Source organism: Nipponia nippon, unplaced genomic scaffold, assembly GCF_047370975.1.
Source record: "Nipponia nippon isolate SJK-2023a ecotype South Korea unplaced genomic scaffold, ASM4737097v1 scaffold_3, whole genome shotgun sequence".
Classification (NCBI taxonomy): domain Eukaryota; kingdom Metazoa; phylum Chordata; class Aves; order Pelecaniformes; family Threskiornithidae; genus Nipponia; species Nipponia nippon.
The window spans coordinates 122539260-122611348 of NW_028262347.1; the positions used below are offsets into that span (position 1 = coordinate 122539260).

At 41.2% G+C, this 72089-nt stretch overlaps 1 protein-coding gene across 3 annotated transcripts; it reads right to left on the reverse strand.

Moving 5' to 3' along the window:
* Positions 1-310: 310 nt before the first annotated feature.
* CHST15 (carbohydrate sulfotransferase 15) lies at positions 311-48223 on the reverse strand. Of its 3 annotated transcripts, none has more exons than XM_087767483.1 (8): positions 48118-48223; positions 18948-20025; positions 17845-18184; positions 13846-13983; positions 9210-9366; positions 4901-5057; positions 2138-2285; positions 311-939 (listed from the first exon to the last, which is right to left on the reverse strand). In XM_087767483.1, exons 2-8 carry the CDS (start codon positions 19533-19535, stop codon positions 749-751), a joined length of 1719 nt encoding a protein of 572 aa, XP_087623609.1. In that variant the 5' UTR covers positions 19536-20025; positions 48118-48223; the 3' UTR covers positions 311-748. The 3 variants fall into 3 exon arrangements, with proteins under 3 accessions (XP_087623609.1, XP_087623610.1, XP_087623611.1); XM_087767484.1 differs by lacking the exon at positions 48118-48223 and adding an exon at positions 47679-48061; XM_087767485.1 differs by lacking the exon at positions 48118-48223 and adding an exon at positions 44238-44331.
* Positions 48224-72089: the final 23866 nt, after the last annotated feature.

The window sequence follows — 72089 nt, forward strand, 5'->3', positions numbered from 1 at the left end:
ATATGAATAGATGATACGTATCTGTATTTACATAAACAAAACATGGAAGAAAATGGATTTGTTACGCTAATCACTGAATGTGGCCTGTTGTTTAGACTTCAGTCATCCATTCTTACCTGGAATATAATATTTTTTTTTTACAATAACTGTGGCTAGGAAAGTCCATTTATCTTGAAGATATAAATTAGACTTGGAAATTTATGTAAATGCAATTATCATTTATCTTTGTTTCAGAATTAAGGAAACAAAGTCCTTAGTGCGAGTGAAGACCATTTGTGAATATGCTGACAAAAAGAAACAAAATTTTAGGTTGAATTCAGTTAAAAATTTTAATGACTAAATGACATTGATAGTTTGAAAAAATGAATGAATAACATATTGAAAATGAGATTATAAGCGTAATTGTAGGAAACTGATGCTAATTCTGTGTTGCAGCATCTCAGAGAAGGTTAAACTTCAACATCCCTGTGGAGAGTGTAGGACATCATCTTTATACTAATGCTTTTCCACTCTACTCTTTGGCCGGGGTAAAAGAAGTTGCAATAAACTGATAAGCAAGATGCTTTACATTCTCACAAGGAAAATGTGGTATAACTGTCGGGAAGTGTGCTGACTGAAGGTGAGAGTCTCAGCTCATCAATCGGCTTCTCTTTGGAATGGGAAAAATGTAAATATCCACGCACAAAAATAGAATTTAAAAAAATAAAAACTCCTTTAAGCACTGTATTTGTGGCACTAAATTTACATATTATGTCCTCTTCCATAAAAAAGCATCATCAAAAAGAACTTGTGCCAGTTTTGTATTAAAAGGCCTATAGAAATCTCTTAAAATTGCCTTTGTTGTTGGTAGCATGGGTCCCAGACTTCTGTCTTCAGGTCGTCTAGTGTTTGATGCAGGACTCTTTGTAATCAGAGCTTCTTCTTTCTCACTTAGAGGTCCTGTGGAAAAATAGAATATTATCTTAAAGTATTTCACCAAAAAATGCCCGTGCAAAAGAAGACAAATGACTAACTCATAAGGTTTGCCAAGGGAAGACAAATGGAATTTGTGTTAGCAGCGATGATGCTTCAGAATATTGAATACAGGCTTAGATTAGTAAAATAAATCACTGCTAGTAAATATGGAAATAATATGTTTTCCTTTCACATTAATTAATCATCTCTAAAACAAGCAACATAAATCATTTCTGGAGGAAAAAATTTGTTTTCAGAAAACAACTATGACGTTGTCCTGTCCATTTTGGAGTTGCAATTATTTTATACTGTTCTTTCATTTTACGATGTGAGTTTTTAATATCTGGTAGAAACTCACTCATGTAAGCCCTTTTTTTGTTTGTTTTTGAGGTTGGCAGTGGGATCAAAGTGGTACACAGGTACAGCGATGCCCCTGTTCCAGCAGTAAATGTAAGCTTTTGACAATGTACTTCAGCAAGATAAAAACCCAGAGACTTTTCCAGCGTAAACCATATTCAGGAAGAAGATGCCAAGCTCTTCATCTGTTCAATCTGCTACGTTCAAACTTTCTCATCATCTAGACCAGTGTTTGGACCAGCCAGACTATTTTGCAGCCACATTTTCATCCTCTTGCTACTGTCAAATCAACATTGGGCAACATTTTTGTCTGCCAGCGTTTCTCTGAGGATTAGCAACAGATGTCTCAATCAACACAGCAAAACCACAATTTCCCCCGTCTCCCCGGCTAGTAACACAACCTTTCATCATACTCAGATTTAGATTCTGGATTGGTGCGTGCTGGCAACAGCACACACACCACGGTAGCACTTCAATTTGTTTAAATTGCGTGGGATAGCTCTTGCACCTATATAAGCCCATGACAAACAAGCCCTGACTGCCTTCAGAAGCAAGACTTGCTCTCGTATGATAAGATATATCCCTACATTCTGAATGATTTCGATTTTTTTTTTCTTGATATAGTCTTATTAAGATCATCTAACACCAGCCTTTCTATGGGAATTTGGGAATTTTAATTTTGCTTGACTCCAGGCAACAGGATTAATGCATCCTTCAAGACAGATTCCCACGCTTCTGTTTTGTCTCTTAATAAAGAAAAAATTACCTAGAAGATGGATAATAATAATTTTTTGCACTTATCTCAAAACAGCCAGAAGACACCTACCCAGATCCAGAAACTGGAACACCATGTGCATGGTGTATTTCACATTTGATGCATGGTCCTCCAAGCGAAGAACGAGTATCTGATCTTTGTCAAAAACTGTCAGCCAGTCCAAAAGATACACAACATAGAGCCCAACCTGTAACCTTACCTGTAAGAACAAAAAACCCAAACCAAACCAAAATTAATTCATCTTACAGTCTTCTAGCAGTAACAAACCAACACTCACCTCTGTCTTCCGAGCAAAAATCACAAATACGTGCCTTTGAGGAACCATGAAAAGACAGTATCTGAACATGTTTTAATCTTCCTCTTGTTTTCAGTGCAGCTTAAGGAAATCTTTGCAAATGGCCTTCCTGCTGGTTAGAGATGGCATTTTACTAAGGGCTTGGCTGTGCATTTGCTGCATCAGCCACAGGTCTGCATAAAAGCACTGCACAGAGACAACCGTATGCAAAAGGATGCTCGGCCAGCTCACCTCCATGCTCCTCCATGCTTGGGATGACCCAGCCTTCACAGAGACACTGAGGGCTTTCAGCCCCTGGATGAACAGCAGTGGAAAGGAAGATGCTAAGTCCTGCTACCTTCTTCAGGCCCTTAGGCTGCTTATTTCACCTTGATTACCAGCTGCACCAGATCATGCTGCCATGAGTAGTACAAATATTCTATTCAGTGTCAGGAATTAGATTTGGGTGTATTTGTTTTATCCTCTGATTGCAATCATTAGATTTAGATCTAAGCTGCAATAGCAGTGGTGGCTAGACAGTGTTAATGGTGCATCATCTGAGTATGCAATGAGAGCACCAGACTATGTTAGGCCAGAGATGTGAAAAGGCAGTTTTTCGGCCTGTCCTGACCTAATCTCTGTTTTTCTTCCCTCCTCAATTTTACATAACAAGTTGAAACATAAAAAGGGTAGTCTGGCATTCTTAAAAGTCCAACCTCCAACTGTGCTTATAAATATTTTTCTAAATCCCTTCAGGCTCAGAAGAGAGAAACATGAATCCCAAGTCCTAAGCACCTTTCATAAAAGAGACTTAACAGCTTCAAGTCACATTACCACAGAAACAATGAAGTCAGATAACAATAGACTCTTGCTTCTTACACTGACTTGTGTGACCTACACTGATACCTAAATTCCAGTAAAAGCCATATTTTGAAGTATTGCTAAGTCATTATTATCATGATGTATGATTCTGATGTGTGTCTTTGGCTGCTTAGAAGATTAAGCCTCCATGTTTAGCAGACTTCTTTATATGCGTGCCACCCAGCACAGGGCATCAGTAGAGTTTCCCAAGCCATTCTCCTCTCCATAACATCCACATCTGGACTTTTGGTTTGATCACCCTGGCTCAGCATGACTTTCTCCAGGTAATACGCTTTTCACTGACTCTAAGTGAGGATAAGCTGACAAATGCCCAGTTCTTTACAGGTTAACATCTATCAGCAGTGACAAGGTCTATGACACCTCCCTCATTTCAGGAATATATTAACAAATAGCAAAACAAAATTCTTCCGGTGTAGTCACACGATTAGCAATCTAATGAGCCCACCAGGGAAAATAAACCCTACTTTTTCAATATATAGCAAACCATGCACATAACAGACTTCAGCAACTTGGCTGAAGAAGCAGCTGAAAAAGCCCACTGAGGAGCACAGTTAGCATTTGTGTTTTATTATGAACACCTGCTTGTGGCTCTCTGGAAAGAGGCATCCTGTGTTCATTTTCCAAAGTATCTTCTTCAGAGGGCTGCCTAAGACAACAAATGAAGATCGGTTCTGCACCCTGAGGATGAAGATAAGAGGAAAAATCTTCCCTTCTGGTCCTCTCTGTCTTTCTCTCCCCACACTGGAAGAAATGCATTTGTACGAGCAGATGGCTGGAAAACAGTGATACTGCCCGGCAGCAGCTCGTGTCTGTGGAGGTCCTGGAGGCTATCATCAAAGACTAGCAGCTCCAGTCTATCTGCCAAGGTAAGTAAGAGGAATGTCCTGTTTGCCCTACTGCTGTGGGGCTCAAGCCTGTGCAATACACATTTTATGGTTATTTTATTGAGTGGAGGAGGCAATAACTTCACCCCAGAGACAAAGGAGGGAAGTAATACCTCCGAGTCCTTTACAGCCTGAGCAAATAAAATAGGATTGAATGGCAAAGTGGCCAGATGTGATACTTCAAGTCAATCTCTTCCATATTATTCTCCCCCCTCAAGCAAAATTTGAAGTCAGTTCTACACTAAAAATGTGAATTTTGGAATACTGAGCCTGTAATACTTATCCATTCCCCTGCCAGCAGTTTCTGTATTTCCTTCTATCACTTTCTGATGTGCAGAATTTAAAAAAAAAAAAAAAAAAGGTTTTATCTAGTTATTGGTAGCCTTTTCTTGTGAAAGAATACATAATTTATTCTGATTTTGAGGCAATTTCATGCCACAAAGATCCTTGCCAGAACTACTTTTTGGAGAGATCTGCAAAAAGCTTACACATTAAACTGTAATCTTCACTAAATGTGCTCTCCATACGCTTGCACAATAGAAAAACTGTATTATTACTGTTGGCATTCATCAGGGAACAGACTGAGGAGACAGCTGAGCCAGTACATCAGCTTTTACATGCTTACATATATATTTATGTCATCCGCTTTACAAATGAAAAGGCAGAAAGTTTTATTTCTTGAGGCTTATTTGCACAGTATTTCGGTATTTTAGTAACCTTGACACAACGTACCATTAAACAAGCATGGAATCAAATGTTCTTGGAAATACATACGGGCATGGCATTGTTCAGGGTGTTGTTGTAGACACAGGCTCTCAGTGAGTAATCCAGCATGCAATTTTCAAACAGCTGCAGCGATTCTGCCACTTTTTCATGAAAATCTTCCACAGATTTATTAGCACTTGCAAAGTACAGATAATCGGAGTACAATCTGCGAATGAGATACGTGTAAGTAAATGGCAGAGGAAATGAAAGGAGATTTATTTACATGACAATGGCAATCGGTTACATGAATCAAGGGAAAGGGTACATGTGTGCAACATTGCCCCACTGACAGCCAGTGACACATTTTCTATTCATTTTGATGGGTTTTGGCTCAGAGTAACATCCACTCCAGGGAGCTGCGAAACATCATCCCCGCTTTCAAGGTCAGCATCCCTTGAGAACCTGACCCTAGTAATTGTGTGAGACCATATTTTCTCCTGAAGGCAAATTTTTCAAACGCATATACTTTAAATTTGTGTTATCTATGAACAGTAGAACTGGTCTCAGCTGACATTTGTACCCCTCTATATTTGGTGCTCCACACTGCCATGGATAGAAACAGTTCTTACCTCAAAAGTTTAAGTTGAAATCAAAACCAACAGAGGAATGAGATGGGTTAGCAAGAGTGATTTTTATGTGGTTACCAAGCTGTCCATCATCAAAAATAGGAAAGAGCCTAGATTTCCTAGTTTTGGCAGAAAGCTCCCCCTCCAATCCTATATTGTTTCTATGTTGACTTTCCATCAAAACCTCCCAATTTACAGCATTCCACCTCTTGGGTTTTTTTTAAGCTGAAATACTACAGCTAGGTGAATGGTTCACATTTGTGCTACAGTCTGTAGTGCTGCATTCCCCAAGCAGTCCCACCTCTATTTTGAGGACAGAAGGACGTGGCCTCATGGATGTTGGCAGCTTGCAGGCAAGCAGAGCCCCTGCATCAGCCGCTGCCATGAGCAAGAGCCACCAGCAACAGGAATTTCTTTAAGTTACAGCAGAGGAGTATCCCCTCATTGCACATTTTTAGAACAAGTTTTGCAATTGTTTAATATCACCTAAAAAAGATTATCTTCGTGCAAGTCCCTTTGCGTGGTGGTGGGGAAACAACCCAAAACCTACAGGCAAAAAAATATCTACTTTAGCGTTAATCCCTGAAACCTTGATTAACCTTTTCCAAGATAAACATGGTTCAAAGAGACAAAGGAAATGCTCTGACATGGCATAAATATTATGAATTATGAATATTACATACCACTGACCATGATACTTATATTTTCTTTCATATTTAGGCTTACAAACTATGACCAGAACCGCAGTATTTTGGAGACAGTTTTGTAACACCTGAGAAGTAACTTCCCCGAGTGTGTTTGCAGCACAAATATTATGCCTCCACAGCACCTAGCTCTCAACACAATTCCAGAAATCCTAGATAAAGTTCAGCCTCTTTCAAAACACACAGGTGTCTAAGAAATGACCTAAAAAAATTGATTTATTTAGGTGTCATTTTATAGCTGCAGTAACATTTTGTATTGCACTTTATTTATTTTTTAACTTCCCTAGATTTCCACAGGTACTTAAAAATTCCTCATTTAATTTAGAAAATTTAGGCTCTAATCCAGCAAAGCACTTAAGCACAGGAATAGCTCCTCTGCACTCATTATTTATGTTAGTAGTTTGCAAGAACAGGATTTTAATTCCCATATGAAAAAAATGAAGACTCTCTGTTCATTTCAAAAGAAAAGGGATACATTTGTTGCAGGATGCTTTTAATCCAATTTTTCACATGCTTTTTAAAAGAAAAATCATGACAAACTATAGAGGATGAGGCAGAGGCACTCAATGCTATGTATAGGAGTCACCAACTAGGAAAGACGGAGACTCTGATTTTTGTCCAGTTCTTCCCAGTCTGGTAAATGCACTTCAGACAGTTTTCTTTAAATGAAAAAAAAAAAAAAAAAACATCTCAGAGCAAAAGGAGGGTACCAGGCTTGGACTAGACTGGTCAGACATCCTATTTCAAAGTGATGCCCACCAGTGCTTGAGGACAACAACCATGGCACCATGTGTGTCCTCTCCCTCTGCAATGGCAGACCTTGGGTCCCTCACGCTGCACCCACCAAAGAGCCACCCCACCAGCGCAGGGTATGAGGACGAGCTGGGGAGAAGCTAAGGGACAAAGCCAGCCAACTCCAACTTAACTAGGGACACAACGGCATCTCCTGCTTGCAGAAAAGTGTGTACATCAACAAGACTCGGGCTTGCCCAGCTTGTTCCAGGGATGGCAGGACCAACTGCTCCTGGCAGAGCAGGTGAAAAGCTTCTTGCTGGGGGAAATCAGCCAGCAGGCATCACTTACAGCATGGGCCCAGCTGCAATTTTATTTAAAAAGGTTTAATGACTGCTTAGTATTTCTAATCATCCATTAAAATAAACACATCATTTTAAAGACTTGCTGACATCTTATGGAAAACTATGTTCTTGAAGACAAGTTCTCTCTCTGCAAGGCAGTCGAGATTTTCTATATTTCTTTCCATCTGTTTTTAATTCTGTGGACATCTGCCTGGAAATAAAACCTTCGCTGATTAGGATTTCAGCTGTTCCGGCTACTTGAAGTCATTACCCTCAATCACCATCCATTACAATGAAATAATGACACCATTGACACACACTATCACAAACCTTGATGTCCTCCAAATATCCCCTGCTGGGGGATAGACCAGTCCCTGTGCAGGTTAGATCAGACCCTGTCCCAGACCCTGTGCAGCACCCATGTCCTCCTGGCTACTGCAAGGTAACCTGCATCGCTGGTGGAACTGCCCCAGCTGCCCCTTCTGTCACGGCTGCTTTTGCTCCTGTAGTTCATATGAGCTATCAGCAACAAGGGCATAGGGAGTTGTAAACAAAAAGAAACCAATTCATCATAAATACAGTAAGGGAGATGAAGCTGACTTTGTGTCTCACCCTTATTAAAGCTGGCAAAGAGCTACACCCACATTACAGAGGGTGGTTAAAGCAATCAGGGTATTTGTCGGTAATTTACATGAGGAAGCCACTTCAGCCAGCTCTCTCGCATAAAATTACCATCTGTTAAATCTTGAGGTCAGGAGATGCCGTTCAAAGTTGAGAACTGTATTTCCTGACACAGGAGATGGGAAGCATTCGCGCAGCTCTGCCTGTCCCCAGTAGCCATGTCCTACCATCAGGGAAGCTCATCAAGGAACACTCGCCCCTTCCCGCTGCCGAGTCACTCTGGGCAGCTGCCGGGCAGCTGCCGGGCAGCGGAGTACGGGCTGCCTGCACAAGGGCCCCGTGCCTGCCCTTCTCCCAGTGCCCGAGCTCTCACCAGAGCCTGGTCCCCATCATCAGTGGCATCACCTTCTCTTTGCTGGGTGTTTCTGGGGCTTTGCCCTTGAGCACTGACCTAGCTCTGAGAATCCTGAATATCCCTCCAGAACTGCAGAGAGAAGCAATTCACACCCCCTTGGTCTGATCCTTTTGGACTCTGCCTCCATCCCCTCCACCCTCCCCATTGCCCTCATCATTATCATCCTCCTTCGGAGGACAGAGTGGAAAAAATGCCCTAGAAATCTGGAGGAAGACTGGAGAGAAAAAGTGAAATGCAAGTGAAAAGAAGGACATTCGTGGCTAACACAATGGAGAACCATTCAAGAACAGCCCACACCTCTGCAAAAGTAGAGCCCTTCCACTGCAGACAAAGTCAGGAAGACCAAGAATGAACTCCTAAGCAGTAGTTGTTAGCTGTGCAAGCTAAAATTGTCTAGGGAAGCTTTATAAAACTGTTGCACCAAGCATTTCTAAGACTAAAAAAAAGTTTGTATCATATGCTGACTCTGGAGCTATTTGCAATCTTTTAATCATTTTGAGCAGCATGCCCCTTGAAGACATAAACCTTATTATTTAACATGAATTGAAGCACTTTACAGGACCACTTATGCCAAGACATGTAAATGCAGTGCCATACTCAGTCTAGTGAGCCCTGCTGAGAACCAGGCCATATTAGCTCAGGTAATGGCATTATATTGCATTTGGCAATGTATAAATTATTTTTTCAGAGTAGCTCAGGTGTCCGCGCATGGCACTCGCTGTGGCATTTACACTCACATGCCCCTCTTTAAAACGCTATCGCAGTCACATTTGCCAAAATACACAGAACAAAACCCCTTGGCAGTTCTCATCATAAACCAAGTAACTCTGTCAAATACCATGTGAACACTTAGCCGCACCCAAGAGAGCGAGAGTAAATAAAATTATTATAGTAAGAAAATTTTCTTGTGTACTTAACAACATGACCCTCGCTCACCTTTCAACGGGGTCTCTCAGCATGATGATAAGTTTGGCATTTGGTTGGAAGGCATGGATAAAGTCCTGGATTAAGAAGGGAGGTTCTCCTTCAGTACTGTTGTCATAAAAGAAAATCCAAGCATTGTTGTCCCACATCGTCGAGGCGCTGGCCTCCCCTAAAAATGAAAAGCATCTCTGTTAGTAACTGATTTCATTCTTTGTATTGGAGTGGAAATCGGATTACTTTTGAACCGGTGTAGACTATTTAAAATTGACTCTAGTAATTTCAACATACCTTGGTTCTTTCAAATTGATCTGGCTAATGCTCCCCAGAGCCAGAGCAATCACGCTGCCTTGTACCTTTGTGAACATAGCGATGGTTAAGGCAGGTTTTATGTAATTCCACCTGAAATATTACTCTCCACTAACCACACTGCTTCCTGTTAGTGGTTAACGCATGCAAATATATTTGATCTGGGCTGGAATGGGCTGCTCAGGGTTTTCACCCACCCTCCAGCGAGGAGGCAGGAGGTCGTTGCTGCTGAAGACCTGCTGTGCTCCCTGTAGCACCCCAAGGGTTGGTTTTAATGCTCCTGATCTCCGAGAAGTAAGTTGCTAACAAATTGTACAATTTGACACAAAGTAAAGAAAAAAGGTGGAAACCACCACTCCAGCGGGTCATTAGCGTTTAGAACATAAACAGGAGAGTCAGTGAGCACATTGGAAATATTAAAAAAAAAAAATGCACCAACGAGCTGAATTGTGTCACTGCTGTTTGAAACACCTCTTTTTGAGAATTAGCCATTATCAGAACTTTTTTATATAACTACAATTATTCATGTAGATTAAGTCAAATATAAGTATTTACTAAAGATCAGGCAAAAGAAGAAGTCTACAGAATAAATAACACATTTGATTAAACAGCAGATTCTGATATCTTTAGTTTCTAAAGAAGCTTACTCCGAAAGTAATGCTACAGGGAGAAACACAATCAGTAACGTCTCTGCCAGAACGAGGCATATGATGCTTCAGCTCCTGAATAAATGATCTGATATAATGTTTTGAATTGTGTAATCTTCCCTGGGTTTTTTTAGTAATACTGGCATTTATGTGGCATACCACCGTTTAATAAAACATATACAGAAGCTTTTTGGAAACTTCCAATCTTTGACAGTCTAATGAGAGCTAATTCTTGTTAATGAGGTTTTTTGAATCAAAAGGAATGAGGTGAAAAAATATTAATGTTCTAGGCTTACAGACTTGCACATGGTTTCCTTTTTTTTTCTCTCTCCTGGGAAAGTCCAATAAAGATTTCAAAAGATGGCCAAAACACAACATGAAACAGGTACTGGCTCCAAACTCCAGCTTAACATAACATGATTCATTAATAAAGTCTGGGAGTTGTTAGAAAACACATTAATCTTCTGTCATGTTCATTTTGCCTGTTTTCAGAAGGAGGAGATCAGGTCCATTGGCTAAAGCCGGGTGTCCACAACAGCTCTGCTTTGCCATTCTAAATTAATTAGCCAAAGTACTGCCTAATCATCAGTGGGCTTTGACTTGTCAATTAAAACTCAATTAGCCCAGCTCCCGTGCTGGGTGAAGCAGAAACACAAAAGGCTAAATATAGGACGAGAGCCGAGATAGCTGTACCACAAAAGCATCATGCAGCTATTTCTGTGCTATCAGAAGATGGTATAATGCAAATGGGTACAAGCACTTGCATACACGGATTTACACAACAGTGCACTCCAGGGATGACAGTGACCTTGGAAAGTCACTGCTACATCTCCCTGACAGGAACGGCTAGGCTTAAACTGCTCCCTCAAAAATGTTTGCCTAAATCAAGCCAAAGATTAAAGTCTATGACCTCATCAAGCCATCTATTCCTCTCCAGAATAGCTTTTACCATCTTCCTTCATACTTCTCTGCTGTGTAGACCTCTGATCATATTTGATGCTCTATCAGATTTTTTCCAATTAGCTCATATATAGTGACCAAACCTAAGAACATCTGCTTATACATGTGCTATCTGAACTAAATAAAATCAGTGCATTTACACATAAATGGGCAGATTCTCTTAACATCAGAGACCAGACCACTCCACAGAAATTATTTCAGCTGGATCAGCTGCCACCACCAAAACTCTGCAGGCAGTGCACGAGCAAGGGGAGATCACAGGCACACGACCAAATCATGCGAAACCTTAACAGGGACTCAAGGTGCTGCTCTAATGCAGCCGGTCCAGGGTAGCCCGAGTTCAAGGCGACAAATCTTCCCAAAACAAGATGATTGTCAAGAATTAAGGGGGGGAGGATTAATAAAAAAAAAAATCATTCTGGTCTCTGCTGACTCTTATAATTTTAATTTCCTGAAGCAGCCAAAAATACTCCTGACAATTTGAGTGTTCCTTTCTGTTTTATAACACAGATTTAATATCTGCAAAGAGAGCGAGCCATACTAAACATGAGATAAATGAATCACTGCTGTAGTAATTATGTCAAATTACTGCAGTGCAACCAAAAATATATTAATTTTCTTATGGACTTAAAGAACATATGAATTACTAAATTGCCTAAAGAATAGATGTATAACCTCTTTATGCAGTCATTAATGGATTAAAATCATACTGTGTTTTCACAAGACAGTCCTCTGAATTTATCCTATTAATGATCACAAATAAACAAGTCCTGCTCAGAATGCCTCAGGCTAGAGCAGTGTTGTCCTCTTTGGTTCATCTCTAAGCAGATGTCAGGTTTTTTTGGGAAAATGCAATTATAACCCACTTAGTATAATATCCAAAGAAGCTTAACTTTTCAAAATAATGTAACATGACGAACTACTGAAATGTTTGTAGTTTTAATTTGATTTTTCTTTCTAGTCATCTGAAATAAGAAAATGGAGGATTCTAAGCAAACCTGATATTCATACAGATTCATTTTAGACTAGCTAGCTTTGTTTTGTTTTTTACCAAGGTCGTAAAAGACTGACTTAATGAGTATAATCATTCAAGACTTTTCCTGTAAACTTAATAAGAAAAGCGAACAGAACCTTAATGAAACAAGAAATGAGACTACAGGAAAAAGAAACACAAAGTGAAGTCTAGAAAAAGCTGTAACAGGAGGTAAGTAATCAAAGATGTACCTTGCCAATTAGATTAGTGAATTTAATTAGTATAAGCACTTTGCCCATGAAAGGACAGGAGATATTATTGTAAGTAGGAGGAAAATCCGCAGATGTCCTTGATGGCAACATTTCTTAAGATCCCATCTTGCAAATTTTGCTCAATGTTGAATATTTAATAAAGCAAATAATAGACTTAAAAGGAGGCTGAGAAAGTATTGAACAAACGTGACTATAGCCAAGTCTCTGGTTTCGTCACCATTTCATCAAGTCAACAATATGTTAAATTCTTTTGGTTAGAATGAGACAAAAAAAAACTATTCTGAGGGTATTCCCTCTGAGGGTAGGCAGCAAAAATCTTGTCTCTATTTTCTGTATAATAACGACTTCAGGCCTACTTGAAAAGTCTCTTTTCAACAGGGAACTCTCTCTTGCACAACTAGTATTTTCATGGAATGTGTCTGGTTTCCCTGGGAAATTTTGAGGCAACAGATTAAGACTGGTAAAACTCTCTTCCCCTCAGTTATCTGGTTTTAGCAGACAGCAAAAGCAGAATTTAGAAATTTTTCCTGACGTTCCTCATGGGCACGGTAAACCAATGGCACCATGGACCACAGTGGATGAGCACAGTGGATCGACCGCTGTGTGTCACGGAAAGCAATCCGGGGATCCCTCCCTAGAGCCCAGTCCTAACCATGGACTTCCATAAGATACAACACAACAGCATTTCTAAACCATTTTTAATGCTAGTCAGGTAATTTATCAACTGAAACTGTAAGATTATCTTCAATAGTATCCTGTACCATGCCTCTAGGTTCCACACCTGATAAAAAATAATCACGCAAGATATCTTCAACTTGACTCTCTATATTCCTGCCCTTGAAAGTTGCATTGTCTTTGCTGTTAACGAAGCAGCTCAGGGTTTTAATAATTTTTATTTCAGTCCACCATAGGCTGCACAGGGACGATGACACAAAAACCAGTGGTTGTTTGTCCTACATGTATCTTATGTTGGAGCTTGAGAAGAGCTGCTTGGAGCTGTGTTGCCATCACGGAAACCATCTCATCAGCTACAGGATTTCTACAGCACCCATTGTATGTTGTAATATCACAACTAGTGAGTTATCCCAGCCACATTGCTACAGCATTTGAACCTGGTGCTACAATCCCGTGGCTACAGGCAAACCCCTAATAATGAAAACAGAATGAAAACAATGTTTGAAGGAGTCACCAAGGTCATTCTCACTCTTTTTTTTTTAAAGGATTTAATTAAATGCTGATGTTCTTCAGACATTTATTGCTTGCTCAGGCATTTTCTAAAGATAATCACAACTTTTTAACAAAGCAAGTAACGACCCTCCAGGAAAAGGCAAGAACTTCTGCACTACCCACACACACCAGAGAAAACCAATGTCAGGGGCTCTGTGCTGTGAACCATTCACATGTGGGAAAATGTCCCTCTCATGCCTCAGCTATGAATGCTGCCAGCCTGGAGCTACAGAGCCATATTTCAGAGGCTGTATTTGCCCTACCAATTATGATGTTGTTCATCTTGCCACGCTCTTCACTCTGCAGCACGCCCTGAATCTGATGTGCTGCTAAGTCAAACAGATCAAGGTAATCTTCCACTGGGTAGCGATCATGAAATCCATCCCTCAGGCGAATGATTCCTAAAAACAGTGAAAAGAGAGAGGTTAAAAAAAAAATAATAATAGCGGGGCAAGATTAACTGCTGGTGTAAACCAAGACGGTTTTATTGATGTGGCTGGCACCAAGCCAGCTAACGTCAGCACAAAATTAGACCGATGAAGTGTAAAACTCAGATAAAAGTGCCAATAATGAAGTAGCTGAGATTTGAGATACTATACGATTAAGCCATAAATTCAGAGTGATAGCAAAATATCTTAAGTGTTCTGTTTTATAGTTCCTGCATGAATGGCTTGCATTTATTTTCTTCTAAATTTAGCTTTTGGAATGAACATAAAAGACCAGATTCTGCTTTCATTTGCACCAGTATAAATTGAAGTAATATTGGACTCCCACTAGATTTACTGTATTGAGATTGAGAACAGGCTCTGATGCCAAATATGCAAATCAACATGCACTTATCAGAATCAGAAAAGTGGGAAATCATTCATGGTTTTATCTTTCACAAGTATGACAACAAAGCTCCACGATAGTGTCTTATTTTTCTCCTCTCCCTCCCTGCACTCCAGGGCCTGTTCAGGATCACCTTCTCCCTGCATTTCTCACAATCTTGAGCTACATCTGTGACTTTTATACTCCTTTTCCCACTTTTGTTTCCAACTCTAGTCTCACTTCTCCACTTTCAGTACACGATGCCCGTGCTTGTCTTTCCATTTTTGCTTCTTACCATACCACAAGAGAGTTTTTCAAGCGGGCAGAGGTCAAGGACAGCAGTGGGAAGGCAACGGAGTAGGAGCAAAGCTAAAAGTATAGAGCAGGACTTAGCTCTCCCTTTCCTGTTCCCTCAAGACCAATGATTACCAATTATATGTGAGAGGAAAGCTCAGCAAGGGAGTTCTTTGGTCTATTCCCTTGGATTTTCCCGTTTAGGAAAGTGGGATTTAATGAGTGTAGAAGAAAGCTCAACAGTGTATTTTGACTTGTTTTGAGGGGAAAAAAAGGTACATGCATGGTGCTACAGACTGCCTTGTTTTGTTGCCACCCCACTCATGGGAATAGAAATTGTGGCTAAGAGCCAGGAAAGGGAGAGAGTCAAGATGGGACAAAGTCCTGTAGAGCATCAACCATCCCAGCAGAACAGGAATGTGGTGATTTGCGAAATGGGACCTCTCCAGGAGGGCTGTTCAGCTTCAACTGAAATTAGTCAGTCTCATAAAAATCCACTGAATCAGAGAATGCCATAGAACAAAGAGACTTTCTTCTCCAGATAAATGTTACAAACTAAACCAAGTTAATAGCCAGGAGCACAGGAGTCATACCCACTAGCTGGCTTATAAAGGGGGCTGTCTCAGTTTCACTTGTTATTCTATTTGTCATATTCTCTTTTTTTACTTTTTTTTTTCTTTTTTTTTTTAAAGAGTAACCATTAGCTAACGTACTGTTCAGGCAGAGAGAAAGGACTGAGCCACGGGGAGCAAAATTTAATCTTCCATTTTCAGTGGCAGACAGCCAAGATGATGATGGGAAGGTCATCTCAACGGATCTCCCTCCCATGACATCCTTAGCTCTGCAATCTTTCCTCCTTCTTCAGCTTTAGAAAAGAACTTCAAAAATTTAATTACGCAAAGAAAGTTCTCTTCAAGGATCTGCACTTCATCCCCAGTGGCAGACCACAAGATCATGCAAGTGGAGAGTTTGTGAATGCCAGCACAGAGATAGGAATGCATCCTTGTTCTCAAATTATACGCGCTCCAGCCTGATTTCTTACACTCTTCTGCCTGTTTGGTAGGTCCAGTTCTGAGCTTTAGTGAGTCCAGTCCTGCTTTAGTGAGGCTGGATGCACTACTTCCTCCAACATTAATTCCAAACATTTATGTTGAGGCTAATGTAGATGTAGAGAACTATTTAGTATAAAGGATTTTAGCCTAACATATCAGTTCAGTTCAGCCTTTCCTGCCAGCACTCTTATGGAAGACACGATTTTCCACAGATGGTTTTGCTGACAGTCCTTGCATCTCCACACCCAGAGAAAAGCAGCACGGCATTTGCATTGGAAGGCGTCCAAGTCTAAAATCCCCTTTCTTCACTGATCTGACTTTTCACGTTCAGGTCAGGAGGCAATTCTTATAATTTGTCTTCAGTCAGCCGCTGATGGTGACAAACGAGTGTCTTCTTGTGGGACTTCAGGGGGCACCACGATGCTTCTCTTGTTTGACTTCATAACTAGCCCAGCTCCCCCATTCACACTGGAACCTCCTAGGAGTGTCTCCTAAACTGGACCAAATTATCTCAAAAGCAAAACTGTATTTTCATCATATTGCTTTAACTCTTAGTTTGTAACAAACATTTTTAAAATGTCCAAAAAAAGTATTTTAGCTACTTTCTTATGGTATTTGCAAAGGAAGAAAATACAAACTCTAAGAACACAGCAAAATTATTTCTCTATGAGAAATATGAAATCCTGGCTCTGTGGCTGAGCCCTCCTCCTCAAAGAGCAGCGAGGATCAAAGCCCCCTTCTGCAGGAGCTCACAGGTTCTTCTGGGCTCCAGGCATGGGGAAGAGGGATGGAAATGGCAACACCACATGCAGGAGAAATAAAGAATTGAAGGTACGACCCTGAAATAAAGAACAGAAGTAGCACTGCAGGTGTCCCGGTCCTTCAGAAAGTGTCCTTCCTTGCTGGAAGCCACAGCAGTTCATTAGAAGTGACAGTTTCCCATGTCAAGGAAGCTCAGAAAAGCACCAAAGGAAAGCAGTGATGCAAAGTCCTCATCAAATGATCTACCCCACAGTGTTAGGTTTTTCCTTGTTCCAAAGGCAGTGTCTGCAGTAAAGCAACAGCAAATCGGAAACAGAAGTGAAGATAATGTCACCGTAAAATAACCAGTATCTTCCTCTTGGAAATAGTAGTATCACTGAAAAGCCTGTGATCTTTGATACCAAAGTCATACAAAGAGAGGGCATACCAGCACTTAAGAGCTAGACCCAACAGTGGGAAAATCCAGAGCCTGGGTGGAAGCATTATATGCACCCGCATTTAGAGGAAAGCGCTACGCACACAGCAGAGTCAGGAACCGAAACTGGGTCTTTTGTGTCTCATCTAGTCTCTAACCACAAGATTGACCTTCCTTGGCGCCCAGGAAAGAGAGAACAAGAAGGACATAAACACTTCAGATGGATAAAACGATGCGTTCAGCCCCACGGCCCTCAGGCACCCTTTGAAGGTGCAACCAAGAGGGGTGGATGCGTCTTGCTCCAGCAGGCCGTAACCTCAACTATTGAAGTCTGCCTTCAGAGATGAAGGGTCACTTCATGAAATATTGATGTCACCCAGGAAAAGAGCATCAAGAATACGTGCAGGTTCCTCAGTGTGAGCGAGCTTTCTCATGCAGAGCATCTCTACTGTTCCGTGCTTGACTAGAGCTGCAACACTAACGAAGCTCCTACCACAAAGCACAGTTGTGCCCTTTTTTTATTGAACTGTAAGGACTGAAGCCACCCACATTTCAAATAGCAATGCATCATTTATTCATGTAAGAAAGGCTTTGCAGAATTTTGCAACACGAAACTATCATTTCTATTCTTTAAATCTCCCATCACAACCTAATAGTTCCTCTACCTGCTTTTACAAATTCACACGGTTGGTTTTACCTAGTGCCTTTATTTTTTTCCTAGATTTTCCAAACCACTGGAAATAAACCAAATGAAATGTGCATCATCTCAAGCTTTAACCCAAAATATCATTGAACAAAAGCAGGCTGGAACCTACTGAGTATCCACTCAATACGAAGCAAACTCATAAACTTCATCTCAAATATATACAAGAAATGTCAAAGTTTAACAGAGACAACCCACTTGAATACCAGAGGACATGTTTACTCACCAAACCGTTTTCTTGTCCACCAGTGTGGCTCTTTGATTGCTGAGAACCGAACGTCGGGGTGCAGCCTGAGCCGGTCGTACAGGTCCGTCGTGCCACACTTGGGCTGGCCAATGATGTAGAAATGGGGGAGACAGCGCAGGCGGTAGTGTTTGTCCTTATAATGGTACAAGTGGTTCCAAAATACCTTCCTGAGGTAATCAAATATGGTTCGAAAGCGCTTTGAATACAGTGCATAGGAGTTTGTTGCATAAGGATCTGTGGTTGTGTTTCCTCTGTACTCTTCATACCAGCAAGGATTCTTGCTATTTGGAAGGAACTTATTAGGAATTACTGAAAACATCTGCAACACAAAGAACAACAATTTCAGTCAAGGCAGCAAAAAATCGACAGTTATACTTTTCTAACTTAGCACAGTAAGAGAACACAACAGAAACGTCATGTGGACATTTTTAACCCTTATTTTTTTTAACTACAAAGTTGACCTAATTGAGTTCTTCTGATGACCCTGGAACCAAATCCTGTACAAACAGTTGGACTGGGAGAGGAGCGCATTTAGAAATCCTTTGATTTTAAGGCCAGAAAGGACTTCAATAATCCCCCAACTCCCCTGCAACCCCAAGAATTGATTTTTAAAGTCAAACACATAATACTCAAATCAAATTAACTTCCAGTTTTTGAGTCTGAAATACAAGGTTTGCAATGACCGGATTTTCAGGGAGGCACACTGGTAACCAGTTATTAGAAAGGCTCTTTTCTTATTTATCATTTAAGGTGACTGGCAAATATACGTCAGAATGATTTTGCATGAGACAAGGTAAAAACTCAATTAGATTATACAGCTATCGGAAGACTGCCTGATTTTTTGTTTTGGGTGTCAAGACCGTTTATGTAACTCATTTATTTTGCCCATGACTCAGAAGGACGTGATCTACAATATCAACTTTTCAGCTGGTGCAAATCAGGAGGCTCTAGATGGTGTAAATCATGGTGTATATGAACATCTGAGCGGTTGCACTTTTTTTTATCTCAGTAAAAGATTGACCCAACAGTCTTGAAATAAGCAAGTATACAGCAGTTTCAGACACACTTTAATTCATACTTACATGTGGCTCTTCTTTCCTCAGCTCTTCTAAATCAGGGCGCTGTCTCGTTATAAACTCTATCTTTGAAGTAATAGTGTCAATAATTAATTTAATGCTTGGATAATCCTTTACATATGAAATATTCATTTTAGAAGGCTGGTAATGGTCTTTCATGTCACTAAGGCTTTCATTGTCCATTAAGCTTGGGTTGCTAGTAAAAGCTCCGTAATGGAAGGGAGATGGTATTAACAACAGGCCATGCTTGGCTCCAGTCAGTATGTAGGATGCCATCACTAGAGTCATTATAATCAACCCAAATATTAAGCTGCATAGCTTCCCCTTCCTCAAGCAGAAAAATCCATTCCAGCTTTCACTGTGATCAGTCCTTACTTCCAGAACTGCAAGCAACTTCATCTGCTTGCTATCGGTGTACAAAGGGATCTTATTTTCTCCTTTGCAAACAGGACACTTCTGGTTATTATGATTAGGTCCACGGCATCTGAAACACTGTCTGTGCAAGTCATTTGATAATAAATGTATGCAACAGTTAATGCAATACCTCATATTACTACTGTTAAACACCTGTATTAATGAGCCAAGCACAGCCATAAAAACGTTGCTGGAGCATATGAGTCATCTTCTGTAAGGCTGAAATTATTTCATTCCTTGAGTGATTCTATGACTACTCAGCAACACAAAAGGACAGGTTCAACCCAGAATAGTTAAAAGCACTCAAAAAGTGACACATGTCATATAAAGGAAAAAAAAAAAACCAACAACCAACACACAAAAACAGATGTACTGTGGACGTGGTTTCAAGAATTTGGCTCAGTAAGAGGAATGTGGCGAAGTAAGAATCAGCTACACAGCTGGCTCAAGTTTTTCCCATTGAACAAAATGAGAAGGAAGAAAAATTGTTACATAGCGTGAAGATATGCAAAAAGTAAAAATAACTCATTGTCTTCTGATTTATGCTGAAATAGGCAAATACGGGTAGAAATTCCCAGGTATTCTTAAAACAAGTGGGTTCCAAACCAAGCTGCTGCTAGTGAAAGCTTCATCTTCCCAGAGATGGTTTCGAAGATTTGCATTGTACAACCTACAGAAACAAAAACATATATATAGATACACACAGAATAGCAGACATAATATCTACATTCACTTTCATTCAAAGTCATAGCAAGTACAATCTACCACAAGTAATTTTACAGCTCTATTTGAAAGATGTCTTCTGTTTGCCAAGTATATTAATTACAGCACTCACGATATTAAACCCAGGAAACATTTGGCTTCAAGCTCGCAGTGAGTTGCCCTTTCTTTTCAATCACCCGTCTGCTCACATCAATGAACAGTCGCTACCACAGGTAACAGTACAAGACTTCCCTCAGCTGCTCACTAACCTATCTAACAGATATTAATCTGCTCTTTAAATACGGAAGTGTTTTTGGACAGTGTCCAGTAACACAGGTTTAAATATTCAGACTCTGTCTGTGCGTGGGGACCTTAAATTAACTGTCCTGAAGTGGGGAAGGAACCTAGTTAAGAGGACAAGGCAGGGATAAGATAACAGTCTCCTTTCAAGCATATGAGATAAAAAGCCAAACAAAAAAACCAAAAGCCACAAGTAAAACATTCAGCAAATTGAAGCAATTAAATAATAGACACGAGCAAAAGCTCATGACAGGATCTCTGGTTTCTGGACCAAATGATTCTGGGACAAGCCACCCACGACGCACTGCAAAGCCACTGAGGCATTTTCAGCACTACTAGCCAAACACGTTTTGAAATCATAGCACTCACTAAAAATGGCAAGACATGTTACTTAAATGAAACGTACAATCAGTACTGCAGCTTCAAGGCAAGACCCTGGATCCAGCAGTTCCTCTTAATGGTGTGCACTTTGGTACGGGATAGGTCATGCAGAAACCATAGGAGCAGATGGCTGCTTGCTACAAGGCAGCCACCACAGGCACGGACTTGAGCACTTGTGCATCCCATGAAGGTCTCCATGTCCACACAGACCAGAGGCTGAAGCACCCTGCTGCACAGGGTACGTGCCGTCCTCCTTTAAACACTTCAACACCAGGGCTGCTTACAGCCAAGAAGCAACCAGAGCTGTTTAAAGTATTTATGTCAAGCTTTGGTCTTGGTTTGAGCGCATCCATGCTTGGCTGTCCAGGCAGCATTCAGAGCAGAGACACTTAAAGTCACAAACAAGTCATCAGCTTAAGGATGGTCTTAATTAAAGCATATTTATGCCTAGCTCCTCTAGATTTTCTGTTTTCATGGTTTATTAAATACCTTACTGGAACAACCCACATTTTAAGGTCAAAATCAACTCTCTACTTCGAGAAGCAAAATTATCAAATACAAAAGTTCACAGATAATATACCTTCTTCTATATACTAGAAAATGTTTTTATTTTCTAGAATTACTTTTCTGGGGGAACTAAAGACAGAAAATATTTTAAAACAATCTTGAAAAGTCAGAAGCAAAACAATAAACTGGCATAGGATGAAAAGGAAAAGAAAAAGATGGGGAAAACCTAAGGGTTTTAGTAATTAGTAATTTTAGTAAAACCTAGTAATGTACAGCTCTGATGGGCAACTTCAATTTTGGCTTTTGTTACCTGATAAAGCCAGAACTTCTCTTTAGTCCCTGGGAATGAAGGTACCTTAAGGCTCCAGTGCTGTGATGCTCCTTGTCCATCCCGATGTGGACACTCATGAGAGCAGTGACCCAGTTCCCCCCCAACACCTCCATTTCTCAACATCAGCCAGGACCTGGTCTGCCACGACCTGCTTTTCAGCCCTTCTGCAGACAACCCCAGTATTAACCTGAGTAGTTACCCTGAAGGCTCAATAACAAACAGTTTTAACCATATTGTGACTAAGAGGCTCAATATTGCCCCTAGAACGGAAAAATGACTGTCCCCTCTGTGCACAGCCAATGAAGGGCATATGGAGTCCACAGACAACATATAATGCTTTATTACAGATAAAACAAGTTGGAAGAATTCAGGAGCACGACAGCTTTACCTGAACAGAACTTTTGCCCAGAAGACTATGGATGATGAAATGCTAATTAATTACATTATTTTTCAGATGAAGTTTATCTGTGTTATAATTAACTTCACTAGACCAGAGAACCAGCTCATTGCTTTATGGGATATCTAAAGGTCCAACATTCACTTTTGCTACTTAAAGGAAAACACATTTTCCAAGTCATCTTAATGAAAATATGAAATAGGAGAGATAATTGACAAGTCACACTTATGAAAGATTAGCACACTATCAGAGTAACACGAAAAAATCAGCACCACTATAATTCTCATCTAGGTACAATTCTCCTAGTTAAAAGACACCTCAGTAACCATACACATTTTTTCTTTCTCATTGCTCTTTGCCAGTGGTTCCTTCCTCTGGACCCACACTAGTTGCTCTTTCTCTACAAAAATCCATCTTGCCTTTTGAGGCACAGAAATGCTTTTTCTCTGTATTGTTTCCAAACATCTTTCTTTCTTCCCTATCTTCCAGTGCCCTTCGTCCCACCCAAAACCATCTAAGTTAACTCATCCTTTTTCCCACTTCTGTCTTCAGCAGAAATCTTCCTGTCTGACTTTGTCCCTTGGCTCCTGAGAAACAACACAGACTTACATGTTTCTGAAGAGCACATTTGTGTGATGTTCAAGACACAAGTAATGAAAATAATTTCTCACGATGATACGATGGATACACAAAGGGTCCTCTGATTACTCCTACAACACACCAAATCATGGAAGTATAATCATTACTAATTCTAAGTCCCAGAATTTGGCTATTTTGCCTTTAGCTCTTTCAACTCTTCTTTTTAATTCTTAAGAAACATTGATATAACTTTGGATAATAACTCCTGGCTCATTCCTACAAAAGTGTCCTGGTCAAATGGAGCAGTCACTTCAGATCCTGCGTTACTCATCATTCTTCTAGCTGCATTTTTGTATGAGACAAAAGGCTTTTGTAAAATTATTTGTGTTCTCGATGTTTCTCCCACCTAATACTGTCACATATCGGAGAACTTATGCAATCAGAGCAAGCAGGCTGTATCTCAAGGGTTCAGGAATAATTATTTAGACAAATACTGAATGAAAGAATTTGCAAAATACCTTCCTACAAAAAAAAGTTCATTTCCTTAATGAGTTTATTCTACAAGTCAGATGAGGCAGACAGAAATCGTAGCATAATCACTACTGACTGTATTTAAACCAAAGGAAAATAAATCCGTGTAAGACTTCTCAAAGAAACTAATTTCCAAAACTTCCTAAAGAAATGGGCCTGTGATGATTTTGACAGAAGTCTGAATGACTACAGAGACTACATCAGATTAATATGTTCAATATTAAAACCAGACAGTTTATGCTTTCTTACATATAAAATATTCCTCCCCCAAATGAATGTCCAAAAGAAAAAGAGAAGCTGTGGAAAGGCAAGGGGAGAGAAGGATCCAAGATTTAAAGCAGGAAAGAGCTCAACAGTTGTCCAAACACCACCGACGGTCCTTATTGCTGGAGAGAAGGAGAATGAGAAAGGGAGGTCCTGACAAGAAGTGGAAAGTTGCCCCTTTGCAAGTAAATATTTCAGGCAGCAATAAGACACTTAAGAAAAAGATTTTCAGAGGAAGCAAAGGAGGCTGGAGGGGACTGATGCACCATCAGGGCAGATTCGGACATCATCAACAGAGGTAATAAAGGAAGTCATGAAAACAGAGATAGTTCCCCAAAAAAGACAGTAGAAAAAGAGAGGATGGAGATGAGGGCCCTGGTTAGAAAAGATAAGAAAAGGGAGGTGAAAAAGGTACCTCTTTAAAAAGATGCACAAAGAGGCTACAGGTTCCAGTGGTAGCTATAAAAGGATATGGTAACCAGGAGGTAGCCTACAGCATCACTTCAGTTAACTTAATCATGTGCTACACGTTTGTTTCCCTGTAATCCTTCCACCCTGAACTCCTCCACTTTGACACCCAGCGAGTGCCTCAATATTCTCCCAGACCTCTGCTCTCCAGCTCCTTGCTGTTTATCTCCAGAGGGACAAGTTACTATGCACTGTCTATTTAGAGAAAAAATAAATCCATTTTATTTTCTGGTCCTCTTCTAACGCGGATCTGAAACTTGCTCATTGGTACTGATTGAACAGATTTATCTGAGATAGTCTTACAGAATCAATTCAAGACTTGTGTAGTTGACATTAATTCTCAAATTTTTAAACAGAGCCATCAGAGGGACATCAATGGATACAGGGTGCAGGATCTTAGAAAAAACACATAAGCTTCTCAGTCCTATTTTAAGTCCATTTGTATGTTAATAAAATGAACTGGAATTTATTAAACCCTTCCCAGGTGCAGACACTTCTCATGAAACTCCATTACAAATATTACAAACTCAAGGAAAAACCATGTTAACTACATCTTTGACAGCTGAGGAAAATAATTTAGCAGGAAGCTGATACAAGGAAAAAAAAAACAAAACAAGAAATATGCTTAGGCTACAGTAAAACTGAGATCTTAATCACACCAGTCATGAGGGAAAATTTAAAGTTCCACCAGCAACCATAACTCTGCCAACTTATGCATACGCACTACAACAGGCTGCTTAATTAGATGATCAGTTTGACGACCTACCACAGGCAATATGACATATTACTCAGCTAATAGAATAGAGAAGTTGTTGGGTTCTTTTTAATAACCACTAGTTGCAGACATACCATTTTACATGATTTTCCACTGTCATGTTCATGTAATAAACACATTAAAAGTCAGGATATAATTCCCTACTGCCACTCCCTTCTCTTTACCAAGAAGTTTTTAATAAAAGTTCATCCCCCACCCTTTTACCATGCACTGAAGGAAGCCCACCAGAAGGCCAGGGTCTTTCCCCAGTGGAAGCAGCCCTCATTTTGCTCATTCACCCCACAAAATCAAGACATCTACAATATCTTTTTTTTTTGTTTCTTCCATTCAACATTTCCAGTAGTCATAACCACAGATATACTTCACCTTTTTTGTATTTCAATACAGAAAGCAGAAGGATGTGAATTGCAGACAGAATAAAGGTTATGAGATTTGAGTTGGTAATAAACCATTTATGTCTTTTTATATTTTAGTTGCAAAACTGCTGTCGGTTCACTGGCAGAATATTACTCTCTTTACACAACAAGCAGTGTCTTTGTATATTGTTGAATAATGTAGCATGTAATTTCCTCTTGTTGAAATGAATGGTGAATTATTTATGATCATGTCTATATGGTATTTGTCTGTTGTACATAAATGCATACCAGCTCTAACCACAAAGCAGAAATCAACATCAACCTTTTCAAGCTCCTTGGCCAAAAGCAATCCTCTTCATAAAAGTGAGGATCTTTGGGAATCTCCTAAGTAGGAAACATGGATATAAGAGATGACACACAGTGGAAGGGGGCAAAAAATGAATAGCTACCTTAGATTTCAATATACTTCTGCTGAAGCCAAGGAGACCTGCACCACTGTTTCAAATTGAAGCAGACTCAAGCTAACAAATATATTTAAATGCAACAGAGAACTTAATAGCAAACAGGTGAGACCTTTTCCTTGCCAGTTTCCCTGTGCAATTCCTTCTGTATAGAAGAGGAGGACCCGTTGGGTGCACAGGCTGCGGGATGCCAGAGAGAAGGCTGGCAGGTAACACTTGCAGGTACCACAAAAGCAAACAGCACAAGGCAGAGCTGCCTGCTAGAGCCTTGCAATAAACTACTGAAAATGCAGTATCCACTGTGTCATACTCATTGCCATATGGGAAGCTAAATAGGGTGAAAAGATAAAGTCCACCAAAAATAAAACATGCAAGATTTTTCACCATTCACATATTTTTGTTCACTATATAGAAAATATTTGAAAATCTGTTTTATTTTTTAAATAAACATTTCATAAAATTCCTCCCCTTTCTTTTAAAGGATTGTAGGGGAAGACTGTAATCAAAATGGCTATAAAAAGAAATTACTTTCATATGCTCAGTCATGTAACTAAAATTCTCCTCCTCTATCGATAAGATAAAACAGATGGAATAGATTTTACATGCACACACATCTTCTGGACATCTAAGTGTATGACCTATTTTTCAGGTCACCAACCTTAATATTTAATGTGCTTTCCTTTGTTCATAATTCTTTAAAATAAAGATAAACCAAACTTTTGCTAGTACTACTAAGGCTAATTTTTTCACTAGTCTTGTTACTTTTAATCATATTCAGCCTTTCCTACTACCACATGAAAGAGTGGCATGCTGTTAACCTATTATAAACACACTTCAAGTACACCAGTAACACATTTCTCAGCTTGATGTATAACTGTTTCTCTGTTTGATGTCAATAGAGCTACAGCACTTTGTTTCCTCTCTTCGCACAACATAATTAAAATGTGGAACTCATTGAGGCCAAAAGTATGAATGCATTTGAAAGACATTAGACAATTAATGGAGAATAAATCTATCAATGGCTGCTATCCTCAACTCCCAGAAGCTAGAAAGTGATGGGGACGGGAGAAATCTATTAATCTGTTCTTGCACTCTTTCACTGAGCGTTTATTACTGACCATGGCCAGAGGCAGGAGAGAGGCACAGTTGAAGATTTGAGCTACGATTGTCCCATCGGGCAGGTCGCAGCCTGAAACTATGGATGTGCAAGACAAGCTAGAAAATAATCCACCAGCTCTCAGGTTAGATGGGATGAAGCCCAGCCTAAGCGTGCCCCTCAGCTACAACTCCCACAGATAGGCTCTGCACTCTTGTGAAACACATTTTCTTTTTTCTTTCTGTCCATTTACCTATTCTCACTCATGTCAGGCATCACGTCAAGGATTTGTATGTTGCTGTGCCTATTAGAGCTGAGAAAAATGGCCTCTTTTTCCCAAGGAATCTTATTACTTCTCAGCAAGAGTAAAAAGCTAGGACTATTAATACGTGGAAACACAAGAGCACTTCATGTTCTTGCTCTGTTGCTTCCTTATTATGGGAAGACCTTCGGCTGCTGTGATGTCTGTTATTTCTCCGTGTGGTGAGAAGCAGTTGACCACAAGAAGATACTTCAGCTGAAGCATCACCCAAAGCAGACATGTGGAACATGTCCTCCGCAGCAGGTAGCCCTTTCCCCCCTTCTTCTTTTTTTAAATGAAAGCTACAGATGCTATAAAAATAAGCATAAGCACCTTTAGCAAAAAATAAAAAAAAGGATTAGGCAAAAGATAATACTGCTGGATCTCATCTGGTCAGTAACTTCTGAAGGAGCACATGGATCCTAATTTAATAATACCTAATGCCATTCTTTGAGTAACAGCTATGTTGTTTTATCCATAGTCTCCCAATTGTTTTCACTAAGCTGCATAAATACTCTTACTGCCTAAGTGCCTTCCCTGTCCAGTCAGGAAGCTTTGTTTAATTCAAGTTCTCAATTTGTGCTGCTAATGTTTTTTGAAATGTCAGAGCAAAGCTGATCCCACAGCCTGCAGGAACACTCCAGAAGTGAACTTCCCTTTGGTAATATTTCACTCTAAAGAGCTCCTCTGAAGACAGGGCTGTCGTTAGTCACAAAAAGATGTAGGTCTCTAAGTGAAACGCTGCCCACAACTGTACCATGATAAACTTTCCGTGACTCACATGAAGAGGAATGGAAACATGAAAGGGCAGAGCGAGGCTGGTAGAATAAAACTTTCATAAATTTTTCATATGAAAAAAAAAGGCAATATTTAGTAGCAGTGCAGCACAACCATGTAATTCCCCTTCTGTTCCTCCATCACCATTGCAATGTGGCCCATGGCAGCGGGGACCAGCTTTCTCCCTGTACAACAGCAATTCTTCAGCCCGTGCAAGATATGTTTATGACTTTCAGACACATAAAAAAATGGCAAAACATTACCATTAGGGATAATTTTTAGCTATTGAGCTTACTGGAAGGGATAAGGATTGAACCAGACTACAAGCTGTACAATGATTTTGCTCTCAGACATGGTCTCTTCAGAACAAGCTGAAGTATTTATATTAGTGTAGCAATGTATATGTACAGCACGAGGAAGTTCATCCTGGTAGGTTGTACCGTTTTGATAAACAAAACACTACAAGTAATAAAAATCCGACCTTAAAAAAAAAAAAAAAAAAAGAAAAGGAGCTCAGGAAAGGAGAGGAATAATCATAGATTTTCTCTGTCCTGCTCATCGCACACATTTGGCTCCTCACATTAACATTTTTGGAAATAAACTTTGCCTGAACTCACATCTATTTACCTCAGAGAAATCAAAAAGCTGCCAGAAAGAAGATATGTCAATAAAATGAGAATTGTGAATCACTGACCTCTGCAACCTCCTTGCAAAAAAAAAAAGAAAAAAAAAAAAGAGAAAAAGAAAAAAACCCTATTGCAGCGGTTTAGAAAAACAGCAGGACTCATTACAAAGCTCAGCAACCTCCTGCAGACTGACGTTATGTAAAGCTCCACTATTTGCTTAAAAAACCTAATTAAAAAAAATAAAAATCAATAAATGCAACTCCCAAGAAATTATATAAACCCACTGCAAACATTTGTAAGGCAATCACTTGAAAAACAGTCATATTTTAAAAGCTAGAATATGCGGTCATAACCCATGGTTATTCATTCGACCTGCTGAACAACTGCTGAACACTTGTTCAAGAGTAAAATCGTCTTTAAAGGACCTAGTTTTAAAGCCAAAGAAAACCTCCTGAATCACCACTGAATCAGCAATCTTGCCTAAATAACAACTGTGGCTTATTCCATAACCCAGCTGGTTTCTTTCTCAAGATCTAATCCAAACACACTCCGCTCCTTCCTCATCAATACACTTCCAAAGAAAATGTGAGAATGGAACAAATGACACTCTCCATTTGCAAAAAAAAATCAGCAAACTCCCCTAAAATCAGCATAATGGTAGTCATTTCAATCAAATAAGGACCCACTCTTATTATTTGTGCTGCAATGCTCAGGAAATAGTTACTGAGCTTGAATCACCACTCAATTAGGGCATAAACACTGCCTGAATAAACAGATTATTGGAAGCAAGGGAAAAAGCGGGGGGGGGGGAGGGGGGGGAGCGGGAATGGGAGCAGGAGACTGTCCTGCATCAGCTACAGCATGGTCATGCCTTCCCCCAGAAACCTGTTATTACATCTGAAGTGAAGGTTCCTAGAAATTACCACGGTCCAGCTTCTTGCGCTCCTAACATGCCACATCCACACGTTCTGATGATTTGCCTTGAAAATGCCAAAATAATAAGTAAGCTTGATATTACCCATTTTTAATTTAAGCTATTCTTCAGCGGAAAAAAATCACTAAAAAATTTAACGACCTCTGTGGTTTTTTTTTTTTTTTTTTCATTTCACCTGATTTAAATCAGTCTAGAATCAGACCCATCATTTATTTTTGGGCTACTTGCAGAATAAAAAGTCCAGACAGGAAAATAAAACAGAACCAAAGCCAGCCAACCTCTGGCCTACTGATAAACTCCAAACTATATTATGGTCTCCCAATTAGATCTAAACTACCATACAGGTTTAGAAGATAACAAACTGGTTCCTCCACATTTAAGGCAGGGATGAGATCTCGCCAACAATTCCTCTGCAGTAACACCTGCCTCAGATCCACACAAGGTCATTTTCCAAAAGCTATTCCCATGCAAGATTTATACTGAAGGTTTTAGGAGAGCTGAAGAGAAGTGCAGGGATTTGGGACATCAGCACTGTAATGACTTCTCCAGAAATGCAGGTCCAAAAGCCCTGGAAGAAAAGAAGCACCGCTGCCAGCTGCCCAACTTGTGGCACCACGTGTCCCAAGCACCATGAATCCCTCACCCTGCGTCAGGGTCGAGCTCACACCAATGCATTTAAGTCCTTCCTCTTGTACAAACACGGGGAAAAATTCTGTTGTCATGTATTTACAAGGATGCTCAGAGTAGAATTTTGCCTACAGTATGCACTGGCTTCTCAACTCCGGATCAAAACTTGCTGCCTATGATGTGCAACATCTCCAGCAATTCATCTTTTCACTTCCCTTAGTTTCTATTCATCTCACATAGTGTCTTGCTACAGAAACACTGACAGATTTATAATGAATATGAAAAAATCGCACACTGTAGAAAAACTTTATCTTTACATAAATTACTCCAGTGCATGTCTTCTCAGAGAAAAGCCATTTTAAGCCACTTTCAAAAAGCATTATGCATGGTTGAAGGTTGGTTTTTTGTTTGTGATTTTTTTTAAGTCTCATGGCAATTGCAAGCAACCTCCCAATATATCCTCCACAGTCCTTCAGATCATCCCATGAAAACAGAGATAAACCAGTGCATCCATCCTGTGGGGCTCACAGATTCCTCTCCCAAAAATCTGGAACTAGATTTAAAAGTTCTGGTATCCAGAATACAACCAGAAATCACATCTATTTAACAAAAAAACAGTCAGTCCCTCATTAAAATGACGGAATCACTAAGAGCCAGAACAGATATAAAATACTGATGCTAATGGGAGTTAGTTTTTACCCCTTGCTAAGAAAAAGTGTATTTTCTTAAATCTGTAGAAAGACACTCAATGTCAAAAATAAGATGAAGACAGTCATGGCAGGTTAAATCACTTATTCAGTGATTTAATATCAGTGAGAATTCTTCAGGCAGAATTTGCCATATTTATTTCCTTTTGTTATGTGGTAAAAGAAAAAGAACCAAAGAGCTCACAGTAAAGGTAAAGGGATCACCTGAAATACAACTTCAGGTGCACAGAGTGAAAGCGATAAGGCTGGTCTTGCCACAAATATTTTTATTACACTTTTAATAAGATCAAACAGCTGTCCAAGTTTCATTCCCAACACAGGATATCACATTACTTTACAATAATAATAGAAATTCTTACCTACATGTTCTTTCAAGGAATAAACCACTCTATCATCCCACAAATCAGCCAAATTCCTGTTAAAAGTACTAATGCAACAGGGAAACACGAAGCATGAAGGCTGAACCTGTTATGAAGCTCTTCCACTCCAGATATTTTTATCAAACAAATCCAAGGGGTTTGGGGGTTGGCAGGTGGGAAAAAATATCATATCTAAATACAGCTCCTGCATGCCCTGCAGTCAGGCTGTAATCAAAAATAAGTACTTATCTTCAGAAAACTCCAGAGGCAAGGAATTGGTCTAGTATTGACAGAGTTCATTTATCAAATGCAGGCTATTTTTTGTTATGCATTTCTTTCTGACAGCTGCCTGTCCTGTTTTATTTTCAGGCTTCCAAGTCTGCTTCATTGTCTGAGTCTCTGGATAGATGTCGCTGTAATTTACTCAAATAGTTCTTCTGCAGCAACTTGCTCAATAGAGGTATGGGGTTTCCCTTCATGCAAAGCACACTCGTTTTCATCACCTTTTCTGAACACAGGGAAATTGCTCTGGACAGCCAGTTTCTCTGTGTCGGCTACAACGTGAGCTTCGAGTGACTGCCTCAGATTTAGGCGTCTGCCATCCACAGCTTTAAGGTTAGGTGAGATGAACACCAAAGCCTCATTGTGCCAAAGGAAAAGAAATCTTCACATTCAGAGTGCCAGCTGACTCTTATTCGAGGAAGAGACGGAGAGCTAGCGTAGCACGGTTGAATTTGGAGGAAGAGATCTTTCAGTGCTGAAGATTTATTTTAAGCATGGGTCTTTGTCTCTTGCAGTGATTACTGGTCCAGAACCAGCACGTGGGAAAAAAATGTTCTGAGAGTATTTCTAATGGTCCTGCCAAGCATTTTCAGCCTCGGCATGCTGCAAAATAGTGGGCATTCACAGTTATGTTACTCTGATTACCATCTTGTTCTTTTTACACATTTGATTTTACTTGATTTTAGCAGCTGCTACCTCAAGTTGATTTAAAGTGAGAAACATATTCTTTCCACCATCTGAAATCTAATACTTACTGCCACTTTGCAAATGGTATACAGTATGAATTGCTAAATCTTGTGGGTTGTGAGAGATCAGCTGCTAATTTAAGGCTGCTTTTGAGGGATGAATAACATTATATGGAATAAATAGAATATGCATAACGTAATGCCTTCAGTGCCTATTTATCTCATGGTGTGGTAAAATGTTTTTGCATGCAGTAATGCAACCAAATGCTCTCTACTAGAATTCATTTGATATACCTTCACGCTTCATAAATAAGCAGTCTTTCTGAAGGGGATCGGTCTATGTGATATTTAACATTGCTTTAAACACAATATTGTTGTGACAATTCTACAGCACCGTATATGCTAACAGCTGCTCATTTGATTTTTAGTGACTGAGAAGGGATTTTCCTCCACCTCCAAACCGAATTTTCTCCATAAACTTTACTATCTTAACACAGTCATCTGAAATTTGTTGTTATGACTCATATACGGTACCTTCTCCATGAGACACACATTAAAATGGATGGAAAAACATATCTCATCTGTACATAAGTACCGTGTAAGTACTTTTTCATGAATAGGGCATTTCATCTTTCATCTAGTGCTGAGTGGGTGAAAGGAAACATACACAGCTGCATCCTGAAAAGACAAACTCAGTATTAGAGTCTGTCATTAAAGTTTCTTGTAAATTCAAACAAAAATTAGTCAACAAAAACTATTCATTGATGCCAAATCACAACTGCGGCTTTGTTTCAATACTTTAAAAAAAAAAAAAAGTGTTCCAAGCTTAGTAGTAACTTTCATAAATGTTCAACAGCTTTAATTCTTTAAGCAACAACACAGCAGATAAATCTCAGCCCATTAAAGTACCAGGAAACTACCTACTTGTTCCAAAGTGAAGCAGATTCAAAGTCCAAGTGGAGATACCCAAAAAGGTCTAAGTATTCTCAAGAAATTGCTCATTAGTTATCTCTGTAAGTGTAACTCAGTATCACCAGATAAAATTCCTGCAGGTAACTTCTGGCTACAGGTAATTAAGCAAAACCTTTCTGGTGGAATATATTATATTGCTTTCAGCATCTTAGGAAAGTGTTTATTCTGCATAAGTCAAGCGACATTTACTTCTAAAGTCTCCTACCACTATTCATAAATGTTTCATCGAAGGCTTAGACTCCATCACTCGTCTGTATCAGGTGCTCTTTAACTACACAAAAGTGCAATAAATTTTTACTAACCGGCTTACAAGAAACCGTCATTCTGAAGATGGTTCTGCATGGCTATACTCTGCTTTTTGTTGCTAACAACATATATCTTTATAGGCAGAGCACATACTTGACGTGGAACCTTATGCCATTTGACAATGGATTAAACACTCATTATTGTCTTTTCATATCTTTAGATCATCACAGCTAAAGAACAACTTCAAAGAAATTAAAATATCTTCATTTACTGATTTCTATTATTAGAACAGAGAGAATGTGTTGCATTCTTTCACCAGCCTCTTAAAAAAAAAATCACAGCTCTCGATACAATTTTCATAACATGGTAAACTCTGGCCCGGTAATCTTGCAACTGCACAAAGACCCCCATTTATAACAGTAATAACAAAAAGAAAAAAAGCCACGCTATTTATGGGACCCAGTAAGTAAATACTGTAATATTCAGAACAATAATAAGATACATCTATTCCTCAGCCACTGAGTCGCTGATTCCCTTGACTTGACTGTGTATTCCTGCAGGTTTTGCCTGTGTTTGGCTTCAGTATGCGTGTTTTCCACTTGGAAAGAACACAACCACAAATACCTTTTCATGCTTTAATTGCACTTAGCTGAACTGCAGATTGTAAACAAACAAGATAAAAATCTGAGAACTTTCTTTACTGAATTTCCATGAAAAGAAACCAGGATAAAAAAACAAACCAAAACCCCAACTCCACGTAATGATGAATGCACCAAGAAAAATTTGGCATGCACTCCCTCACACCCTGCCTCTTCTGTGACATTTTCTGCAACATAAAGGCGACATTTAGCCTAGCAAACTAGATGGTCTTTATTTGTGGCGCAGAGGCAATCTGAGGCAAGCTCTCTAAGACACTTATTTCCCAATGGAGATGTTAATGACTTAGCTTCTGTTGTAGGGAGAGTGTCTCAAACCAACCTTACACTCTTCCTCTGCTTAAACTGCAGAGGGCTCAAAATTTACTTTTTAAGGCCTTGCATTGAGAAATTGAAAAAAAAATCCCACCCTTGATGGAGCTCCCAGATGGCACAAGTGCCTAATTCACATGGTGGTCCTTATTGACCCCTACCGGGACACCACTTGGGTGCTAGGCAGGGATGCCTGGGGCCAGGATGCTGTTGCTTGCTCTGTGGGACAGAGCACCTCCTGAGGTGGCCCAGAGGACACAGTGTTAAGAAGGGTGAGCAACTGTTCTCAAACGCTCTGCTCCAGCCAGAAAGCTCTCACTCTGCTTAAAAATCCCTGCGTCCCTGGGGGTAGCAGGGCACAACTCAAAAGGGAACAGCGGGAGGTAAAATAAGGTTTTATTTTTGAACAGCAGTGCTTATTGATATATTTATTTCTAGACAAATAGAGGAGGACATGGAGTCACTTTAGGACTTTGCAGCTGAAATCAGATTGACACTACTTCTGGAGCTTGGGTTCCACTTCTTGAAATAAACCATTTACCAAAGCAATTCACAGAAGAAATCTAAAGCGACACAAACTCCATCAACTGCAGTTGGCAGCCAGCTTTGCAAGAACAGATGCATAACTGTTAATGACAACCCCAAAAGCTTGGTTTTTAATGCAGAAAAATTGAAATAGAGCATTAACAGTATAAAACTCTGCAGAGAACTAGAAGCATCCAGAATATGGCCCACAAATTACTTTGCAAGGACCTATAAACTCTAACTTTAGCAGAATTAACATATCTAACCAAAAATCATCTCCAGCAAAAATACCTCCCAAGTATTGAAATGCATTTCCATCTCTTAAACGTCTCTGTTGCCAATAGTGTTTACTCTACCTTGAGTCGAAGACATGAATCTTTGATTTCACGAGATTAATATAATAACTTGGTTTAGGCTGTTAATGCATTCACAGCCTTCAGACACGCAGGAGACTAAGATGGCATCAAGAGTATACAGATGCATTTGGAGGGGATATTTTTATGTGAAATAAAATAGAAATTCCTTAATATATGCCTGCAGCAGGGACTACACCAAAATAAAAGCTTACTAGGGTGTCTTAGGGCTAGAAGAGATGGCTTCCAAGCCTATTTATGGTTTCTAAGCACTACTACATAATATAAATAATAACACCAAAGCAAGCCCCTAAAACATTGTCAGTAAGTGACAACACAAGCATGCTAGGAAAGCAGTGTTCATCTCTCAAAAGTGACACCCAGCCACTAAAAAACAATGATAAATAAAATATGTACGTTCTATGCAGATAACAGAAATACGCTGTATTTGTCAGTGGAAGAGTGTGGTGCAGCTGATGCATCAAACCACAGCTCCAGAGATGATGGTTCTTCTAGTGCTTCAAGTTCAGAGAAATGTGAAAAATGGGTCATATTGACCTGTTCTATCAACAATGCTATTGAGTTACGTCTACTTTTGTAATGGTCACCAAAAGGAGCAGTATGGTTTCAGAAATAGGGCACTGTAGAAGTTGGCCCATGCTTAGTTTCCTTTAATGTTTTCCACCCCCAAGAATGCTGTTAACAAAACACGGCATTTGCCACAAAAAGCCGTATCAATCAGTGACTTCTACAAACATCACTCCACGCCCACATCTAAAGACAGCAACATGCAATAAAGTGCCACAAAATGCCACGTCTTCCACCAAAGCTTCAGGAATGCGACTCAGCAGTCAGCAGGAGCAGTTTTGGACACTGCAACCCCTCCACCCTGCATTATGTCCTCTGCAGCGGAGGTCCCAGAAGAGCAAAACTGCTCCCACCCCACCAGCTCTGGCTTGTCCTTGGCTTCAACAGAAGCAGCTCCAACACCAATTCAGCAGCCTTGTCATCCAAATGCGAGAGCCTCCATGAGCCTGGGCAATGAGGTTGTCAGCCAAATTGGTTGTTTTTGTTGTTTTTTTTAACCACGAATTGCTGGGGTGCTCTCCCCATGAAAACATCCACTCTTTGGCAACATAATTGTTCCATGAGTTCCTCTCTTTGCTTATGTGTTCAAGGGGGAGTTGGCAACTCAACTGTGACAAACCCTTTCTGCATCTCTAATGTGCTTCCATAGAGCAGGTCCTGCTTTGCACAGCTGGAGCAGAGCTTCGAACCAGACAGAGCCAACAAGGGAAGGCACCCAGGGATCAGCTCTTGTGCCCTGATGGACAAATTCTTTCTAGTGGACAAAAGTGAAACCTACTGTGTGAATAACTGAGCCAGTCCTGCTGCTTTTATAGCGGTTACTTCACCAGTATGTGAAGAAATTAGGCATGCTAGAAAGCCATTCATCCTAGGTGTGTAAGAGAAATTATGGTCTCACCACTGACCATTTGATTTCATTTACAACTTTCTTGTATGTTTAAATCCTGAAAAATGCCTTCAGTACCCAAAACATTTATAATCAAAGTAAGTGACTTCAGAAGTTCAGAATAATCTATGAACTCAGAAAATTTCACAGTTCTCATTAAGTGAAAGAATAAATTATATGCTGATAATATACCTCAGTTTCTTTATTGCATGGCTCAGTGCTATAAATTAGACTTTGATAATAATAGCAAATCAGAATAAAACCTTACAATTATATGCTTCTTCTTCCTTTACATGTGAAAACTTGACTTTGAAGTTATTCTTTCTTTTCCTCCTAAAGTTTACTTGTACAGGGCTAAGCTATGCCAACAAAACTAATCTGGAACAGGCAAAATGTATTCTCCAAACATGAACATTTAAATACAACATAGATATTATTTCATTAATCTTTTTATATAGAACCTTCTGTCCAACCTGAAAAACTAATTAAATTAATAAAGGCAGTAGTTTCATTGCAGACATTCATGCCATACACAGCAGACTCGGGGGGATGCTAAAGTGCGCTCAAATGTATCTCAGAGTTTGGTTAACGTCCGTGTGTGTCAGACCCTTGGGGCACGGACAGTGCTCACTTTCTTGGAGTAACTCCCAACAGCAGATGTCAGAGTGGTTTTCAAAGGCGCTTTTCAATTTGTGGATAACAAAACGACAGAGTACTGACATGCGTTACCTATACTGCCATATGGCATGAAACGGTAGAAGTCCAAGAAAAGTCTATATCTTCTAACTCACCATCCAGAATCCCATTACACAGGGATTGAAGAACTTTGAACAAAATTCAGATATTTATTGTACAAGACAGAAAGTCACTGGCAATCCAATTTCTAAATAAACCATCTAAGGCAGACAGCTGAATCTGAATTTCCCCCAGTAACCATATTAAAGAGGGCGAATTTCAGTCCTTCTGTAAGCTCAGAAGACAGAGAAGGTCATTTTTCCAAGCTCTCTTAAGCTGCCACCACACTCCCCATCCCAGAGCCACGCTGGGACCCCACTGCACGACGGCAGTGGCGAGCACTGGCCAGGGCCAAAGCTGGCAGGTGGCATTTTCGGGAGCAATGGTGCAAGACCTGCAGCTGGGAAGTGAAACCCTCAGTCTCATAAACAACTCTCAGTTAAGACACTGGAGCCCTCATTAATATAATTGGTTTCATACTAGCTGCTAAAACACTAATTCACTCCATTTCTGTTAGTTAAGGGGTGCTTTTCTTGCCTCTATTTTTGCTCAAGCATAGAAGAAAAGGCGAGGGGAAAGTCTGTGTGATGTACTCTGCCTGCAGTTAGTGAATGCCATGCTAGAGTACATTTTTCACCACAGATGAAAAATGAAGGTAGGTAGTCTTTCAAAACAGCTGCTCCTGAGGACTCAAAAGGAAAATAATTTGGAGAGCAACCCTCACATCACTCACTCGGAGTGATGGATTTACATCCTCCAACCTGCATGAGATCCGCAGAGCAACTATGACTCCATCCCAAATGGAAATCCGGGGTAGAAGACACATTTAAAACGTAAAACCAAACAATAGTACTACCACGGGGGGGGGGGGGGGGGGGGAAGAAATAAAAAAAAGCACTTATCATTACCCTTCAGGAAATCACTCAATTTTCAGTCTTTCTGCTTCAAATCCAGAAAATTAAATTTCCCCTTTCTAACAGTGCTGCATTTGGGTACAGACCGAAAAATAAATGAGCACAAGGCTTATGTGACCATGGAGCAGGAAAAGGGTCAGCAGCTGTCAATTTAGCATCTCTGGTAATGGGAGGAAAAAACCACCATTGAACACCATGTCCCAGATCACGAGCCCTTTGCTCGCTCTCACTGGTGAGCAATTAGTCGTCCCATCCCGTTCACTGATGCTGTTCATGCTCATTGGGGTCGGGAAAAACAGCTTTGTGTTGGGTACCAAGTATTCCTTTTCCACTTTAGAGATATATCCCCATCTATCTATCTTTATTTACACTTTCCTTTGAATTGTATCATCCTATAAGTGGATGCTGTTCTCTGATTTTAGAAGTGGTCCTTCCCCTCTCTACATGTACTTCCACCTTGCCTTAAGTCCTGCTTGATTTTAAGACTCATCTCACTGTTTTTAACTTGGCTGAAGACGGATATATATTTAAGCCACTGGTTAAAGTGTCTTTAATGATAGTACAGTTCATAATAATAAAACTGTCCTTTCCATAAAATGGACTTTCATCTTTTTGAAAATTTAGTAAGCCTATTATTACTTATTTTCTTAAAGCCTGAATTTCTAAATGTCACTGCTGACATTTAAGGCTCATAAAAAATGCAAGTCTATCTTATCTGTGAGAAACAAGTCTATACAATCTATTTTAAGATGAAAATATTTATCAAGGAAGACTGTTGCCCATTACAAATACAAACAGAAACAAAGCCACTTATAGCAAGTTGCTACTTTTTTTTATCTTTGACATACCAAGGGCATATTTCTCCCCAGCACAGTGGTGCACAAAATAAGTGATGTCTGGTGGCTATATGCTGTAATATAATAAGGCATCTCATTTCAATGCTGTTAAGCAATTCAATTTTTAAGTTTACTGCTTCTTAGTAAAGCTTTTTAGATGGTTTATTTATTTATTTTGACGCCGATACATCTGAGACTCCTAGGCATCACAATCCCTATGCATGGTGACAACTGCTGTTATCTAATTAAAGTGGGATTGTCATATTCACATCAGGAAAAACATGACTCCGAAAAGGAATTAGCAAAGCATAGCAAAACAGCGCTAAGATTTAGCTGGGCAACACTAGTGAGAATTGTACAGAGCCAGGCTGGAAGAAAAGGCTGCACAGAATTTTGCAAAGGAAATCTTTCAAGTGCTCAAAGCAATTAATATCAACTCAAGTTTCGCTGAATCGTTTTTCATTAGATTTTAATTAAACAAAAAAGAAATAGCCGCGATTTCCATTCTGAGCTTAGCAGCATCCTTTTGCAAACATGAAAGAGCCTTTCCACTTTTCATACCTTATTGATCCTCAGCGATGGTCACATCTAATCCACCCAAGCCTTCTGCACCTAAACTTGCACTCCAGACATAAAGCAATTACAGCTCCCCTTCTAACTCCTACAGCCCAGACATAAAGTTCTCTTTTAGAAAGCTACAAGCCTCTCTTGGATAATTAATAAGTATACTGTCAGTCAGCTACAGTTAAAATTACAAAATTGCTAGCATTGCAGTTTCAAGGCTTGTAACACCAATTTCTTCAGTAATAAGTATTTATGGGAAAAAATCTGTAAGCACTATCTAACAGAAATCAGATGAAATATAAACAGACTCTAAATATTTATCAGCAGAGGAAGTTCAAAAATATCCCGGCAAAAATAAAGCGGATGGCAGGCTAAATCCAGAGCCATTGAGCGTTCTTCGAAGGATGTGCTAGGAGGAACTTCATTTTCAGTTTGACATCACTAAATCAAATTAATTCCTTCCTCCTATTCAATTGCTACATAAAAATCCTTGATGCCAAAACGACAAAGCTAAAAATGTCCCTAAAAACATGCCTGAATGCTGCACTTGATGCAAAAGACTGCCCAAACTCCTACCCACACAATGCAGTAATGCAATGCGTTAAATAAATGAGTTAAGACTTCGGGGCTTTCCATCACTTTTAAGGCCTAAATATCCTTAGCGGGAATGTCCACTGCACGGTCAGCTTCCCTTAGCACTGAAATGGGCACACATCTACAGTATCTCAATAAAAGGGGACCTCTGGGATACCACAACTACGGATATATTATTTCAAAGAGAAATATTATTTCCTTTTCACATACCCCCATCCCCACCAGACATTATCTTCACCTTAAGATTTCCTGGCTGAACGAAAGAACATACGCTCAGAAAAGTACGGCTGATTGACTTCAGCTCCAGTCACTCATCAAGAAGAAAACTTTTTAAGATCCCATTTCAATTTATTTTTTTTTAAATCCTGGCATGCTGAAGTCAGCAGGAAGACATTTCATTGACTTTAATGAAACCAGAGGTTCATCCTGAGAATTGCTCTTTGGAATGAACACAGCATTTATATTACCTCATTTGAAACCCTCATTTTTTTTGTTAAATGCAACTTAATGCTATTTACTATTTCGGAATTATTTGTTATCTTTAAAAATACACAAAGAAGGTTATTAAAATACTGCAGTGTAAACTTTTTAGTGATTGTGGTTGGGATATTCATGTTTCAGTAACAGGCAAGTATTTTTAATGCACAAATATGTATTGTCATAAAGTTTCAGTTTATTTTCTAATGCTGAAAAGCCTTAGAGTCTAGGAATTGCAATAGTCCAACAAAAATCACTGTTGATATTTATATGCTTACCTGTATTTTCACAGTATATTTTTAGTCCTTTTTTTTTCATTTATTATACAATGTGCTAGTATAGCAAGATAAAAAAATGGAAAACTGGGTAGATTACTACACCCACTTAATGGGTACTATTAAAGGAAAAAGCTATCAAAACACAGCAGAAGCTTTTTATGCATTCCGCAGTATTACACCAAAATGAGTTATTGCAACATTGTAACTCAAACAACACAAATGGTCGATTTTTAAAGCTGTATGCAGAAATAAGCATCAGGTGATTTGAAGCCATCTAAGAAGGATGTTCTACCCAAAGAGTTACTGAAATCTGTTTTTTTTTTTTCTTTTAAAATTTAGTGGGGACTTAAGCTAAAAGCTCCTCACTGTCAAGTACTAGAGTACTTGCAGCAGAGTACTAAGTACTAGAGTACTAAGCAGCAGACCACTGCTTAGGTTTACCAGCCTTACAACCACAGCCACACACTTGGTTGAGCAGAGGACTCCGAACTTCTCCAAAGGCACCCGAAAACATTTTCAGTGCCCACAGTCTGGAGGAGCCAGATTCCGCTCCCCTTTACACCAGATAAAACCAAGAGCTGAATTAGTCGTGATCTACCCTAACGCAAGAGAAATCCACGAGGGATTTCCATGGATACCGATATATATTCCATTTTACTATGCTGTGTATTTTTAATTTTGCTGATCTCCTTAGCAATGTTCAAAAATCTTCTCTGAAGAGTTAAACCCTTCAGAATTTAAAATAGCCTGATATTAGACAAATGAATTTTTCTGTGTCCTATAATGAGAGGGATGAGCCTAGGTTCCACTGTTCCCTTCTGTTCACCTCTCACATCTCATTTCTTGTTGAAACTGTTTTAAAGCTGGTATAAATAGCTTTGCAAAGTAATTCTAATACTAAATGTCAAGAGCGATAGTGGTTTCATTCTGATTTATCCTTATCTGTTCCTCAGGCAAGTTAATCCTCAACCTGAGATACTGTTTTCATAGCTCTATAATTTATGAAATTTTTCAACTAAATTATTTACTTTATGAATGGCTCCGATGAGTTGCTCAGGGTATAAAGCTGTAATACTCAATGCTGAAGTGCTCAAGAACATGTTTTTGTCTTTTTAAATGAAGAGACCACCAGCATATCTCATGTTGAAATTTCTATTGGTAGCCTTTAATGCACAGCAGTGTTTTTACCGTCTTTTTATCTGACCCCTGCACTTGCAACAGATGCAGTTACAACCCAGATATCACAGCGTTATCCCAGGCTAGAGCTCCAGGGAGCCACAAAACGAGCGAAGAGTCCCTGATCCTGAAGCCCAGCCTCACAGTGTGAACCCTTATTCCTTCGGGGAGCTGAACCGGCATCAGCTCTGCATGGGCTCAAAACCTGATGTACACATGCAACCTCCTCCTCTTCCACTTCAACCAAGCAGCATCCAAAATCCCTTCCAGAAATGGGCCCAGGAAATTTCCTCAGGCTTCAGCAATCAAGCCAGAAGGATGAACTGTACAGCAGCAGTCCTATAAATGCACTAACCAGTGACTGAAGACTGAAGAGGGCACGACCGCTAGCCTAACGTGGTGAAACAGATCTATGAAAAGCTGGGTTTTCAGAGTGTTCCTTGAAAATCCTAGAAATTTCAGATTCATTATCCAGTGAACTTATTTAACATTAGCGATATCTATCTAACATTATCTATTTAATATCTACATAGCTCAGTCAGCAAATTTCTCAACTAACAAGTAGCCAAAAGCGAAGAGGCTGGAAGGGAATATTAGATAAGGCATTTGATGGACTTGCAAAATAATGTTGTTTTTAAGACCTGTTAAAGAATTTTCAGGAGATTAAGCTTCCCTGTGAAGAGCTGGCCCTGCAGGCAAACCCATCTCATTACGTGCTATACACTCCTAATAATCTATTAAACTGTCCTTCTCCATTTCCTCACATTTCTAGCTTTAAACAGTCAAACCTGGCTGCACCAGTCAAACAGAGTCCTTCTGTGGATTAATAAATTCTGGCACTCATAGGCCATTATATCCTAGCTTAGGCACAGCAAGGTTAACACTGGGCTCTTACATTTTCTTCAAATCATGTGCAAACCCTTGCAGAATCCTGATTTCTATTACTTTTTTCCTGAGGTCTCTCCTATTTGTTGGTATCTCACTACTAATTTGGTGCCAGATCTAAAGTACTTTAATTAAGTGCTCTCTTCCCCATACTGCTTCAAGACCTGAACTTTAACTGGGCATGTAGAGCATATAAGGACATTGTCATCTTCAATCATTTGAAATCATCCAATATTGCAAACTCACATCTAACGTGCCGCCCACTTTCATAGCACTCTTTCAACACTACCATCTAGCAGGCTTCTTCCATCCCCTAAGTACACATGCTGCAGATAAATCTTTATCATTTTTCCTATATTTCAAAGCAGTCTTATCTTGTTTTCTCTGTACTTCTTTGAACCTTACATGTTATCTTCACGCTTTTTGTTTGGTCTCACAGTTCTTCCCAGTTAAAACTCACCTGTAACACAATGACTGCCATTATTTGAAAGAAATGTCCTTCCCTATATTCCATGCAATCCTGAGAAGTTACCAGGTCTAACTTAAACTTGGCAGATTTAAGCCATGCACCAATATACACAAAAAATAATAATACAAAAGTCTTTTTCAATCTCATCAGTTTTTCTAATTTTATGGTAAAATAGCAGGGTACACTCACCCACACTGAACATCAAGGTTTTTTACAGGAAAAATATCTCCTTGTGAAACATATTTTTCCCTACTAGAAGGCGTGAAGCAAATGAAAAATGTCAGTTTTAGTATTTTGCTATTTAGGTACAGATCTGCACTTTGTGCAGTGAGGAACGACCTACCTTAGATACAAAGCTGGCAAAAAACCCCCATGCTTATTTATAAAATGGTGTGCATATTTGATGAGTCCAAATGACAGCACATTACGTTTTAGAATAAAAAGCGTGTATTTAGTAGTGCTTGGGATATAAAAGAATAAAGGCCTGTGTCACTTCCCTACCTCTCCATCACCACATTTCTTGACATGACTGTGGTCATTTCAAAGGAAACCCATTACACAGGAGGCAGCACCTTGGCAGCCAAGTGCCTTTCACCATCCCTAATGCTGCAGGGGCTTTAGCTTTCTGCAAACCAAGGGAGGAAGGCTTGCCGCACCAGGTGCTCCAAAAAGGTTTCTGGAGCTGGGTTAGCTTATGTGTACTACCTCATTTCTGGCAAGTTCATAAGGAAACCAGCAGGCTCGCCACTTTAGAGCTTTGGAAAACATGCATTTCAGCAAGGTCAAGCTATTGCAGGGATTTTAAGAAGCTGGATCTGGGAATGGGAAGAGGCAGGGCAATGGGTTAGGGCTGGTGAGTCCATGACCTCTGGCATGCTGCCACAGGGGGCCAGAGGTAGAGCACTGGGACAGAGCCTGCCATGGACCACTCTCTCCTATTCACAGTCATCATCACATCTGGTCTCTCACCACCACCACAGCTGCCTTGTCCTTGCCATCAGCCACCGGTACCCAACTGGACATCATTTTTCTTTCTGTTTCTTCTCGCTAGGTATCAGGCCCATCACCTGGTTATCTCTTCTTCCAGAGGATGCCACGCTCCTTAAAACTAGTCCTTACAAGCCACGTTCAACAGCTGTTGGAAACCAGGTGTAACATAAATTAATAAATATTCCATGGCAAAGCTACATTAACTGCTTGCCCCTGAAGTGCTATTTAGTGGCATGTCAGGCACAGCTGTGTAATCAAAGGATTTCAGTGCTCCCATTGCAACGTGCCTGCCACACTCCAGCTCCTCGGTAGCTTTCCTGTCTCCCTCGCATGTAAAAACCAAATCGAGCAATCGGGACAGAATTGTAATCGTGCCTTTCAGCCCGGGAAACACAAATGAAAAGGTCGTAGGGACAAGCAGCCAGTGTGACTCTACAACATGCTTTCTGTTAGATACATGGACATACATATTTTTAAGGGAATGGGTCAACAATGCTATATGTAATTACTGAATTTTAGTGAAACTGTGGTATTAGTGGAGAGATCAGTGTAATTCACGCTGTTTTGAGATAAGAACTTGTAGAAGCTTACAGATCCCTTCCCCTCGCGTGAATAGCTGTATTAAGACTCAAAATCTGGCACGACACTTCGTCAGTAAGAAAAACAGGGCACTTCACTAAAAAGCATAAATAAATAAGAAATACTAATTTGTGGGGGAAAGCAGTGGAAAAAAAATGCTCCCTTATTGGAAATCTACCTTGTTTTTCCAGCACTTTGGATTCTTCCAGCTGAGCACCGTAACTCCAGCCAAGGAGTATGGTGGGAATTCAGAGTTCTCCCTCACTGTGCAAGGTACAGAGGAAAATAGGTGGGTTAAGGGAGGAATTGAAGCCTAAAGACAGCAATTAAGGAGCCCAGTTCAAACCATGGTACAGCTCCTGCAGATTCTATAGAGTGTTGGAAACTGGGTGATTCACATCACCCAAGTATCCAGAGTAGCACTGAATGATTTATTGGCACATTTCCTCGGAGTTTCTGACTGTGGATATACAGCCTTTAAGGACACAGTAACTGTAAGGGTAATTGAGATTTGGGAGGAAGAGGGAGCATATTGGCACCTGTGTAAGTCATGGCTCTCTTCACCTGAGCGATGTGTCTGTACCAAAAGAGAAACACAGTTGGATGTTCTAACTTCCTAAATCAATATGCCATTTAGGCAAGATCAGGCCGCTGCTGCGAGCTTCTCTCTAGAGAAAGTGTATCAGAACAACATTAAAACCACAGAACGTAATGGTAACACAATGCTGAGTTACAGCTTCTTAAAATTTTGCTCCTACGAACATATGAGGAAGCACTCAGCATAGGAAAAGTAGGTAATAATAAGGATTCCCTTCCTAGGCAGCAGAGGAATTTGATAAGAAATCCTTATTGGGGGGTGGAGGGATGGTAGTATCATGGTTAGTAATACCTCATGAACTTCAGAAGAGTTTGCTGTCATCCACTTAACAACTTGATCTTAAATATAAACAAATACTTTGAGAGATACTTTAGGATTGGGACACAGTCCATCTTTAAAAACATGGGCGATAACACTGAAATCACCTGGGCTACAAACATAATCTTTGCCCATTGACACTCCTGGTTCTCACACAGCTCCTGCCGCAGGTTGCTTAAAATAATGCTAAAATATAAGCAGTATCTTATTTGCATCTCTATGGCTATGCCTACATAATCCCATCCTTGCTAATGCTGCTAGTGGATGACATACCTTCATCCTTCCACTTCAGCCACCTGAAATAATCCACACACGAGAGTCTGCTTGGGCCTTCTCATTTATACAGTTTCCAGATATCTACTTTTCGTTTAGCAAAGAAGATAAAATCCATTACTGTCTTCCATTGCATTAGTGGAATTAAGTGTTTTGTCCTGTAAGTCTCCACTGTTTCATCATGTTCCTGTTACAAACCACCAAATAAAACACTCTGAATTCGAGATTAGTCCTCCTATTACAAAATCTGAACCATAAAACTATTCTGTTATTGATTTCAGAACTGCACGGTGACTACACTTACAGACACAGGATCTAAGTGCCATTAAAAAACCAAAGAAGGTAGTTTCACTACTAAATCTTCATACAAGTAGTTTCCTCTTTTCTGCATTCCAATTGATTTTCTTTCTTTTGGCATGTGAAGAGCCAGATGAATCCTTTGACTCAATGCCCAAGAGCGAAATGGCACCAGCAGCAGCAGAGAAGCTCTCAGGGCAAGAAATGTGTGACAACATTTTAATCACTGACAAAAAAAAAAAGCTTCAAGACAACTACTCCATTAGTATTTACTGTTTATAAATGAGCATATATATATATACACCTGTGTGTCTGTATAGAAAATACATATATCAATGTGTATAAATAGCATAGATATACATACATATGTATAGTTCATATCTATGTTGCGACCTCTTATTGATGGAAATTTCGCTTTTTGCCAAAGCTCAAGCAGTCCCCAGCGAGTACCAAGCGCAGTGCTGTTCAATTGGGCGTTTGTTTGCACAAACGAGAGCATATGATTTTCAGTTAAACCTTAAAAACATTTTCTCCTCATGAACAGTTCCAGCAAACTTTTGAGTTTTAATCTCTAATCTGCTCAGCTGACTGCTCTGCTTGTTTTAGTCACAAAATACAAAAGGCACGTGTTTGTTCCACAGGAGATGACAATGATGTTTTGTCTGGCTAACAATTCAAGAAGTGAAACCATCCTCACATCATACGCAAGCAAATCAATATGAAGAGAACTTTAGGCCATAGAACCATATAATAAAAAAAAGACAAATACATTTCCTTATCTGAAAGTTTGGTAGGTGTTTAGACGCACCATGCTAGAAGTACTATCACCTATCCTATTAACCTACAAATCTAGCTGTATCTAAGAAAGCCAATTCACTGCAGAGTACGGCTGTAGTATTACAATGAAGCAGCACAGAAAAAAGAAAAAACCCAAACCCGTATAGGACACCACCAAAGTTCAGCTGGTGAATTGTTGCTTAACAGACTCTAACCATAATAACCCATCACTGAACCTTGACTGCATTCTCAGCAAAAGCATGCTATGAAGCTATTTTTAACAGCCAACAGCTTGCATTTAAGAAATACCCCTCTCCACCTAAAAATATGCATCAGTGAACGGCAACATCCATCCACGGCTTAATTCTAGGTAGGATGCGCTGCCGGAATTCAATGAATCTTTCAGAGAAAGCCGCTTTACAAGTGCCTTCTCTCCCAAACCACCGTAACACCGGCGCAATTGGCGACCGAGCGGCTCCCCGGCAGGCAGCGGGGACCTGCCCAGCGCCGGCAGCCCGCCGAGATGACAGCAAATTGCATTATCTTTGTCATCATTCCGCCCTCCCCGGAGCACTAACCTGTCCAGGGGCACGTTTTAAAGCAGCGGTCCCCCTTCTTCTCTGCTCCCCCTGCTGAGAAGCACCGGGGGATGCTGCTGCACCCGGGGATGCTGCACCCGGGGGTGCCCCTGCCCGCACCCCCGGCACCCGCCCGCGGAGGAGGGGGGGGAGCATCACTCCCGGCCCCCCGTTTGCTGGGGAGGCACCGCCAGGCTTCACTCTGGAGCGAGGCTCGGGGGGCAGCCGGAGCTGCCTCCGCACCTCCAGAGCCGCGCTGCCGCGGCCGGAGCCCCGCGTCCCCGGGGCCGCCCCCCCGGGGCTCCGCTCCGCCGTGTGCCGAGCCGAGCCGGCGGTGTCGGCTGGCCGCCCAACTTCCCGCAAAGTCTCCGCCGCCTCCAAACTTGGGGGACGGCGGCCCGGGGAGCCCCCCCAACCCAGCCCCGCCGGGCGCACCTACCTCCGCCGGCTCTGCCCCGCGTCGCGCCCGCCGCCTCCGCTGGCTCTGCCCTGCGGGGGGGGGGGGCGGAGGAGGAGGAGAAGGAGGTGGAGGAGGAGGAGGAGGAGGAGGAAGGGGGAGGGAGCAGCCCCGCGCCGCTCCCCGGCCGCGCCGCGCAGCCCGGGAGGCGGCGTGCTGCCGCTCGGCTCGGCTCGGCTCGGCCCGGCCCCGGCGGGGGGGTCCCCAGCCGTGCCCCGGCGGCCGGCCGGTGCCCGCAGCACCGCCAGCGGCAGCCCCGGCGGCCGCCTGGGCTGCGGGAAGGGTTTTAGAAGGAGATGAGCCCCTCCTGAGCGATCCTGTAGGAAAGTCGAGCTGTCCTAAGCGGGCGTTTAGGTGGCACCAGCATCCCGAAATCGCGGTGGGGCAGTCAGAGCTCAGCCCGAGGAGATGCGTTGCTCCTACGCTGCCAGGTCTCCAGCGCTTGAGCAGGTCAGGCTTTCAGGCCGCCTACCTTGCAGACCGCATGCAGCACGTACTGCCACAGCCCAGTTTTGAAATGGCAACAGCACAAACATTGGCTAAGAAGCCAAAATTTTCTACTCGGTGCGAGGTTCATTCTCAACCGAGAGGATCCTACCACGTATACATAAATACATGTCTATCTAAAAGTATAGTCTGTTTATTAAATCATCCTTGTGATACGTGCGCATACCTCCTGTGATGTAGCACGTGCAGTTTCACATGAAGGTTTAATGCAACGCTTGCAAAGCTGATGGTATCAGAAGTTGTTGTGCGGCTATGGCTGGCCGAGGTTTGTGGGGCACGCCGGGGGAGTAAAACTCTTCCTATTTCCCTCCTAAAACTAACTGAGCCTGCTGTTGGGCTTAAAGCCACATGTTTAATATTCAGCAACATTATTTCTAAGAAGCTGAGGTGATGAAGCATGAGCAAAAATAGGAAAGAACAGTGAATTTTAGTATTTCCTTTCGCAATCAACTCCATCTTTGGTTCGAACTTTGAGAAGCATCTAAAACTTACACCAATTTGCGGGAATTTATTTTGAAGTGAAACCATACATAACTTAATAGTAAAATGCAAAACAGAAGCTTCCAAATTACACAGCTGTGATTGGGAGCCAAACAGTTTAAGGATTTCAAACGGGTGATTATCCACCTGTAAGACCATATATAAATAACTAAGAGACTGACTTAAAAATCACACATGCACAAGTTTCCTACAGCAAGTGTATGTATCTGTTCCGGTCATATCTGATTCTCACCTAATTCTTAGCTAAGAAAACCTCACAGAATAAAATACCTGACTAGGTGAAACCTGTAATTTATAGAATATTCATGCATATTCAGCGTTTCTGGTCTGGATTAAATATGCTGCCCTCCAAGGCCTTTTTAGGTCTCCTGGGATGCTCTGAATAGCAATTATGCTTAGCCAGATTTCTGCCTAATTATACTCCCTTTTTATGTTGTGTTTTTTTTTTTTTTTTAAATTAAAGAAGCTGTCATGAAAACAAGATCTTCATTTCCTGGGGAAGTCTCTGTTCACACCATTCCTCACCAACCGTCAGCTGGAGTCCATCATCTCGGTGGTGGTATCTAAATCTGGTAGCTCCAACTTCCAGGCACCCCATAGAGGTTGTGTCTACCCACCTCACGGACACTTACAAACTATCTTCAACATTACCTGGTGAGAGATGAGGTAGAAAATAAAAAATTTTATGGCGTAATAAATCACTGTCCACAAACTAATTGTTTTACCATGAACAATGATAGTCAGAAGAAGAACAGTCAGAATAAATAGTATAAAAAAAAATCTAAAAACTAAGACTGGACTTTAATTCTCATTATTCAAGATGTTCAAAGAGGGAGGAAATGAAGAAATTTCAATATAGAAATTATAGTAAAACTTTCTCTGACTAGATTGGTTTTCATAAAACGAAAGCTCTTGACCTCCACCTCTGTGAACATGATTTCCGCTGGTTGCCATGCTTACTCTGCAACATATAAAGGATCATCTCTCTTTTAAAGCAAGTTTTTCATGTATTTCTTAGCTCTGAGCAGGTTTATCTGGTAAAAAAGATGGGAGAGCCCGTTAGTAGCGTTGAAAAGCAGGCACGCAACTAGTAGTGCAAGTGTGTGAATTATAAAGGTGATTTTTTTACACAGGGGAGTCCTTCCTTGCTGCTGCTGACCATGGTTTGGGGCACAAATCTGGCAAAGAGGGCCAGTGGCTGGCTTTGACAGCAGCAGAATTGTGCATTTACAGCCAGATTTAACTCTGGGATAAACAAATCTGATCGTGTCCTCAGAGCACCGCTGTAGTGGGATGCTAATCCGGGGAAATGGACTGCCCTTCCTCCGCGTGCCCGTTACGGCATCAGCATCTTTAGGTTATTCTCACAAAGAGGGGTTAGAAATGCAGATGCTTCTGCTTTGTGCTTCCTCTCTCCCAGACTCAAAAACCAGAAAAGTTCATCGCCTGCAAGTACCCGGGAGACTTTTGCTTCCCACTCCGGCTGCTTTTGGGGAGCCATTTTCCCATGACCTCCCATCACCAGGTGCTGCTTTCCATAACTTTTCTCAAGGGATGTTGCTGCAGGGTCCTGGCATAAACCGATACCCGTATGTCAAATTGTAATCTCACCAGAAGCGGATGTGGGTTGTGACAGGAAAAGACAAAAACTTCCCGAAAACGTCTCTGTCCCCCCTTCTGCCGTGAGCTGCGAGGAGCAAATGAGTTGCCCAAGAGAGCTGCCTGAGGGAGAAGGTTCAGGATTCCCCCTTTGCTTTTCTGGGCAAAGGGGGAGCTGGAAGCAAATAATTTACTGGGTGGGGACCTCTCAATTCAGCCGGGGAGTTTCCATGTAAGTCTGAAAAACCACAAGGTGATAGATATGTTGTACTTAGCAGTTTTAGGACTTAATACTGCTATGGTGCTGAGCCGCTCTGCTGAGCAGAGGCACAGCAAAGCCCAATTTCATGCAGGCACTCAATCCTGTTGAATGCGTGGCTGCTTTCTAACACAGGCTGGGGTTGGGATGTGCAGCCCCGGCACCCCGACCCCCGTGGAGAGGATTTCGGCTCTTCTTCCAACTCTGAGGCTGGGCTCAGAGCTGTAAGGTGGTGCTATAAGAAAATTGCAGAAAGATGTATTCTTCTTAGCGGTCCGTTCTCCCATTAAAACATTGGTATAATTTTCACTGGAATTAATGGAATGTATATGTTTTAAAGAAATGCATTATTACTTTTATTTTCCCCATGGTATCCTGGCAACAGACACATTCCTAAAATGCAGATCACTAATTTCATATCTTATACATCCTTCGGCTCTCAGTAAAGGGTATATCAACCTTCAAACACTCGGAATGCTTTTTTGCTGTTTTCCCAGCTTGGATTGGGAATTACTCTTCTCGGCATGCACATCCCTGGCGTGCATCTGGGACTTCTTGCTCAGTCTTTAATTGGAGACAATGCTGTTTTCCCTAGAATGGGCAAAAATTAATTCTGAAACATGATTAGATAAATGTGTCAGAATTTGGTTTCCCACAACTGGTCTGTTAGATTTTAATGACGTATGTCGAGAGCCAGTTTCCTTTTGCCTAATGCCATCCTTTTATCCCAAGTCGTATGTCCTTCAGCACCCTAAAGAATTCCTTTTTATTTGTGATATTTATGCCCTCCAATTACTTGTTGAAGGGTATGGTTTCCCTTTTAGTCATCATTTAGCGCAGGAATACATATTAAGTTCCTTTAATCTTCACTCATAACTCAGTCTCTTCAGACCCTTAATCATTTTTATTGCTCTTCTATGACTTTCTTCCAATTTGTCTGCATCTCTCTGGCAATGAGGTACCCAGAATTTAATGCCTTATTTTAGGTGTGATCTCCCTGCAGCAATACAAAAGATGTTACCTCCTGCTACTTTTATCTACCACTGATTTAACAATATGCTGGAATCATGAAGTAGCCGGGAATCAATTAAAATAGATTTTAAATGGTTCAGCGCTTAGAATTACCGTAATGCTTTTGTGGCACCGCAAGCAATGAGAAGGCTTCAAGCCGGTTGAAGCCTGCTGCTTTTGGAAATACATGTGTGTGACTTCTAGGGCAGGCAAAGCTTTTAAACCTGCTGCATGCACAGCTCTGGGATTCTCTAAAGGAATATGAACAAGGAGTTACGATTTAGAAGACAAATGGAGACGGTTTCAAAATGGCACCAGAAATAGCTCACACATGCTGATGGCCTGAGGGTTTCACACTGCTCCTCCTGTAACTCTTAGATATGTGACACCAACCAAGGGCTCATCACAGCAATGGCAAAGCTAGGTGAGCCAGCAGCCAAGGAGCTTGGCATTAGGTTGGTTTGGGCTCTTATTTCAATTGTTTGCTTTAATGCAAAAAAAAAAAAAAAAAAAAAAAAGTCTTTAGAAATCTGCAACACAGCATGAGCTTTGATTAAAGAAGAGCTTGAGATAGCTAAGAAGCAGACTAAATGGGGAAAGATGCTCTAAGACCTCTCAGATCTCTGCTAAAATGATCAGGTGGCTTCTCTGTCACCCTTGCGTGTGGCTCCTGATTAAAGGCACGCATTGCTGCCACTGGAGTCAACGGGAGCTCTGCTCCTGGCTTCTCCTTTCCCATATGAACAACCCCATTGTTTCCTATTGCTCTTGTGAATAAGGAGGGAAGGGTGTTACTCTTGGAGGCATTTAGTTTCTGTTACAGAATAATCTTTTCCCTTCTGTGTCATATATTTAAACTGTCGCTCTCCAGATCTATTATGTATGGTAATATATTTCATCTCTGAGACACTGGTAGGGAATTGTAGGTCACTGGGCCATTTTATATGCACTCCATTGCCCGAAGTTTTTACTTTCACGTCGTTTATTACTCCTCCTCCAGCTCCTGCATTCAAAATGAAGCATTTAAAATTTGATCAGGGATGTGTTTTAAAAAGCGCTTGGATTATATGTGTGCCTTATTTCCTTAACTAATTTTGGCCATTCTAGCTACCTCAAGAAAAAAGAGCTTAACTGTATTTTATAAGCTCTTTTCCCTGCATACTCCCGTCTTTCCTCTTTCCCATCTGTTGCTTCTCGTTCATGCTTAAACCTGAAGTTCCTTGCAAACCCCAGCCTTCAGGAGGGGCTTCAGAGTTGAAAAAAAACAGATTGTGGCATGAAGCAAATATACATGTAATATATGTGCGTGGATGTGCATGCACAAATGAATCTTTCCTTAAGAATTATTTACATTCTGAATAAACACCTCATATTGCTGGACAAAAAAATGACTTTCTCTTTTAGCCATAATGTATAAATATTTCAAGTACCAGGGCTGATTTGTTGATGTTGAGTTCATGGGATGAGTGCTTACCATATGGACTTGCCATCTGTTGCAAGAGAAATTCTTGTATGAAGAGCAAACCCTGTACCTGTAGGAGAGGGGATCAAAGGGGGACATGGGCGTCCCTCACGCCTGATGAGAAGTTGCCACCTGGCCAGTATTAGGGTAGGGAGGGACAAAATACGGAGCCCAGCTATGAGGTCCCACTCTGCCATGCTTTTGCACGCTCTGTTTTAGCCCAGAGACCCCAGGCACAAGGTCAGCCTGCTTTGAAAAGAAGAGCCTTTACTTGTGCAGAGATGGCCCATGCCATGCTCCTTTCCCTCTGGACCAGAGGATGGACCCTGACCCTGTACAGCTGCAAAGAGATGGATTTCCAAGCATGCTTATGCTAGATTAGCTTTCATTTTAGATATAACAATAAAGTCATTTAACTTGCTAGCTGTTGTATGAAAAATATCAAGATAGACCAACTGTCTTTACCTGCAAAGTTATGAAGACCATTATTACAAAGATAAATCACATACCTCCTTGCTGACATAATGATAAATGTTTTCTCCAAGTGTTATTCTTTCTGCTAATTTCAGAAAAAAATTAATATTCCTTTTTTCTGCCTTTTTTTTTTTTTTGCTAACTCAGGCTTCCTTACAAAGTCTTTTCAATTTGCGATCATTCTTCCAGTCCACCTGCAATGACAGAACTGATAAGCACTTTCTTATATTATAATTTTTAATGACTACCATAGTTGCAACAGAATTTTGGCTTTAGGAAGAATACCAGAGACGGCAGAAAACAGAGAAATAAAACTCAGTCTCCACCATACAAGCATGGGAGGGATGAAATTCATACATATATTATCTATTCTTAACGCATATTTTTTTTCTGATAAGTTTCTACTCACATAGTTAAAACACTGCTATACTGGAACCTGTAAGGAATCTCTGAGTTTCTCCTCGTGCTGGTTACTGCCTCTCTCCCAGTGCCTAAAAGCTGAACCATAACAGCAGAGCTTCTGCACACTGGTAATATCTTGCTGAATCAGGCAGTTTGGTGCAAAGCCAATTCCTGTGACTCCTATGGTCTCGCATGAGAAATGACTTTTGTTGAATAAGCATTGACCATTTAATATACGGTGCTCATGACTCACCATATATTCGAAGAGCACTCTGAGATATTTCGATACTGTCTCTGTATTTTTACAACCTAAACATATTCCCTGGAGATTTATTCAGCTTTGCATTCTTTTTTCTCATACACATTTCCAGGGGTTTTATGGGGAAGCAAAGAGGGAGCCTAACCATTGCAGGCAGCTCACTTAATTTAGCGCAGTCCTGTCCTTTCCAGTTCACCCACCTGCAAAATGGGAATAATAATAAGCACTTAAGGGAGAGTATTCACATGTCTAGCTTGAGACCTCTAATGTTAGGCTCTCCAGAGGCTCAGCAGAGAGAAATAGCTTCTAATTCAGATGCTTTGAATGGGCTTCTAATGGAGCCTGCTTCTCTCTGCTGGCAGTAAGGGAGACCAAGTTGTCAGCTCAAGCACCCCTACATCAGGCACTTCAGTTACAAGCCGAAAGCCAGACACTGTGAGCATCCTCTTTCATACCTCATCCTGCAACCATTTCCATGCTCAGCTTTCCGCTCTGGAGCGATATCTGATTCACTCAGTGTTTTTCCACATATGCAAAGTAGAGTGGGTTGCAGGATGAAGACCCTCAGTGATCAGCGAAGGTGAATGAATTAGTATTTCAACAGCACTTTACATTTATTAAGCCTGGTGAAAGTGCTATTAATGATCAATATGGTCAGTCATTATTATTCATTAGTGGTTAGAGCAAACTACTGAGACTCAAGATCTTTGCATTTCAGTCTCAGGGCTGCAACTCTGTGATATTGAGCAAGTCCTTTCTCTTCTCTCAGCCTCATTTTTCCTGTCATTAGGATATCTGCCTCATTCTTAAGTGTGATGTGAACCTTAATTAGGCTTGAAAAGAGCTTTGGGAACTTCTGGTGAAAAGTGAAATATTATTGTCAAGCATTACCATCCAGCAGATGAGAGAGTGATAGTCTCGCCCCTATTCAAAGAGCTCGGACTGGTGCCATGGAGCACTTCAATGGCTTGTGAATTCTACCCAGAAATACTGAGGACAGAGAAGCACGCCAAGCCAGTTCTCCTCAAAGCGAGAGCCAAGAAGCACCACTGGGGCATTCAGATTTGGAAAACCCATCTCTCCACTGCTTTTCGTCTAGTTGCACAGGCAAACTGCCCATTGGTATACAGAAATGGATATTTAGGCATCTAAATATCCGTTCCTGGACACAAAAAATACAATTTATGAGTGTGTTTCACATAGAGGGACTGGGATAGAAATCAATCTTTATTTCAGAAAATCTCATCGGTGTTTAGTCTTTGTGTTGATTATGTGAATTAGATCCCTATTACAAATGAGCCTCATGTCCCAGAAAATAATGTGCTTTGCTCAAGAACCAAGACTTTCTGCATTTCATCATCATTCTGTTCGTTAATGATTCGGCTTTCCTGGCAATGATGAGAAACGTTTATTTCCCTGGAGTATTCCTGGATGGTAAAATTATCGTGTTAGTTTTGGGCAATTGATGCTATATTAACTCGCCAAGGTTATATTGCCATATTTAATCATGCTGTTTGGAAACCTGGCCACCTTCCTTCACACCTCTGGTTGCCACGATACCCTTTGGCTATTATTAATTTATTCAATTCACTTTTATGCTTAAGACAGTGGCTGCCAGCCTCTAACTGCTTGAAAGCATAATAGCAAGAAAAAAAGAAAAAATGGCAGTGACATAAACGCTACCGAAAGGTCTTAGTCTGCATTTTAAGGACTGTTGTAAATCAGCAGTGGAGAAAGACAGATTAGCAATGCCAATGTAGAGAGGTGAATGTGCACGCTGGAAACTACATATTCCGGTAAAATGCATCTACATTTCATTTATACCCAATGCTAGCAACACTGTCATATCGGTGTAGGAAAAAAAGGTGATGTTGATAGCGAGGTCAAGTTCTTGCACAGTTCCTTAAGCTCTCCAGGGGTCATTGACTGAGTTAGTACGGGTTCCCACAGCGATACAGCCACATTTTCTTATTTACATTTACCACCTTCTTTACATCTCCCAGTCAGAAATAGAGAAATACATTACTCTAGGCTATCATGTATAATAAATTCTTCTTCATTTTACAATGTCTTGTAACTCCTGTCTCCAGGTGTTTGCTGATACTCTCCATCCCACTGTAAAAACCAGCTATCTTCCCCAAACTGGAAAGCCAAACCCAAATATCTGAGATGAGATGAGTTACATATCCATACGTATATCCTTTTTGTCGAGATGCTATTATCAGTGAACGTTTCGGATAACGTAGCAGCATCAGCTAACGCAGATTCGCTGTGAATTTGACCACATGCTTCCCTCCACCAAAAGACTGCACTCAGGAAAGTTACATTAATGCAATGTCAGGCTTGAGATCTGCCATCTGCTAAACCAGGAATCCTTGAAGTTAAATTCACTATCAGAACCAATGTTTGGCCATTCTGCAGTTGCTATCTGTAGTTTTTTACATTACTGTTTATTCTGTTAAATTTATGCCTTAGTGTGTAAAAATGTCTACAAACTATAAAAGCAAATCAGCAATGTGACAGGGTTCAGCACAGAAAAGACAATACTTTTAAAGTTATCAGATTTTGTAGACTTAAAAATCTCAAGGCTTAACCTTACGTAAACCCTTGGTTTTTAAATTTAAAATCTCTGTGCTTAGTATTCCAAATCTTGCAATATCCTTATTCCCCCTGACTGCACTTTCAGCACATTGGCATACCTCTCATGCTAAACTAACAAAGTACCATATGTTTGAGAGCTCTTTGTTCAGAATAGGTTACTCTCTTGTAGAACATACGACTACTGGTATCAGTTGCTCCTGTAGGAGTTTTTAGGTCAACACAGTGCATGCTGTAGTAAAATCATGCAAAAAGCTTTGGTCCTCAGTTCCATGTGCTCCCAATCTCAAATTCAGCCTACATATGAACAAAAAAAAATGCTGGGGAAATACACAGGGATGCAAAAATCCCCGTATTGGATGATTTACTTGGGCGTGAATCTTTCTTTTAAAAATGCAAAGTGATGCAATATAAGAGGGATCAAACTTCTGTGTGGTTGACTCATTTATTAAATGAATTCTACAATGAATTTGCTTCCACAAAATTTTCTTCTCTGGTGGGCTGCAATTTCAGGATTTTGTCCACTTGTCCAGGATTTCCAGTGGTTCATACCAAGCTGCAAGACTTCTGGAAATGTTTGATGTGTCTCCCACAGTAACGGAGATCAAACGTACAGATTGTTCACAGCCAGTCCAGTCTTTCTGGGCCGTGCCAGGCCAACTGTTCTTGCCTTGCACAGATGGGCTGGAGACGTGCAGGAGGTCTGATGTGCCTTGAGACGCCTGAACTGACCGTGCACTTGCAGATCACCCGCAGACAGGACGTCTGCGCCTTCCTGGAAGCTCTCAGCTCCCTGGCCGCGGGACTGTCCTCGGACATGACCCCTGGGTTTGCTTAATTTTAGGATGCGGGAACAAAATCATGTGCTAGCACAGTCAGCCCTGCCAATGTCCTGGCTGCAGCTAAGGCAGCTACAAGCTCAGGTGGCGTACAAACCATAGGGGAAAACGATGGAAAAGGAAAGCTATTTAGATGAGAAAATGCAGAACTGCCTAGAAGGGCTGCTGTAGCACCATTGCTTTTTTTTTTTTTTTTCCCTTCTGGATCAAAAAAGAAATGCCAGTCTGACCCATATGCTGGGATCCATGCAGAACCCCACACGACCTATATACAAGCTGGAAGACAAGTGCCCATATGGTGTCTTCATTCATTCATTGCAGTGCTGATAGGCAGCAGAAATACCTCAGGGAAGAATTGGGGCTGAGAGGATATTTTTAATAAAACAGACTGCAGTGATCTATAATAGGAAATAATCATTGAGCCTTTTTCACAAATACCTAAATTTCTATCTCATTTACTCTCCCTTCCAATGCTGGCAGAGAAAAAACAGAGAAGAAAGCTTTCTTGTACTATAAAACACTGAGAAAATTTCCCACTTACCAGTTCTCTACTGGTATCAAGGTTACTGTTAACTTTATTAATATTCATTTTCATTTGCACTGCTGCAAAGTCATTAATGTGATAAGAGTGTTATTATCTTTATAACAATAAGTATTTATTAAAAGCATGTACAGTGAAAATCGGTAATATGATGAAGCATTGCAAAGTAAAATGCAATGAATCCCTTAGGAAGAATAATAAAGATTTCTGGCTCTTTTTATTCCTCCCAACAACTTCACAGTATAAAAAAAGGCAAGATAACAATGCAGGCTTGAAGTTGCTTATCAGAATTTGCAAGTGCTCCGAGTGTTTATCCTCAGTGAGAGCTGGAGGGATCCATTTCTAGAAAATGATTATGGTCTGCCCTTTTAGCAAGAAACTGTCTTGCTGTTTTTGTTTAATTAAACTGCCGCTGTCAATTACTACCTGCAAATAACATAAAAGTATTGAATGGTGAACCTTGGAATGCACTCGGCAGTCACCATGGCGTTGTGAAATCCCTTTGCACTCCCTGCACATTTATTGAAGGCGGGAGGTCTGTTGTGAGATAAAATTCCCCATTTCTCTCCGTTTCACATTTCCTTCAAGGAAATAAAAATGATCCATAATTGCTGTGGCACCACCAATTAAAACATCAGCATTTCCATCCCCAGTTGCAATATTTGCTTTAGTCCCAAACACTCCGTGTTTGTCGAGCCTTTCCTGTTGCCCTGGCGAGGGCTTCCTCCCGGGGGCTGCAGCAGGATGCTGCCCGCTCCGCTCCGCTCCTCTGCGGGCAGCCTGGCCGGTGGCTCCCACCCTCCTCTTCCTCTTATATTGGCACGTCCCTCTATTTCTAATTCTGTAATCAAGGTTTTATTCCTGCTTTTTTCTTTTTTTTTTTCCCCAGGAGAAAAAGTGGTTAGCTTGATGCTCAGCTATTTACCCAGGCTCTAGGGCCAGCAGCTACACGAAGGTAGAGCGGTCCCAAAGCACAGGAAAACAAAGCGCCGTCCTTTCCGCCCGTACGCTGTGTTCCCTGCAGCTCGGCTGGAGACTTCCTCAGGCAGCAAGAAGTCCCACCGCCAGGCTGCAGCTGGGTCTGGCAAGTGTTGCTGCGTGAAAAATGACAATCTATTTTTTCTTTTAAACTGGTCACCAGCTGAGGCGATGGCTCCTGGTGCTTTCTGCTGTTGGAGAGCTGAAAAGGTGACCTCTGATAAACTTTCTGGGCCAGCAGCCTCCTACACACGCTCAACTGTGCACTGTAGCTGAGGACTGCAGCTTGGTTATTAGCTGCTCCAGGAGTTCTCTCCCTTATTCCAAGTCTCCCCTTTTTCAGCTCAAAACTAACAAAAAAAAAAAAGTGTGAGGACAAGTGTTAGTGACATACATGGTCTTAATTGAATTGAATGCAATCTCTGACCAAAGCAGCTGAATTCTGAGAATGATACAACCAGAGAAGCTCCACTGCCAAGTCTTTTTCATTTTTGGAGTGCAATTTTTCTGTAGGGAACTCCTTTCAGTGGAGTTGAAGGCATTGCGCTCTTTCCGATGGCCATCCATAAAACGGTTGTTCCCCATCAGCTTTGGATGTTGAGGATAATCAACTCTGGGGTAAGATTTTCCATGATGTATGTGGGCTGTACAGTCAAGATAGTATGTACATGACCTCCAAGCTCTGTTTTCAAGGTGTACAAAGATATGAAATACCATTACGGTAGAAAGTAAGGTTAATTAGGTTCAGTTTTCCTCTTGTCTGGTTGGCCCAGCACAGTTCCCTGATTTTGTTTGTGGATAGATTGCACCAATGTTCAAGTATTTACTTGAATACCTGCTCATCCCACATACCCGTAAATTTTTATTTTCAGTAATTTTTGTAATGCTCTCATTACAGGAGGAGATCTGATGTCCCAACTACCTCCTCTTTTCCAGAGGTGTGTTATTGCCCAGAGCCATTCCCATGCTCTCTCAAGGTTTTCAGCTCTAGTCACCCTGCCTGAGACACCCCCTGCATAGCTGATGGTCCTGTAGAAACTGCTGAAATTTCACTTTATCTTTTTAGCAAAGAGACCCTCCGTTCCAGCTCTTTCAGATCACAAAGGCCATTTTGGTGCCTGGGCTTGCAAAAACATATAAATAAAGTTTGGAGTCATGGGAGCTTCTGTGCTCAGAGAGCCGATGGTCCCCACTGGAGATGGGCATCAGGTGCTGTCCCATGCTTGTAGAAAACTATGATGCCTGTGATCACTCGCACTTCTGCTCTGGAAGATGAAGAGAGGGTCGGGTATCCTGGCAAACACTGGTTGGGGTATAGAGCTGGGGGGAGGAGGGACTGCAAATGCTCCACAGGCTGCGCTTGAGATGGGACACGACGTGGGCACAGTCAGACTCCAGGACAGAGTCAGCCCACGGGGAGGGACGCTGCCCTTTTAAATCGTGACTTCCATCAGTTGTAGCACTGCTGTCAATACCATTCTTATATGTACCTTGAAAACATTGCTCCACTAAATACTTTCTAAAGTATACTAACTTCACTTTTAAGGTTCTGAGCAGCTTTTTCCTGTTTCAGGTGCTATGCTTAATTTATATATCGGAGATGTTACTTCAAATAATAAAAACATGAATGCAATAAAACATAGAGGTCAAAGAACCACAGCTAAAGCGACACATTTACTTTATGTCCCAGATGCCTTCACTTTTTCTTACTGTTTGAATTCTCTCTCCTCTCCATATTACAGATTTAGCTTTGATCCATCCTGGCAGAATCAACAATCTTTTGTAAAAGTTCTTTTCAGTCTGAGCCCTTTTTGTGATAACAACTAAAACAGTATTGAAAGAAGATTCGGGTTCTGTTTGTGTGTGACTAGACCATTGATCTCACAGCCCAGGAAATGAAAAATAAGATGAAATGAGTGTGATTTTTACATTTGACTGGGAGGAGGGGGTCAGGATGAAGCCAAGCACAGGTCAGTGCGGAGTGTGATTCTGCAGGGATTCCAACCACCTCAGAAAATCAAGTTGCAGTGTTTGTATGACATAAATTCAGCTTCTTGAACTCACTGGGGAACTGGTTTTCTCCAGGGAAAATTTTCAGCCTTTTTAATTTACCTTACTCCCATTACCTACACGCTGCGAGAGATGGTAGTGCGTTCTGGCTTGCAAGGGATGATTCCTGTCTTGAACACCTCCGTTCCTACCCCTCATTCACCAAAATCCAGCTTTGATCCCACTTGTTTGACCGAGGGTCTTTCCCCCAGGGAGGGTGGAGAAGGACTTGAAGCAGGTTCTTCTCTGAACTTCACTTTTTCTGCGGTGAAGAAAATGTGCCTATCTCTGGCACAAGGTCCTCGTATCTCACCGCCAGCTGCTCAGACCTCTTCTCATCTCGACTAGGACTTGGCTCGTCGTAGCAATCATGAGGCAGATTGGTCTGAAGGGAAACGGCGATGCCTGTCTGACATTGTGCTGGGAAATTTTTCTTCCTTTTTCTACTGTAAAGCGTTCTTCCTTCCCCAGCCTGCCCTTAAGAATCTAATTAGTGGCCTAATTACGACCCCCATACTATGCCCTAGCTGACCTTTGCTGGCTCGTGTTCTCAGTCTGCCTTCCCTTGCCAATATAATTTCGTCTCGTAGGTCTGCAAGGTCTGTGCTACTTCCTCCGTGCATCGCAACGTCGCTGCACTCTATTCAATGGTTATTTTTATTCCGCACTCCGACAAAATTGAACTGTGAAAGGAACTGTAAATTTTTGACCTCGAGAGGCTCTTCATTAAGCAACAAATAATTCTCTGCACCTACTTGATATTATCCTCCTGTTAGCTGTTTGTCACACGACGTGCCTTCCTCCCGCCTCAGCCTGCTGTGTCAGTTCCACTCAGCCGGCAGAGCTGCTGCTTGCCAAATAACTGCACGTTATATGGTGTTTTCTGATCCTCTGACTTTAATATAAAAGCAACAGCACCGTTTTTATCCTCGCTGAATTTGGTTCAAAGGCTCATGCTATCTCACCGTTGCTATCAGATGTCAGCAAGTTGTATTTCACAGGGTCAGATCCCAATACTATCCTACAGGAATAGCTTTTTATGGCTTCAACACCACTGCTGCTGCTAGTGGCGTTTCCACATAAAGAGGTGCTGTCCAAAATAATAAGCTGCATTTAATGCATGGATGCTCTGCTCCTGCCACTGTCCTGCCAGGACGCCTGGCAGCCGGGGTGCCTCTGCAGCCCAGCTGCCCCACGTCTTGGGACCAGTTTGAGCTCCAGCTCCTTTGTGAATCCTACCTGCCCTTGGGGCAAGTGATATTACAGCTTTCTGATAGGTGCATTATTAATTTTCAAGGCACAGTGCATCTAAAAGCCAACCACCACCCTGGGAAGTATATCATAAAACAAATATTCCTTTCCTGCTGAAATGCATTATTAAAGCCTCTACCCTATAAATCCCAAGTAGATAACACTCTCCATGGCACCTTGTAAAATAAGCAATTTTCTGCTACCAAGGGAACAAATTCTTTTTCTCAATCGTATCTAAACTCCACCAACATGGTGACAGACGCAACATTGCATCTGAGTTTGTTTTTGACAGCCTCATAGATTTCTAACTCTGTCAGCAAGAATAAGTGTATGAAGCTTTTCATTTTAAAGAGCTCTGGAGCAAAATGGACTTTCTGGGACCTGTTTCGCCCTTGTCTATACCAGACTTTATGCCCTAATGTTTCCCACCCTTTCCATTGCTGCTTTGTTGCAAGGGTGAGGTAGAATTTAAGTGCCAAGATCAAATCCAGACCAATTTGCCTTTTGAACAGAGGAAATGAGGCTGGGATTAGAAAGACAGACATTGTAGATTCCCAAAAATGTGGTTTTTCACCCCCAGAACATGTCAGGATAAAGCTCACTGTGTATCATACCCCCACCAGGTGTTGCTGGGGCAGAAATAAGGAACATCTGCCTGCTGTATCAAACAGCCTGTTCTTGCACAGGGTGTCATGACACAAGGGCTTCAGGTGCCAGCCCGTTCAACAATATTCTTGGAAAATTCTCTGAAAAGGCTGCTAATGCATGAGAAAAGCAAGCTGCAGGACGCAGTCACGACCATGCACACTGTCACAGCCCTTGCTAAGACAGACATGGAGCAGGACCTGGAGAAGTGCAGTTCTGCAGCAGCAAAGTGTTTGAGGTGACATATCAATTTTGACTACATTTTTCTAGTTTCCTAATGAAACTGTCAAGATTTTGCTTCAGTAAGATGTTAGCTTCATTTATTCTTTGTTTTTTGGTTTTTTTTACTATAGCACTACGTATTGTCTCTCGATGATTATTGTATCAGCAAATGTTAACATTTTATTCCAGTTTGAAATGAGAAGAAATGAAGAAATTCCAGCATTTGCCTACAAAATGAAGCTGCTATTTTCTAAATAGCTCTAATCAGCTACCAAGACATCTGAAAATAATATCCTATTTTCATCCCTTATGAGCCTACGCAGGTATACAAATTTATTTCTCAGAGTGAGTGGTCTATGGGATCATTCATTTCAGAAAGCTATGTAATGTCTCTCTCTTGTGTTCATTTCTGGAGCAATCAGGAGAGTTAACTTAGTAGTTCGTTGTTATTTTTCTGTTCTTTGGTGCATAGAGTGTATCTCCTGCGTATTGAGCAGCTGCCAACAAAGTGTTCAACATCAACAGACCTTACCAGGGTCCATATGTGACCAAAGATTTTAAATACAGATATTTCCTTTTTCTTTTAAAGCTGAAATTAAATTCAAGAAATCTTTATCTACATTATCATATACTCAAGGATCAGTCTGAAGTCAAAATGATTTTGTTTCATGTTAGAGGTGAAAAATGGCTTGTTCTCCAGTTCACCAAAGACAGATCACTCAGCGTAAATCCCTCATATTAAAGCCCCTGCTTCTATCAACCAGAGCAGAATTCCCAATAGGAAGAAAACATACTTTCCTTTTCCTCCTCATTCTCACAGTCCACATGAGGTGTAGCCTGTGCATTGAAAAGCATTTCTATTTCAATATTCAAAAAGCAAAGCTTAAGTGGATAGGTATTGCAGCAGGCTCCTGTAGTGGTGAAAAGGGCTGGACTGGAACCACTCTACATAATGATGTTGGGATATTGGGGCAAATTCGCAGTCACCTTCGAGTCCATCCTGCCCAGGAGAGAGCTGCCTAAATATTTGAGTAAGATCTTCAGGGAGTTGATGTACCCACTGAGAAGGGTGATACCAAGCAGCTTGTCTTACATCTATCCAAGGAGTATCTTCGGTCATGGGTCTGGAAAAACGCATGAGGGACTGCACTAACCTGGAGATGGCAAGGATACTGTTTAACTCTCTAGAGCAAGACAGTAAAGTATGCAAGGTCTCAGAATTGACCCTATTTAGTGTTGCTTTTCCTCTGATAAAACTTGTAACAAGCTATTTTCCTTGTGTCTGAGGAAGAAAGCCAGGAGGCATGTCCTGAGAAAGAACCCACAGTGTCACTCAGTCCTGCCATGAAAACCAATTAAAATTCTTTCATAGAGAAACCAACTTTGGCTTGTTTTTTTTTCAGACTGCTATTATAAATAATAGCAAGGAAAAACAAAGTTTTTAATTTGTGCAAATGCTTTGACAAAGTTGTGCTTCATCCTTGTATAAATATTGCTCCTGTAACACTGCCAAGGAATGGCCTTGAGCGCCTGCAGCCAAAAAACCCAGACCTGCTCCCATCCGAGTCCATGAGACCTACATATAATTCATGTTTGTGGCTGGTATTCCAGCTCTTCAAAAATTGTCTATGAGCACCTCCTGAGTGAGAATCCAGACTGCCGTTCCCTGACTTCTGTGTAGCATTTCAGGGGTGGCCATGGCATAGTTTGCAAGGAAAAATACTTTTATTAGACAAACTGACAAAGCTGGAAAGAAAGAGCAAGCTTTCAAATAAGCAATTCCTTTCTGAACATTTGGACTTGCGTGCGTGAGTGCTTATCTGGTCTTTTACAGTAATCCAATACAAGATAAACTCTCTCCTCCTAAAAGCCATTACCTCACTTAAACCCTAGACCATCATTGTTAAAATACCGTGGCTAACTACAGAGATGAGGAGGGAGACAAGAAGAAGGGAATCTGTTTAACTAAAGAGGGAATAACTTTATACAGAATGAACAGAAATGTAACAACTCTATTGCATAATCTGGCTGTAGTCCTCATTTCAGCTTCTCCAGTTGGTCGCAGCCCGCATTCAAGTGGGAAAGGCAGAGAAACTGCAGGGAAAATCCAGGCGGAGGTGGTATCTGTAGGATATGTCTCAGCTCTGAAGTTTCCATTGAATCTCTAGCTCCTGTATCTCATTTGATAGCAAACCCTCACTGTTAGGCACGAGGCTTTTCCCAGTGCCTTTGGAAACTTCTTAAGTGAGGGTTCAATTAACCTGCGCAAAAAGTGAAGTGAGAATAAACAGAAATTATGTGGTTTTGGAAAACACACGCTGAAGCTTGAAAACCTGCAGGCATTTTATGATTCTGCTATTTCATAACCCGTGAGCTTGCAGATTTGGAGATAAAATTACAGATGGAGCTGAATTTAAAAATCCCATAGGACTAGCTCCTTGATTTTGATGAGGTGTTGACCCAGATTACACTGTTCATTCCAAGATAGTGCTTAGTTACATTCCAGTCTAAAATTCAGAAAGCCACACGCAGGGTGAACTGCTGAAGAACTACCTACTATTTTCCTGGGTAGGAGAATCACCTCCTCTTACGCATAAGCAGGCCAAGGAGAAACCCCCAATAAAGCATAAAAATCTTCTAAATTGTGCTCCTGAGTCTGCACTGAAAGTATGACTTGGACCATTCCCCATCTCATCACAGCTTTAAAAAAGATGCCTTTGTACAGCAGGTACATACAACTGGTTCATTACTCTTATAAATATCTGCAGATTATTTTGTGATTATAAAGTCTTAAACACCGAAAGTTTCTGAACATGCCTTCTGGTGCCAAGGAAGGTAAATGCTGGGGAGCACTGTCTGCCAAGGAATTTTTAAGTGCTGTTATAGCCAATGCTCTTAGTATATCTGTTAAATAAATCAATAGACATTTTAATGAGCAGAGCCAGCATTACAGCATCTTCCTGCATAGAAAAGATATATAATGATGTGGGTTTTTTTCCCAAATCTCTATTGTCATCCAGGTGCAGGAAAAAATCTAGCTATGGTCCACTGTAACACTAGATGTAAAACTCCTGAGTTGTTTACAAATTCTGGTAGTCAGAACTACAACAGACAGAGAAAGAGAGACAGAGGGAGATTTATTTATAATGGAAAACCACAGGAAATCTGAACTTAAAAGAAAAAAAAAAATCTTACCTTAAAAGACAAGGTATGGTAGTTAAAATGCCCAATTATTTCTTTGTTTTCATATGCAACCCAGTCTCACTCATGAGGGCTGTGATATCCCAAAGAATAACTTCCCAAATGCCACAAAGACAGAAGATTTCACTGCTATTGTCCTTTAACTGATTTTCCATAGTAGTTGTCTTTTTCTGCAGAAGCAAGAGAGCAAACGCAGGTCTCCATCCCACAATCGCTTCCGTGATTCACATGTATAATTTTCTCATGTCAACTGTAGTTCAGGGAAATGAGAGAAGTAAAATTGTCAGGTTAACTAAGTCAACTTTTTTCAAGTTAAAGCAAAATGTAGGGAATGTCTTCCTATGAATTAAAAAGTTTTTATCCATGTACAATAGACTAGGACAAGTACTGCATATATGCAAATATAAAAAAACAGTGTGAGATCTGAGTCATCTGTCTAATCTAAGCATTTCTGTGTCTCAGCACTGGCTTCATTATTTAGGCTTGCCCCTCACCATCCTCTGTGGACATCTCCTCCATCACGGATCAGCGAAGCTTAACACTCATTGTGGACTGAGGTGACACAAAATACAGATGTTTCACACTGAGAAGTCCCTTCTGGCCCTGGAGACAACCCGATCTAGTGAACAACATGGCCCCTCTGATTATGCATTACTTTTAGGGTCCTTCTCAAAAATTCATTTATGAGTTTCCTCTCCAAACCCCTCCCCATCTCAGCAGATAGTAGTTCTGTTCACCCAGATGGTTCAATGGACTACTATGTGTTCTACATCTCCCTTTGCCATTGAAAGCATTTGCTAGGAAAACCTAGTACAATTTTAGTGAGAAAGCTATGCTGACAAGCTTTAAGTCTGGGCAAGGCCTTAGCTCCAAGTTATCAGTAGACGTCACTATGGCCAACCAATTGAAATAGTTAAATTATTCTGGTTTTTAAGCCCAGGAAACAGTGAAACAGTGAAACTGTTGCAGGACAGCATATTTTACATAATGCTGCTCTCAGCCCTGAACTAAAAACACTGAGAGTAGCCTGGAGGAGATCAGCGCCTTTCATCCAGTTCCAAGAGAGTCTGGAAACACTCCCATTAAAATTTGTTAACCATCCTTTAACCTTTTCTCCCTTTTCTTTCCATCTGCTGTGGTCTCTCCACATGCGCCTCCTTCCTGTTTATTAGTTTACTTTCTTTTAATAAAAGAAGGGGAGAGCGCCGTGGTAACTTCCCCCAGCCTCGGTCTCTTTGTGATGGGTTTGCTACAGGCAGGAGCACATCGCTGTGGGCTGCCACTATCACTCTTCTTGTTGACATGGTGACCTGCTTGATGATTTCTCAATAGGTATGAAATCCTCTTGTGTCAGGCTTATTGCCTATACCTGCTGCCCCGTGAGCAGGATACTGATTTGGCCTCCTCTTCACTAGTGCAGCCTGGCTAACCGGTCCTCAGGCTGGGCTTTTATTGCCTCGGGAAAACTAAAATCACAAAAAGCACAAAACCGTGGTTCCCATGCTGTCACTTCGGCTGCGCATCTCTGTGCATCCAGCCGTCCGGCCAACACCTTCTTTAAGCTGTCTGCTTCGGTTTGCCCGTCTCTCTGAAATCCACTCAAATGTTTTTCTTCTCTCTTGCTTTGCAGCATCACAACAATGGGGAGTTGTACAATTTTACAGCCTAAAAGATTCTCTCCCTGCAGGGCTGCTCAGGTAACAGGGAAATCAATGGTAAGGTCAAAAATGGTACCCGGGTGTGGGACTCTTTCTCTGCAAAACAAAGGGGTATCTGCCACATCTGTGGGTCACACAGCTAACATGGGAGAGGGGAATGTTATCATTTCAGAGTGTTGTCCAAGTGAAAAAAAAAATGTTAATATGAGCAATACGTTCTTGACCCTTGAATGGTATTTGCTGTCTCCAATTATTTAATTTTAATAAAAAAGTGCTTAATCCTCTTAATCAACTCATTACGTGCTGAGTCCCTTGGTTTACAATTAGAAAACTAGAAGAAAATGAAGAGTAAAATTTGGTCTTGTCCTTTCTTGTGGTCCTAGTGAACGAGAAGGGTACAGCAGCCACGGAGAAATGGCTGGGCTGGTGCAGCGGCTCTTGCCCATCTCCATCCCCCAGCACCACCTGAGCAGGTAACTGGTCTGAGCACAGGAAACAAGCTGCCAAACAATACAGAAAATGGAATACGTTTTGATTTTCCTTATCGGGTAAGTGTGCTTTGCCAGGCTAACAGAAATAAAAAGTCATTAAAAAGTGGCATGATATTTGAGTGCTGAGTTGTAGCTGGATGTCCAAGAGGCACATCACTTTTGAGAATGAGATGCCATCGCTTACATGGCCCCTGCTCTTAGTTAAGCAGCTTTTTAAGCATGCTGATGCTGTTACTCTTGTTAATGCATTTTAATTCCACTCTTAAAGTTTTTGCACGCTGATGCATAGCCAGGGACATTGCCCTGAAGAGTTATTCACTGGGAAAGGGTGCAAGAAGCCGAACCAACAACGGGAGGGGGAGCACGCTTTTCCTTGTAGAATCAAGTACACAATAATAATGTCACATACCGTGTAATTACCACTTTGCACTTGTTGTCTCTGCTGGATTCATTCACCAGGTAGAAAAGCAAGAGAAGAGAAGGGGGGAAGGCAAGGGCGATACCTGCTCTGACAACTGCCAATTTTCCCCATCGGCAGGAAGCCCATGAGGTAACTGCATCTGAGAAGATGGCAAAAAGAAGGGGACAGCAGGTTCAGAGAGCTGTGGAGCTGGACTTGGAGTGGGATGGGAAAATTCAGCCCTATTTTGTTACCTCTCCCTGTGGGAGCAGTCTGGGGTGAGCAGCTGTCGGGGCCCCCGGGGTGACTTGTCAGCCGTGCAGTGAGAGGCACCAAGAGCCAAATGTGTCTCCATCCTGCCAGAGTGACATTCCCGGGAGGAGATCAGCTCTTGCGCAGAAAGCCAGCGGTTTACTATTGCGCTGGAGCAAGGAAATGCTTTTAAAGAGGGTCATTGCCATTGCGACTGATTTCAGATTGTAGAAGGAAAGCAGCTTGTGTCTTCCCCAGACTTTTGAAGGTCGCTCCCAGGTCAGCACGGGCTCATTTGCAGTGGAGCAAAGTGCACCATATGCAGGCCTACCTATAATTAAAGACCTGCAGTTTCCTACATATGTATTCTTAAAACATCTGTAAGCATAATTACAGTACACCATTTAAACGGCTTAATATGAAGCAGGCATTCTTTTTCACCGGGAGGTTGCTTTTAACGACACAGTGTACAGTAGAGTTTGCAGATAAGGCCAGAAGTGCACCTAATTATCTCTCTGCTGGCAGCTACTGTACTTAAACTTACATTTTCATAGCGGTATGCCAGACTTTTTGTTTTGTTTCATGATGACTCCCATTCCTCTTAATGCTTAATTCTCCATGCACCGCTTTAAAAATTAAGGATACAGCCCCAAGTCTGGGCTCCGGCTATCCAATTAACTGCGAAGAATGCTGTAGAGCTCAGTGCCATTTCCTTATGTCTTCCCTCTTCATTGCTTTGACACGTGCTGATAGCACTCTTTTGTTAGCTGAGGAGTATATTTAGTATCTGTTTTGCAGCAATTATTCTGTTTTTGCCAAAACACGGGCCGTTGTGTCTGTAGTGTGGCAAAGGGTATCCAGAAGGAGACTGAATGTAATTTCTGGCCGCCCTACAGCTCCCATTTCCGCAGCGTTCAGCTTTCTCCGAGACTTTCAGTAAGGCGGAGTTGTGGGGAGCTATTTGATGTCTGAGGCACGGTTCTCACTTGGGGGATTTTTCAGCCTGGAAAAAGAGATTAAGGAATCAAATTAAGGATGTCCAAAAATCTGAGCCGTTTTCCAGGGACTTTTTATTTTTTACTGGTTTTCTGTTCTCTTTCCTGCTTGCCTGAAGCATCACCCCATCTCAGTTGGGGTGTTTGCAACCTCGTGAGGAAATCATAGCTTCATAGCACTGCTCCGAGGTGTCCTACAATGTAGGACCCAAAGCTGCGGACCCACCTGGGGATCATTTTTGAGGGGAAGGAATCAAAGTTTCTCAAGACAGGAGTCCAATTTTCACCCCAAATAAGACTGGAAAGATCTATTGGATAAGCTGGGTGATCCCATGGGGGTGGGAGGCTCTGGAGTTTCTCCCTTTGCTGGAGAAGGCACTGATAGGCTTGAAAGTAAAAAGCAGAACTGTGAAGGTTTCCGACATCACACAAAGTCTGCAACATTTTTTTTTTTAGCATGGGAAAGAGACAGAAAGAGAAAAGCAGCTGCCTAAATAAGGAACTGGCTTAGGAAGAAAACATTTTATGAACAAACTGTTGTCTTGCAGGAAGAGGCCAAATCTGGGTTGGGGAAGAAGATACCGAGAGACTTAAAAGTCAGAGATGCTAGATGTTAATATGATTGAGAGAGGAGAAAGAGAAATCAAGAAATCGGTGCTTGCAAAAAGCCAAATGGAGATACCGAGAGAAGTTAGAAGGAGAGGACACAGTTGGGCAGAGGAGCAAGGCTGCTCATATTTTGTGAGGCTCCTTCTCTCCTGTTTGCCTGCTAGATGGTGAGTGCTAGAGGAACAAAATGTTGGTATTGCTGCTTTCCAAACAGAAGAGCACATCACAGTCCCCAGCAGCTCCCTCCGCCCAGGCAGTGAGGAAGCTTTGGTTTGGATGTCCAGATTTTTTTGTCGCTCATGATAACAACATTCAGTGACAAATGACCCTCCGGGTGACTGCATAAGCTTCCTGAGATGAGTCCTCTTTTGCGTGTGCCTTCCTGTGTCGTGGCCAAATTCTCATCATCACGAACACCAATTGCACAATCCAGCCCCTATTTTCCAGCCCACGGAAAAGCAGGCCATGTCCAGCTGGCTCACTCCTGTCGCAAATGTGACCTGTGGGAACTCACTCAACTTCCACTGCCCCACTGACTCACGGCCCTCCTCCCCTGTCTCCGATGAGCCATCCAAGTCACTGGCTATGTTTGGAACAAGGGCTGTGCTAGCACCTTCTCCATCAAGTGAAGACACACTCAAGGTGGGACATGGGAAACCTCCGGAACACCTCCCTGCAGCTTTCTAACTACATCTGCACAGAGCCCGTGGAGAAAGGTACAAGGGACCACGAGGCTGTCAGCACTGCTGCT

Excerpts from the sequence above, each read along its gene's own strand:
- CHST15 (XM_087767483.1), bottom strand. The coding sequence starts at position 19,535 with ATGGCTGTGCTTGGCTCATTAATACAGGTGTTTAACAGTAGTAATATG. Across the intron at positions 2,286-4,900 it reads CCCTGAACAATGCCATGCCC|GTAAGGTTACAGGTTGGGCT; the intron begins GTATGTATTTCC and ends TTGTTCTTACAG. Across the intron at positions 940-2,137 it reads GTTCCAGTTTCTGGATCTGG|GACCTCTAAGTGAGAAAGAA; the intron begins GTAGGTGTCTTC and ends ATTTTTCCACAG.